Source organism: Panicum hallii, chromosome 9 (genome assembly GCF_002211085.1).
Source record: "Panicum hallii strain FIL2 chromosome 9, PHallii_v3.1, whole genome shotgun sequence".
In the NCBI taxonomy this organism is placed as follows: domain Eukaryota; kingdom Viridiplantae; phylum Streptophyta; class Magnoliopsida; order Poales; family Poaceae; genus Panicum; species Panicum hallii.
Genome location: NC_038050.1, coordinates 55295983 through 55365277, shown reverse-complemented (window position 1 = coordinate 55365277; position 69295 = coordinate 55295983). Strand labels below are relative to the sequence as shown.

General features: G+C 47.0%; 7 protein-coding genes, 1 long non-coding RNA gene and 1 other non-coding gene across 11 annotated transcripts; 4 read left to right on the top strand and 5 right to left on the bottom strand.

Moving 5' to 3' along the window:
- Positions 1-13852: 13852 nt before the first annotated feature.
- On the bottom strand, positions 13853-17072 carry LOC112876791. Of its 2 annotated transcripts, XR_003225370.1 has the most exons (6): positions 16754-17072; positions 16605-16689; positions 16460-16526; positions 14824-14913; positions 14481-14544; positions 13853-14220 (listed from the first exon to the last, which is right to left on the bottom strand). It is a non-coding gene; the product is annotated as an uncharacterized LOC112876791 (long non-coding RNA). The 2 variants fall into 2 exon arrangements; XR_003225369.1 differs by having other exon boundaries at positions 16605-17072.
- A 2729-nt stretch (positions 17073-19801) lies between these two features.
- LOC112876384 (phospholipase A1-Ibeta2, chloroplastic-like) lies at positions 19802-21651 on the bottom strand. The gene has a single exon (XM_025940483.1). The coding sequence runs from the start codon at positions 21600-21602 to the stop codon at positions 20034-20036; it is 1569 nt and encodes a 522-aa protein (XP_025796268.1). The 5' UTR covers positions 21603-21651; the 3' UTR covers positions 19802-20033.
- Positions 21652-34022: 12371 nt separating this feature from the next.
- On the bottom strand, positions 34023-36302 carry LOC112873159 (translation initiation factor IF-2-like). Its single transcript, XM_025936178.1, has 2 exons — positions 36110-36302; positions 34023-34522 (listed from the first exon to the last, which is right to left on the bottom strand). Exons 1-2 carry the CDS (start codon positions 36300-36302, stop codon positions 34023-34025), a joined length of 693 nt encoding a protein of 230 aa, XP_025791963.1.
- Positions 36303-48014: 11712 nt separating this feature from the next.
- LOC112875597 (transcription factor MYBS2-like) lies at positions 48015-49977 on the top strand. Its single transcript, XM_025939493.1, has 5 exons — positions 48015-48606; positions 48884-49107; positions 49188-49265; positions 49379-49426; positions 49515-49977. Exons 1-5 carry the CDS (start codon positions 48318-48320, stop codon positions 49716-49718), a joined length of 843 nt encoding a protein of 280 aa, XP_025795278.1. The 5' UTR covers positions 48015-48317; the 3' UTR covers positions 49719-49977.
- Positions 49978-53382: 3405 nt separating this feature from the next.
- LOC112875596 lies at positions 53383-56150 on the top strand. Its single transcript, XM_025939492.1, has 7 exons — positions 53383-53600; positions 53997-54085; positions 54211-54286; positions 54896-54945; positions 55032-55328; positions 55467-55505; positions 55798-56150. Exons 1-7 carry the CDS (start codon positions 53459-53461, stop codon positions 55984-55986), a joined length of 882 nt encoding a protein of 293 aa, XP_025795277.1. The 5' UTR covers positions 53383-53458; the 3' UTR covers positions 55987-56150.
- Positions 56151-56530: 380 nt separating this feature from the next.
- LOC112873959 (serine/threonine-protein kinase cek1) lies at positions 56531-62424 on the top strand. 2 transcript variants are annotated; one of them, XM_025937075.1, is made up of 15 exons: positions 56531-57136; positions 57251-57324; positions 57687-58655; positions 58779-58845; positions 58932-58994; positions 59093-59156; positions 59250-59343; positions 59435-59518; positions 59612-59701; positions 59827-59854; positions 60795-61274; positions 61365-61432; positions 61513-61622; positions 61710-61797; positions 61883-62424. In XM_025937075.1, exons 1-15 carry the CDS (start codon positions 56737-56739, stop codon positions 62177-62179), a joined length of 2976 nt encoding a protein of 991 aa, XP_025792860.1. In that variant the 5' UTR covers positions 56531-56736; the 3' UTR covers positions 62180-62424. The 2 variants fall into 2 exon arrangements, with proteins under 2 accessions (XP_025792860.1, XP_025792861.1); XM_025937076.1 differs by having other exon boundaries at positions 56535-57136; positions 61371-61432.
- A 749-nt stretch (positions 62425-63173) lies between these two features.
- On the top strand, positions 63174-65599 carry LOC112873960 (peptide methionine sulfoxide reductase A4, chloroplastic-like). Its single transcript, XM_025937077.1, has 2 exons — positions 63174-63904; positions 65075-65599. Exons 1-2 carry the CDS (start codon positions 63377-63379, stop codon positions 65324-65326), a joined length of 780 nt encoding a protein of 259 aa, XP_025792862.1. The 5' UTR covers positions 63174-63376; the 3' UTR covers positions 65327-65599.
- Positions 64105-64186, bottom strand: TRNAS-GCU. The gene has a single exon. It is a non-coding gene; the product is annotated as a tRNA-Ser (tRNA).
- A 605-nt stretch (positions 65600-66204) lies between the features above and the next one.
- LOC112873962 (nucleoside diphosphate kinase 1) lies at positions 66205-68199 on the bottom strand. Its single transcript, XM_025937079.1, has 4 exons — positions 68041-68199; positions 67866-67914; positions 67423-67654; positions 66205-66520 (listed from the first exon to the last, which is right to left on the bottom strand). Exons 1-4 carry the CDS (start codon positions 68089-68091, stop codon positions 66403-66405), a joined length of 450 nt encoding a protein of 149 aa, XP_025792864.1. The 5' UTR covers positions 68092-68199; the 3' UTR covers positions 66205-66402.
- Positions 68200-69295: the final 1096 nt, after the last annotated feature.

Below are 69295 nucleotides of genomic sequence, written 5' to 3'. Positions count from 1 at the left end.
ACCATGGCCTTATGCTCTGCCCGATGGTTGGTCCGTGGAATGGGACCGTCCCCGGCCAACACTGATCATACCGAGTGATATCATGCCAGGGCTTAGCATGATGTCCGTACTAGCGACGTGTATAGTTGTCGTATTTTAAACTCCGCTGCCGTGAACTTGAAACTTCGAACTGGTTTGTGATAAATTCTATCAGTTTAAGAACTGATACTACTTATGGAAAAATTGTTGTAATATAAATACTTGTGATATAAAATATGATGACAGTTGTATCTCTGGACTCGCCTTTATACGAGGTACCTTGTTTGATCCTGCATTCGGTGGTTTATCGGGACGTTACCCGACAGATCAAGGGATTACACCGTTTGAAATACGTTGGAGCCCTTGAGAGTGGACTTGCGTACTTGAGCCGGTGTAATTTAGGTTGGTTCTGCCACAGACAGAGCCTCTATCGGCTATTAGGCAGCGGACAGCCTCCTAGATCTGCAATTATTTTTTTCGCTATTTATTTTTGCAATTTTCTATTAAAATACTATTATTTTAAAAAAATCCGTTCCTTCCTGTAGGGAATCCTCTACGGGCATATCAGATGCCCGCGACAGAGTAACCTTAACAACAATACGAGGATGCCGCGTTGGCCCATGTACGAAGTTGACGTCAACGTGTTGTCTAATCATCATCAAGCAAGGTCTTTGGCAAGTCATGCAGTCAACGACGACCGTAGCGAGGTGCATGTATGCGCGTACAACATGCACGACAATAATGCCATGCATGCCACATGTTTGCTATGGTCCGTCCCTGCGGCTACCAAAGAAAAGATGCCCTGCCTTTTCCTCTCCTTTTCTTTCCGAAAGAGGAAAACAGAGGCCAGAGGGTGCATGATGCATCTCGCCATCTCGGCTCGCGGAGGCATCGTGAAACGGACAGGTAGGACCGACCTGGACCCGCCATCGCCATTGATGATCTGATGTAAACAGAGATGCGCGCGCCGCCTCAAAGCGCGTAGCGACGTCGATGAAGCATCGCCACGTTTTTTGCTCAAAAAAGGAGTCGACGATCGGCTCCTTTTTTATTTTGTCCTTGTCGCTCGGGAGCAGCGTGGCTTCGATTGGACGATTGCTCCATGCCTCGTTTTCAGATGACGGTGCTGGGACTAACGGAGACGACCTGTCGTCTGCGTAGCCAATGCAACAAACTTGCTACTGTTGAGAGTGAATGAAAGAGAGAAAGGATCGGTGAAAAGTGATGTTTCCGATAGGGGATCAGTTTCATACATATCCAAGGGGCTAAAAGAGGGTCGAAGGGACATACCCTTTCGGGATGACCTCTTCATGATTAGTAAGCAACTAATTACATCATTAACCACTAATTAATTACAATAAATTGGTCACTAATTTCTTCGTAACACTCCCCCTTGATCAATTTGTTCTTGTGATCTCGGAAACATTGAATGACTCCTTAAAAACCCTGTGGAAAAAATAAGGAGGTGTATGGATATATCATAGGAAAAAATTCTTTAAAATCCTTTTGGGAAAATAGAAGAAAATGTTGATATGACATATATGATTGCTTGATAGCATATTGTCTCATTAAAAATCTATGTATGAGAAAACTTTGATAGGAAAAACTCATTAGAAAAAGTGTGCAATATTATAATCAGAAGATTATAAACATCTTATATCAAGGGTTTACTCCCCCTTGTACTTGCAAATCTTTAAATCGTCTCATACCAATTCCGAAAATATATTTATAGAATAATAATGTAGGTAAGGACTCAGTGAATGAATCTGCAAGATTATCACATGACTTGGTTTGCAAGATTTCTATCTCTCCATTTTTCTGTAATTCATGAGGATAGAATAATTTAGGGGCAATGTGTTCTGTGATATAAGCCTCTCTTGCAATAATCTGCATTCATTTGTGCAATGCAAGCAGAATTATCTTCATAAATAATTGTTGGTTGCATGATTGAACCAATATCACATGACTGCTATATGTGATTGATCACTCTGCGAAGCCATACACATTCACGTGAAGCTTCATATAATGCAATTATTTCAGTCTGATTAATGGATTTGGCTACTAGAGTTTGTTTGGATGATTTCCATAATATAGCTGTTCCACCATATAAAAATACAAAGGTTGTCTATGATCTGGTATTATGGGGATCAGATAGGTAGCCAGCATATGTATATCCAATTATAGTTTTGTCTTGATCAAACTGATAGAATAAACCAAGATGTGTTCTACCTTGGAGATATCTGAAGATATTCTTAACTTCTGTCCAATGACGTTTTGTTGTAGCTGCGCTATATCTATCTAGCATATTTATAGCAAATGCGATATCAGGCCTGGTGCAATTTGCGACATACATAAGCGCTCCAATGGCACTAAGATATGGAACTTCAGGTTCCAATAATTCTTCATCTTCATTCTTAGGTCTAAATTGATCCTTATTCATATCAAGAGATCGAACGAACATAGGTATTTTTGATGGATATGATTTATCTATATTGAATTTCTGAAGAATTTTCTGGATATGTGCAGACTGATGTACTAATATCCTTCATGGGAGATATTCAAGCTGAAATCCTAAACAAAATTTGGTTTTATCCAAATCTTTCATTTCAAATTCCATCTTTAGATGGTTGCGTGCTTCATCTATATCTCGTATATTTCCAATGATATTGAGATCATCCACATACACGGATATAATACAAAATCCACTTAAAGATTTCTTGATGAACACACATGGGCAATCATCATTATTGGAAAAACTCTTCTGAAGAAAGAATTCCTTTAGTCGGTTGTACCAGGTTCTTCCCGACTGCTTCAAGCCGTATAATAACTTTTGAAGCTTTACACAATATATGTTGCGAGAATGATTCTTGTTCGGAATATCAAGCCCTTCAACAATTTTCATGTAAATATCCGAATCTAGTGAACCATAAAGATATGTTGTTACTACATCCATGAGATGCATGGATAAACATTTCTGAGTTGTCAATGATATTAAGTATCGGAATGTTATACCACTCATAACTAGAGAATATATTTCATCAAAATCAATGACGGGTTGTCAGACCCGGGGCTACCGGGCTGGGCATGTAGCGTAGTCTACGGAGGTTTAAGAGATTAAGTTCGTCTTATCTCTTATTCATTTGTTTATCTTTTATTTATCCCGTTTAAATAGGAGATAGAGCTAACCAACGCGGAGAGGATCTATCCGAGACATGTTCTGGTAGGATCCCTCGGCAAAGGTTGGTTAGCATCTTTGTAACCCTGGCCTCTCGGATATATAAGGGAGGTCAGGGACCCCCTCGAAACAGAAGATCATTAGGTCATTCTATACAGAAGGCAATACAAACCATACAGGACGTAGGGTGTTACGCTCCGTGCGGCCCGAACCTGTCTAAGTCTTGTGTTCCTTGCACCTTCGAGTTCTTGATCTCGGCGTCCCCTCACCCAAAACTTACCACCTTGGGTATATCCCACGGTGGGCAGCCGGTTAAACACCGACAGCTAGCGCGCCAGGTAGGGGAGCGCGTCGAAGATCCACCGGCGAGCTCGATGGCTTCGTTCAGATTCGTCAGGTCGGTTCCCTCTCAGGGCACGACGTTTGTTTTTGGTTCATGGGTCTGCATCGCGGATGGTGCGGGCAGTTTCCGGCGATTCCTCGTCGACATGAAGCCAAAGACCTCCGCTACGGATTTCCGCAGCGACCTCGACAAGTTTGTCGACGACCTCGACAACTTGCCGCTCCACGCTCCCGCAGCACAGTTCAAGGTGGAGTCCGCTTCAGCCTCGACTTCTTCTGGTGTTGCGGCAACTCTCCCTGGTTTGGACTTGTTCCAACCTAGGGATTTGCTTAGCCGATCTCAGCTCGGTTTGTGCGAATCGGCCACTGGTCTTCAGGAGGCCGACGCCTTTGGGTCCCTCTCCATGTTTGAGAAGGACCTGGACTTGTTACTCCAGATCGGAAAACTTGAAGCCACCGCGTGTCGGGGGGCTTCGGGTTGTTCCGGTACCGGTGATCTGGTGGTCACCTCCTTGCCGGGGGGGCACGTGGTGCACTGGAGGGGCGTAACGCTCCCCAAACCACTCGAGGCAGAGGGTCGACTCGTGGCTCACCTTGAGCCCTTGCCTTTTCAGGAAGGCAGGCTGTTGGCCACCGCGGCGGAGGGGACGACTGAACTAGTCGACGAAGGTTCTCATGAGCTTTCCTCCCGCCAGGTGCTGATGGCCGAAGAAGGCGAGAACGGTGGGGATTTTCTCATCGACAATTTTGAAGCGATCTCCGAGGATGAGATCACGGCCAATGTTGGTGACGAGAACGACGCCGATCGTGAAGCACGGAGGGCCAGAAACAGGGCCCGCACAATCCGGCGGAGGAGGGCCAACGAGGGTCTCTGCGTGAAATCTTGTGCTACAAGGCTCGCTTTATATCTCACCACCTAATTGTTTTCATTCCTTTCATAGACAAAGACCCATTTTGATCATATGGGAAAAATATTACGAGGAGTAGGTATAACCGATGAGAATACCTCTCGTTTTTTGAGTGAGCGCAATTTTGCCTCAATTGCTTCCTTCCATTTGATCCAGTCGGAGCGCTTGATGCACTCTGCCATGGTCTTAGGTTCTGGATCAGGTTGAAGGTTACTTGCAATATTAGAGGATAAATTAATGTCGATAATTATAGTTTTTCTATTGAATGATTTTTCATAATTAATATAATTGGTGGAAATTTTATTTACCCTTTGTGATTCTTCAATATTTTTCAAAGTATTAGAGTTAAGGTTTTTTGATGTACTAGCACATATATTTGTGTACACATTTGTACTAGGTATATGGTGTATCTGTTGAACATCCATATTATCTCGATTTTCAGTATCCAATTGGTGTCTATCAACTTGATGTTAATTTGCATTTACCATTTTAGAAGTATCCTTCCTTTGTTTCCACGGATGTTGTTTTAGAGTTTTATCCTTTGTTACCATACTTCTCCTCCTCTTATTTTGATTTGGGAGATTTTGAGTAGAAATCTCTACTCTTTCTGGTACATTAACAATAGGATTATTTGATTTTGTGACACCTTTGTAATGAGTAAATGCTTCTGGCAGGTTATTTGCAATATTTTGCAAATTGATAATCTTTTGAACTTGAAGTTCAGATTCTATAGTATGTGGATCATAGGACTGAATATCTGAGGCATCCCAATTTATTTCTTTGCATTCTTTATGGTACATATTATCTCCCCCTAATCCAGAAAATTATCCTCATCGAAGATGCAATCAGCGTGATGGGCAGTGAATAAGTCTCTTGAGGTATTTTATGATTGACGGTGATTTATACCCCATATATACCCCCAATTTTCTTGGGGGCCCATTGATGTGCGCTGCAGTGGGGAAATCGGTACGTATCAAACGCAACCGAATTTTTCGCAGATGGGAAATACTTGGTTGATTCCCACATACTAACTGCAATGGGAAACCGTATGATATGTAGTAGGTCTTATTTGAATCAAGTCTGCCGCGTGTAAGACCGCATGACCCCAACAATATGTTGGTAATTGGCATTTCTGTAGTAATGCACTTGCAATTAATTTTACTCTCTTGATAAGAGATTCGGCTAATCCATTTTATATATGTACATAAGGTACATAATGTTCCATATTAATGCCTAAAGCTATACAATAGTCATTGAAGGCTTTCAAGGAAAACTTGGCAGCATTGTCCATCCTGATGGATTTTATTGGATTATTTGGATAATATGCCCTTAATTTGATAATTTGAGCAATGAAACTTGCGAAAGCATGGTTTCTAGTGGATAACAAACAGATATGGGACTATCTTGTTGATGCATCAATAAGTGCCATAAAGCACCTAAATGACCCAGTCAATGGATGAATAGAACCACAAATATCTCCTTGAATGCGTTTAAGGAATGTTAGTAGTTCAGTCTTTACCTTAAGATAAGAGATTTTTAAGATTAATTTCCCATAGCACATGCAGTGCACATAAAATCTGGAGGTTTGGGAAATTTTGAAGTATTCATGTGATGTCCAAGTGAATTGTTGATAATTTTTCGCATCATCCCAGTGTGACCTATGCGATCATGCCAAATCTTGAAGATATCAAGATTTTGAAAAATTATCTTATATGCAACCTGTTGTACGGGTTTGATGTACGTGAAATACAATCTAGTTGATAGTGAAGGAATTTTCTAAAGCAATTGCTTGGCATATCCATCATTTTTGGTGATGAATAGATATTCATCTTTGTTGTCATTATGTGTTTCTGTATGGAAACCATTATGACGGATATTTTTATAACTCAATAGGGTACTAGTTGAGTACCTATAGGGAGAATTATTGTGGCTCGACCTGAACCAACAATCACAGCATCATGGCCTGCGATAGTCGTGATATTTCCTTTACTCTTAGTGAGAGTTTGAAAATATTTAATTTCCCTAAGAATAGAGTTAGTGGTAGCACTATCCACTAAAAAAAATTCTTCCTACATTTGGATTGTCCCCGTGGGATAATTTATAATGATTGAGTCAAAATGTATAAGTTTAACTCAAAAGATTATATAATACATACTTTATTGATTAAGTATCATATGTCTTACAGTACTTTATTATATGTATTACAATACTTTATGACAACAAATATTTACAACACAACATGACATTTACATGAGTATGGCTGGATAATAAAGTTTTAGGGATGATGGAGACTAGTTGTTGTCTCCAAATATGTCGTTGGATTGGAATTCCACGAGCATATCGTCAGTGCTGAATAAGTCTTTCATCTGCGGAGGGATCTTCTCATCATTATTTTCCATAGGAGCATCCTTGGAGCAACTGGCGTCAGCAAGTTGAGTAGTAAAGTGTGCTTCATACTTATCCCCTTTAACATATTTGCCAACAGATTTCTGGTAGAGTTCAACCAAATGCTTAGCAGTGTGGCATTTCTATGACAACCACACCTTCGACAAACTTGAGAGTTGTCATGGTGAAAATTTTTCTTTGAAGTGCCTTTGCCTTTATGAGAATCCTTGCTTTTCTGATAATGATGCTTGTTTTTGTTATTCCATTTTCCCTTGATTTTTTTGAATTTCTTGCCACTAAACTTCTTTTGAGTGTTCTGACTATTGTAATGGATTTCAGGCAGAGGTGATGCGCCTACGGGGCGCATTTGATGATTCTTTGTTAAAAGTTCATCATGTTTTTCTGCCTGGAGTTGGTGGTATATCAAGTCAGGATATTTGACATAGTTGTGGTGGCGGTATTGCTGTTGCAATAATCTATTTGCTGGGAGAAATGTAGACAACGTCTTTTCATTCTTGTCTGCATCATTAACCTGTTGATCACAAAAACGAAGCTTGGAACAAATCTTGTGAACGGCGGAGTTATATTCTACAACAGATTTGAAATCCATAAGATAAAGTAGAGACTACTCTCGTCTTGCTTCGGGCAAAATGATTGCCTTTTGTTGATCATAGGTTCTTTGAGTGCAACTCAAAGTGGTCTAGGATTCTCTTCCATCGTATATTCATTCTTAAGATCTGGGTGAAGATTGTGTCTCAAAAAATATAATGTGGTATATTTTGGCTGCATCTGAAATAGGGGCTTGTGGATTTGGCTCTTCAATAGTATTATTGAAGACTTTTGCTGTTAGCATAATTTTTACATCCATAGCCCAAGTCAGATAGTTGCTACTATCTGCTGCAAATTCAGCAAAATCCTTGTTGACTAAATGAGCCATTTTCCTACATGAGAGATCATGTATAGGATTAATTTACTATGGTAAATTAAATAATATGTGGTGTGTAAATTTATGCAAAATAATGAAGTCAAGATAATTCTTGCAACATAAGTTAAAGTATATTGAATTGAATAGTGTAACTATTTTGTTTGTATTCCTACGAGAATTAATGACTTGATAGTCATGTTTTATACAAATTTTATTGTATAGAATACTTTGGATATACACTTTGTTGGTAATTATTGTGAAATGTAGACCTCTCACTAATGGGCAAATAATTTGCTAGCTAAAAGCATGGTCTCAGGGCAAATAAATTTTTAAAGAATTTATAGCAGCCGATGCCTAGGTCTCTATTACCTTGTGTTTTTCCAAAAATTCAAATTTATATACCTTAGTTGTGATTTTGCATATTACTACATGATGTACAATATAAATCAAGTGCCATATTTGTAAAGAGACAAATAAAATAAACAGCCCATGAAAAGATTGCTCTAAAATAATATTTGCATAACAAATGTAAGATCTGCGAATCACATAATGTACAATTACTACGGTAATCATAGCATCCATATTACATTGGTGCTAACTTCCAAACCCGATGGTCTAGATAGCTATTTACAATATTTATGCAAATCCATAATAGTCGGAGGACTAAAACAGAGCAATCTAGGGCCTTAAATATGGACACGCGGAACTGGATAGTTTAAAACATGTAAATAGGTAGAATTTTGGGGCCTAAATGCAAGATTCCATTGGAGGGAGAGAGCTTGGGTTGGCTTGTCTGGCCTGCTGGCGGCTCGGCTTGGCTGCAGCCCGGCCTGTAGGCTGTTGTGGCCCAGCGCGGCCCAGGCCAATGTTGCCACGGCCGGCCCGTATAAAAAGAGGCGGAGTGGGTGGTTAGGGTTTGAATCCCTAACCGCTCCTACCTCTGTAAGCCGCCGCCGCCGCCGCCAGGTTGTGCGTCGCCGCCGCCTTGCCTCTGCGCTACCGCTGCCGTGTGCTCTCGTGCCACCTCTGTGAGCGCCGCCACCTTGCATCCTCCTCGCGGTGCTGTAGCGCCGCCTCCTCCACTCCCTTCTGCGCCCGCCCCCACGCGCCGGTCAAGGACTGGCCGCCTGTCACCGCCGACCATCAATTTCCGGAGGAGAGCCCCAGCGCCGCGGGGCTCCACGTGCCGCAGCTGATGCCAGGCTGGCAAGGGGGCGTTGGTCGAGGAGGTGCCGACGCCGATGGCGGTGATGCAGGCGCCGGTGAGGCCGTCGCCGAGGCCTCTGTGGGTGCAGCCGTGGAGGGGCCACCAGCGTCGTAGAAAGGTGGCGCACCCCGACGAGCCGCCATCGTCCCGATGATGAAACTCGGACGTGCTGCTGTGGCGTTGATGTCAGCAAAGCTGGGTGGAGCAGTGGAGGGGCTGGCCTGATGGCCAAAACCGACATCACCGGGCGTCGCCGTCACAGTGGAGTTGACGTCGGGGATTACCCTGATGCCGAAGGCAGTACATCCCCGGCGGCGAAGGCGGAACACCAGAGGACGGCGAAGAGTTTCCTCTAGTGGTGTGGGCGTCCGAAGACGCGTCGCCGCCGATGGAGTTGCCATCCTGGTGCACTTGGAGGAGTCGCTGGTGCTGCTTCGTGACGCTGCCGCAGCGAGCGTGGATGGACCAGGCCGCTGGCCTTGGTTCAGTGGTGGTGGCGGGCTTCCTCGTCGACGGCGAGGACTCCGATGGCGAGGCAACTAGCGGCCTCGTCCACCAGCAGAGAGTCGGCCTCGACCACCTCTGATGCGATGGCGACAGCGGCAACATCGGCGTGCAAGCATCCGGTGGCGACGACCATGAAGCGGGGGGACGAGGAAGCCATCATCCGTTGCAAAGGAACCTAAGAGTTCAGGGTCCATCCCTACCCCAACGTGAGGCCTGTCGCGTCTTCCTTTTTGTGCTCCGTAGAGAACAACGTGCTGGTGACGTGTTGAGAGTAAAAATGAAAGAGAGAAATGATCGGTGAAAAGTAATGTTTGCATTGATAGGGGGACCAGTTTATATACATGTTTAATGGGCCAAAAGGGGGCCGAAGGACACGCCCCTTTGGGATGACTGTCAGACCCGGGGCCACGGGGCTGTGTACATCAAGTAGTCCGTATTGGGCTAGGGGATAGGACGTGTCCTGTACCTTGTTTATATTGTATTCTACCCGCATGCGGAGTAGAACTAGTCGATATAGAAGGAAACAACTCAAGTTATACTTGAGTACGATTCCTAAGCTAGTATCAGGCTAGGATTCATGTAACCCTGTCCTCCCGCATATATAAGGGCGGGCAGGGACCGCCCTTATATATAAGGGCGGGCAGGGACCCCCTCAAAACCAAGATCACCAGATCAACATCAAGGCAATACAAACCATCATATAGGACGTAGGGCATTACGCATATTGCGGCCTGAACCTGTCTAAATCTTGTGTTGTCGGCACCTTCGAGTTCCTGATCTCGGCGCATCGTAACCCAAAACCTACCACCTTGGGTATACCCCTCGGTGGGCAGCCGGATAAAACCCGACAATGACCCTTTCGTGATTAGAATGCAACTAATTACATCATTAACCACTAATTAATTAATTATAATAAATTGATCACTAATTTCTTCATAACAGCTACTACAGCGATCTCCTCTGATCGAGCCTGCGTTTTGTGTTCACAGATTGTTCAACTTATGACTTCACTACAGCTGACCACAATTTTATCAGAATGTACGTACCTTTTACATCAATTATCTCACATATTAAGTAGACTAGGCATACCACATGGAATAATGTGGTCCTTTCATTTTTCCGATACTAGCAAAAATACCCTTGTGTTGCAACGGGAAAAATATCTCCTCCAACCTCCTGTCTATTTAATATGGCTAAAAATTTAGTCTTTTGCAAGAAATAAAATTAATGATTATTCAATGTTTTAAGTAATAAAATGGTATATTAAATGAAATATCAACATTATCCAGATAATCCATCCAGCCAAGTAGAAAACCATAAGCCCCACCAAGCTTCTCAGCCCTTATACTTCTACTAAAAAATCGACGCTGCTGGCACCCACCATGGGCGCAGAGTATTTCCTATCTTTTTCCTTTTGAAATGCAAAACGGTCCCAAGCGAAAGGATATTTTCTTTTGTATTTTAAAAGCAAAGCACCCTTAGTCAGAACAACGATTTGACATGATTTGTATTCTCTCTTTTATCTGATGCCCGCAGGTTAAAAGAGAAAGTGGCAAAGGTAAATACTGGAATTGAAGGTATGTTCGGTTTTTCATATTTACTTCTCTTAGATCATCTCTAGCAGACTCGTCAGTTCATATTATTTGTATCTTTATTTGCATATCCACTTCATAAGATCCTTTCTATATTTTTACACACTCCTGAAAACTCATCAAATTAGACCAGCTAAGTTTGTTTTTCCGATTCCAATGGTTATATGTCAATAGTATATATGTTCGAAGGGTTGTTGTTTTAACGGTTAGAATTCATACATGAAATTCATACAACTAAGATGGTTCGTACAATAAAATAAATCACAAAACTTGTTTGTTCAAAGAATGCGGCAGCATCTAATTACACCACCATGCAGCTATAGCACGTCCCAGTCCAATTGCAAAAAGCAGCAGTCAGCTTCACCTGCATTTCATTGAACAATTAAAGTGCATGCAGTGTTGTTCATGCACAGTATCACAGTAACACAAAGGAGCATAGAGCAAGCATCATAACTGCTGCCTGCTGGGCAGGTCACGGCCGCTTAACCAGGGAGGTCGTGCGGCGACCGGGCAGCAAGACTCGAGGCGGAAGATGGCGCACGCGCGCCTGCCCTTTCAACAATGGAAATAGGAACGCAGATATCCGAAACATCCGATATTCGTATATGTTTAAACATCAATATAGATATCCGTATTCGTATTTAAATTTAATATGGTAATAAAGTAGATATATCCGAATTTAATTTTTATTATTTTTCTTTATCCGAATCCACATCCGTATTCAATACTATCCGTATCCGTTTTCAATAAAACTATTTAAAAAATTATATTTATTTTCTATAACAAATTTTATTAATTTTTATAATAAAAATATAAGAATATTCTTGTTTTATCTATTTATGGGTGAAATTAATTTTATAATTTTTATTATATTAATAAAAATTGTTTATATATTTATTAAAAATATATTTTTATTTCCACTTTTATTTTTATATATTTATTTATTAAAATAGTTGTTGATAAATAAGCTATTTTTATTATATTGTCATATTTTAGTTTGTACATATATAATAATTTTATATTCTAAAACTACTAATAAAGAAAATAGCTAAATGTTATTCTATATAGCGAGTAAATATCCGAATTCAAATCCGAATCCAAGGCATCCGTTTTGCATTCGTATTCGAGAATATCCGAATTCGTATCCGTATTCGAGTTAAAATATGGTAAACAGTGCTATCCGAATTCGATTTCATGCATACGCGATCCGCTTCCATCCTTAGTCTTCTTACAGCTGCTGCGCCAGCGCACAGGACAGGGTATTGGCGGGTGGGCGACGGCGCTACCACACGGGTACAGTCGGACTCGGTCGCTAACTCGGAGATTGGTTGGGGCATCTACAGACAGATGGCTTGCACGGTATTGATCGGCTCCGCTTGTCAATGACTAACGACGTATCAAAAGTCAAAGTATCACAGAATCAAAGTCAAAGTATCACAGAATCGGTCCGACTTTTATAAATAAGGAAAGAATATACATTCCACATTGAATTATAATTCAACGATACCTTAACTGGAGTGGGGGAATTTTTATCTCTCACGGCAGTACATGCAAACAATTTGAAAATTTTAGAAAACGCAGTTCCTGAACCGGTCATCAAATTCAATTCTAATTGCACATTTATATTTCTTTCGAAAAAACCTTCAGAATAGACGCCACTTGCATATGTTTCAACAATATTTTTCAAATTGCTTACATAAATTAGAAAAATACCAACATAAATTAGAAAAAAAATGCTCACTTAACTTGCTAAAGTTGCCTATCACTGATCATGCAATAAACATCTACCTACTCCAACATAATTATTTTCCATCATACTCTAATCACATCATCCAATTATATTCTAAATATCAACATCAATCTTCACTTAACTAAACTCAGGCGAGTCAAGCAACACTTTGTAAAGCGATAAGCAACTTTTGTATAATTTATAAGAAAATTTGAATACTCTAAAAAGTATTTTCTCACAGAAAAAAATATATCTTTGAAACATAGTGGTGTGAGATTTTGTTTTGAAGCTCTTATAGAAACATGCACAACTGTATCACCGGATTTTGATTTGGATGCTCGATTTTGAAAGTATAGTATTTTTTATTTGAAATTGTGTGGATGCACATGTATATCCATTCTCTTTCTTCTCCTCACATATGCATAAAAGTGCTCACATCATTCATCCTCTTTCTTTTCTCTCTCTACCCTTCACATGCATGCAGACATTCTAGTATGTTCTCCAATAAAAAGAGGATGGCCATACGGGAAGTTTATAATACGGCCGACTGTAATACCAGTATGAGTGGGGGCTTATGAGGAGTTCTATAAGTATTAAATGTCATGCCACATCAGTAAATTTGCTGACATAGCAGGATCATTAAAAGAAGAGAGGAGGGGGAGTTTCATTATCAAGTTGTCAGTCTTGATAACCATCCTTTTTCTTAATGCTTTCGTCTCCTGTTATATGAACGCATGCATTTTTGGTTTGTTTTTATCTAGGAAAAGAAGGAGGTAACAAAAAGAGAAACACCTTTTTAACAATGCATATATGCGTTGCTAGAATTAAAAAAATAAACGTTGCAAGGGTGCGTTGCAATTGGTGGCGTTGCAGGGGTCTATGGCAACATATACACATGCGTTGGTAACTCATGCAAAGAAGTGTTGCAAGCTTTACAACAGATCCTTGCAACACATCTTATACGCTGGTGACTGAAAGGCCCATATACACCACAACATATTCCACATGAACTACACAATCCTATATAGTGTATTCCATTTAAACATTATAAAACAAATTGAAAATGTTCACTGAAATCGAAAATGATCTTATTAGACAGGCAATTTCAGTTACAAGGGTCATCTATGACTAATACATCAAATAGAAAAAATAGAAATCAAACATATATGACTAATTTATCATGGACTGTGCTCACTCCAATCATCCACTGTTTTCCTAATCTCAATAGCATGTCAGACATATGCGTAATATCTAATATGTCTTGCAATGTGCTTTTTTTCTGCAACAATTGGTCATAAAATGTTGTCCATATCTTAAGCAGGATTGAATTTCCTATGCTCCAGTTCTTTCAAAACTTCGAGTGAAACCATCTTGACCTTCAATATAAACCTGGCACTCAGCAAGAATAGAAGATATATCCACTTGATCAATCCTGTATGGAAAAAAAAATAGTACATGTATATAAGCATTTGGATAAAAACTCCGAAAGAATCCCCACGTTTGAAAATTTTAGATGTTATGATACATGCAACATTATCAGGAAAACTAGTTCTGAAAATATACAAACAAAATTTGTATCAGGTTATTAAAATTGTACTGTAAAGTCAAGTGTAAATTTATTATGTTCAAATATTTTTGGGATAGGACTAGGGATAGATCAATCTTCTAGCAATTTGATCAAAATTAATTTACCTGTCGATCTTCCTTTGAAGAATAACTGATACAGGATCTCTACTACCGCAGACTCAGGAGATTTCTGAAAATAAATACTTGCAAAGAAGTAAGATAGGTATAGATCTCTGAAGTTCATTGTCAGACATATCGATCATTCTTGTTTTAGATAGTTAGTATTGATTTTGCAAGAATCTGAATTCCAGATTTACATAATGATGAAATCATAACTAGAGGACTTTTATAAAAATACTGATACTTGCCAAGATGAATCAAGCAATTTTTTTTTATAAAAAATGTTCTTCGGTGCTTGAGGCATTGACTATTCTAAACAATCATATTAGGATGGTGTGTATGTAATTACCTTAGAAAAAGCAAAGGCTGACAATCTGTCAAGGACACTACAACGGTGGATATCCTGCATGGGAGAGAAAGCAACTCCAACGATCTACTCCTGTCCAAATTAAGGTCAAATTTTTAAAAGAAGAAATTATTAGATAGCAGAAACTACCATATTAAGAGCAACTCCAAGAGCCTAGCCAAATCTCGCTCTCCATAATCCCATTTAGCTATCCATTTAGCCAAGATTCACTCTCTATAATTCGGTACACTCCAACAAACTAGCCAAATCAGACTCTTTGTATTGAAATAAGGTCCACCTCATCCCCTTTTTCCTCCTACGCACGCGTCCTTTTCTCCTAGCGACGCGGCGACCATAGTGGCCATGACCTAGGGTTGGATGTTCTCGATGATGGGGAGGTCGCCAGCGGTGAGGCTATCTCCAACCGTTGTTCTCTATATCCTTCTTTATATCCTTCATTTACAGAATTCTCAACAAGATTCTCTCCTCTATATCTCATTTCTCTCCAACAACGTTCTCTAAATCTCGTTCTCTATACATTAAACCCTATATTAGAAACGTATTTTATTCCAAATTTTTGTAGTACGTATTTATCATACCTCAAATCCTATGGACATATTTTATTTTTATTTAATTCAGTGTTTAAAACGTAAAGGAAAAGTAGAAAAGAGGAGAAAGAATCTCTATATATAAAGAAAATCTGTAGCGTTCTCTATTTTAGAGAACAATTTAGAGAACGCTGTTGAAGCATTAGAGAACGGAATCTTATAGCGGTTTAGACGATACCGTTGTAGACAGCCTGCAGGGGTATACCTACGGGGGTTCAGGGCGATGAGGCGGTCACGGTGACGCAGATAGAGCAGCTGGCGAGGCAGTGGAGCGTGCGGGACACGGCGATGCCAACCGGTGGCACGGTCACCAGGACGCCGCGACGGTTAAGTCGGTGTTCTCGTCGATTGGGCTGCAAACGCGAGAAACCGAGAGGAGCACCATGATGAGGGAGGTGAGGCGAACCCATTTTGGTGGTTGTGTGGGCTGGAACCGGAAGTTGGTCGGGGGTTCACCTCGGAGGTCGACTATGGCTGTACGAGGCGGCAGTTGCCCACCAGCGCGCGGCCTCCCCAGCGTGGGATTCGGCCGGCCGGTGCGGGGGATCCGTAGAGGAGGTCGTGGGCTAGCTGCTGGTGCAAGGGATTTGATTTTGGCGGCCTGTGTGGGGAGTGTTTGAGATGGGGGTGGAGCTCGAGCTTGAGGTTGGCAATGGCGGTTGGCGCTCTGACCTGAGCTGCGCGTTGGAGAAGATGAAGGTGCGGGTGCGAGGGCGCGGGAGCACGCAGGAAAGAGGAGGGGGAGGGCGTAGGAGCTCACGGGAGGAGGGGGATGGCGAGGGCGACGGCCTCGGTACTTTTGGCTAGCGAGGGCGAGGGGATCCCGAGCCAGATAACGAGGAGAGGAAGATGGCTATTCCGTTGGATCGCGATTTCACCCCCTTTTCTTTATTTTTACCGATCCAATCTCTTTTACCTTTTACCTAGTCTCTTGGAGTTGCTCCGAGAGGTCGTGCCCTCAACATATTGATGTTGCATCCGAGAGGGCAAGGGGATAAAGAAAAATACGGGATGATTAAGGCAGCACGCACCATCCTCGTCAAAATCAACAACTCCGATCCACCTTGGCACCACAGTGGCACGACTACTCTATTGGATCTAATCAAAGCAGAGTAGATCAGACCAGAGTAGCGGTGCGATCAAAATAAAATCAAGGAAAAGAACACGAAATTTTACCTGCCAAAAGCCATGGTACATGGTTAATTACCGCGAATCGATGCTGCCCCTTTAATCACCAGGAACCAAGCTGTGTTGTGCAGATCTGGATATGGAGAGACATCGTAGATCAGGGGAAATCAACAAGCGACCTAGGTAGGCAACCTTACCAGAACGGAGCACCACGGAGACTGGACGGAAAACTCAGGCTTGGGGAGCGGCGGCGCCATGGACGGCGGCGCAATCGCGCTATCCATCTGCAGCGCAACCCCAGGCAGGGCGCCCCTTCTATCTGTTTTGGAGCAGTGCTGGTTGCGGATGGCACGCGGAGATAGGGAACTGCTGAACGGAATTAGGATAAAAAAACAAAAAGGCACAAAGGAGAATGGACAGATGGGTTTAATAATGCGGGGGTCAGGAATTTAGCCCCTATTTTTTTTTCTCAGACGTGGTTAAGGGGGGATCGTGGTTTACGTTGCTACGGGAAAAGGTTTGCAACGCTACAGAGTTCCGTTCCCAGCCATCCGTAGCTAGAGGGGGGTTTGTGAGCACGCTGCAAAGTTGGAAGATGGGAGGCGCTAGCTGTGCCGTGTGCGGACCACATGCATGCACGAGTCGTGGGGTGATTATGGTGGCGTGCCGTTCACTCGCTCAAGCTAGTCTTTGGCTTACCGTGCATTTCACACCGGCCATGCATGCACATCCACTGTTATGATGATGACTGCGAAGACCTTGCTACCTAGCGAGCTGCACGATTTTCACGGCACAACTGCACAAGCATGAGTTACGTATATGCATGCCCCTACAGATACTGACTCCTCTACACTCTTACTCATAAGTCTTAATGCCTGGGCCCTACAACTGACCCACAGCCTAATCTCCTGTCTAGCGAGCGCCAACAGGTTAGGAGGTATATGATGGCGCGTAGATAATTTTCTTTTTTTTATTAACGTGGTAATTCTCTAGGCCTTTGAGAGCTATAGTGTAGGCTATTTTTGTGGGCCAAATGCTAAGTTAATGTATTATTGAAAATGGACGTTATGACCTTACTGCTTACACTTCGTTAACCTTTATTTTTGGGTGGCAAGTGAGTGCTAATTAGCCTTTTGCCTAACAAACTGCTCAGTTCTGGTAGCACTTTTCAGGTGAGGAGTGCAGTGCGTTGACATCCTCCCAATGGAACGAACTGAGCATAATACTTGATTCAATACAGCCGGTTGTAAGTATCTTTACAGTCTATCTCTCAGTCCACTCATATAATAGTTAGCTTTTGTCCATTTATCTCTCTCACAAAGTTAATTAGTTCTTGTGTCGAAGCCGGCTGTAAGCTTGCAGCCTGCTTCTTCTCTCTCCTCTCCTCTCTCCTCCACCTTAGCATTCAGTCTGTCTACAGCCTGCCCTGATACTTTTCTAAGTGTGGCTTTGCCAACCTCCCAACAGCGTGCAAAACAAGCCCACAAAATTTTTTAAGACGCCAGATGATTTAATAATTCTTGCTTGTGTGTCATGTTGGTCACATAGCACGTAGTTAAAATTTAAAAAAGCTAATAATCTTTTAACTAGCCGCAATAATCTAGTTCATGCAATGCAAAGTCCCGACAAGATATGTTGCGTCTAAGTTTAATTTGCACTAAACACTTTTAGCGCCCACCTAGCACGTCGTTCAGCGCCCAGCAATGTTGCGCGCTAATTGCCGGTTCGGCGCTCCACTCCACTAGTGAGCGCAACCGACGACCGCGCTCGTAGCGTGCGTGCGGCGCGCGGGTGGTGCGGCTACCTCCGAGTCCGACACGCGAATCCATCCACTAGATCACCCACTCATCCGACCGCTAGAGGAGCTGCGCTTCAGCACTGGAGCGTTGCTCTGTGGCTGCCCTTCCCTGAAGGCTGAACCCCAAGTCCCCAATCAAATCAAACCAGGGGAAAATATATCTGCGGTTTCCACGTCACGCATCATGCATCATGCACGTCCTACTCTCCCGATCGTGTAACGAGGTGTTTGATCCAAATATTAATGTCCAAAAGTTTAAACGTTAGCACTAGCCTATCCAAATAGAAATACTAATAGAATAAACTAAATTTTAATTAAAATTTAAAATTTTAGCATAGATATAGATGCTAAAATTTAGCACTCAACTTTAATCTATCTAAACATCTTAATCCATACATTCCATCTATTTCGGCACGATATATAAGTACATACAGAGGCGATAGCTAGAGGGGATAGCAGATAGCTAGGATTTTTCTCGGAGAATCATGCGTCTCCCTCGCGTAGCAGGACGTCCAATGACGTTGTTGTCTGGCACGATCGTGAGTGGTTGACTAATTCCGAGCGCTCGATTACCCAGCCAGAAAACGTGCCCGACAGAACGCGATCGAGAACCAGGCATCATCTAGAAAATTCTATTGTCGTTGGTTTTTATTTCTTAAGAAGCATGTGACCCGAACCGCACTAGATCAATACTGGTAGCACATTAGTCGTAGCTAGACACATCCTGTATTACTGTGAAATCATCTAAAAATACTAAATAGAGAATGCTAGTGTCTATCAATATGCAGAGGTTATTCTTCAACTGATGCAAAGAAAAAATAGAAAGAGAAATAACACTTAAATTAGGCATATAACATAGGATATGTTCTGATATTCTCATAACTGCTAACGTTCATCCAAGCACTACTATAGAATAGTCTATAGGTCTTTGCAAATAGGGATTCAAATTCAACTTAAACCGGCGGTTATAGATTTTCACCACTGGTTCGTAAGTAGGTGAGCGTAGTGCATGTCAATCCCACAGTAAAAACGACTATCGCTGCCAATTTTTACTATGGATCGATGGTGAAAACAGACAATTTTACCTAAGGTTCGTAATATGATCTGGGGTAATAGGTGGGCTTACTGCTGCTCTATTCTGGCGGTAAAAACACACTATGCATATAAAAATTATATTTTTTGTGAGATGAAGATAAATTTTATATTAAAATTACAGAGCTAGACGAGATCTGGAATTTTATAGTTGACAACTTTTTCATTTGAAATTGTTATATACCCAAATATTTGATATATTCTTTATCAAATGATCTCAGATTGGAAAAAGATCAACACCAAAGTTAGAAATAAATTTGATGTTAACAACATCTATTGGCCACTTAAATGAAACATTTAAATGATATGCTAATATATGAAATCGTGAAGTGGAATTTTGCATTGAGAGATCTAATTTCATTCATCAACTCAATCGATCAATAGATAACATGACACTTTAAAAATCACGCAATGAAACCTTGCAAATAGCCTAAACCGCGTGCATGTTACCGATAGTCAAAATGTAAACACGGCGTGACTGGATACACAGTCATACACACCAGAACTGATTGCACACTTATAGAAACACGTGCAGATACTCTTGTTAACTTTGGAGGGTGTGCATGCATTTGCATGCTACAGGCGGATCATGTGGGGCTGGCCAAGTAGCCGTACTGGCCGTCGGCGCAGGCGCCGTTGGCGGTGGCGGTCCTCGGCGACGCCGGCTCGAACCCGAGCACCCGCGCGCGCTCCACGTACGCGCGCTTCACGCTGGGCCGTTGGTACGTCAGCAGCCGCGCCACGCTCCGGCTCGCGTCGGCGCGGAACGGCCGGCCGGAGCCGGTGAAGCCGTCGAGCAGGTGCAGGTAGGCCTCCAGGTCGTGGCAGCACGACGGCCCTGCGTCGGGGCGCAGGCACGGGGAGTCGCGGCTGTGCAGCCTCAGCTCCGCGCCGCCCGCGTGCACGTACCCTTCCCGCGCGATCGGCGCCGGCACCCGCGTCACCACGTCGCCCACGTTCACCACGCGCAGCACGTTCACGCCGCGCTCGCGCTGCAGCCGGTCCGCGAACGCGCGGTTCCCGGTCTTGGGGCCACCGAAGGAGACCACCGCGATGGGCGGCGGCCGGTGATGGTCCGTAGTGGCGCTGTCGTCCGTGTCGGCCGCAAGACACGCGCTGAGCTCGTCGGCGGCGAGGAGGGCCAGGGAAGCGCCGAGGCTGTGGCCGACGATCGTGATGCTGAGCTCCTCCCCTTTGTACAGCTCCATGAGACGCTTTACTTCCTCCACTATGGCGGCCGAGAGGCTCGGCACGTGGTCGCCTGGCGTCTTGTACAGGCTGAGGAACCCCTTGGCCACCTTGGGCGCGGACGCGTCGTCGTCGCCCGCGAGCGGCACGAGGCTGGCGCGGAGGTTCTCGGCCCACTCGGGGCACGTGGCGGTGCCGCGCAGCACGATGGCGATGTCGCGGCGGCCCATGCGCCGGACCTCCCGCTCGTTGTCGCAGACGGCGACGTAGCCGACGAAGCTGGTGCGCTGCGTGAGCCAGCTGGGCGCCGAGCGCCGCTGCGCCCACGGCGGGATGGTCAGCGACGACGAGGCGAACAGGCTCCGCGTCGGGCGGTACGAGCGGTCCGGGAGCACGAGCGTGCGGTGCTGGCCGTGCGAGGCCGCCTCGGCCGCCGACGGCATGGAGTGGAACGCCGTGTACGCGGCCTGCACGAAGTCGCCGTAGCGGAGGAGCTCGCGGCGCAGGTTGTGGTCGAGCGGGTCGAGGAGGCCCTCCCACCCGCCCTCGCCGTGGTACCTCCGCCACTCGCCGGCGATGGAACCCTTGGGCGACAGCCGCGGCGAGAGCGTCAGGAGGCGCTGCATGTACGCCAGGCTGCGCGGGGACATCTCGTCCACGGCGGGCTTCCGCGTGAAGGGCAGCAACGTGGACAGGTTGAGCGCGTTGAGCAGCCCGCCGCGGCTGCTGCGGTCGTCGGGGGTGGCCTCCCCGTCGCGGGGCGCCTCGGCCGGCGCTTTCCTGTGCTGGACCGGGAGCGGGAGCGGCGGCGGCTTGACGAGGAGGCGGTCGAGGTTGGCGATGTGCCTCCTCGTGGTGGACACGGCGTTGGGCTTGCCGGAGCTGCTGCTCGGCGTGGCCCTCGTCGAGTTGGGGTTGAGAGGCGACGGCCGGCTGTGGCACGGCGGCGCCGTCACCGCAGCGGACATGGCGCTCTCGTCGTTGCGGGAGAACCAAGAGAAAGATCTAGACAGAGCCTCACTCGTTGCCTGTCGAGCATGCTGGCGAAGTGCGCTGCCTTATAGGCAGCAGCAGCAGCACAGCACAGCGGCGGGAGATGAAAGGGGCAGCTCACCATCAACATGTGGATCATGTGCCCGCGAGTGTACTCGTCATGCTTTTGAAAATTTAGTGTCGTCCTCATTGCCTTTTTAAAAGCTCATTAAAGAAATGGTTAAAGCAGAGCTAATGGAGATCCATCCCTCACTGCCTGTATGTCTTGTAGTCCTACTAGTATCTGCTTTATTTGTTAAATCTTCATTCCTCCGGATTTCTTTACAGACGTCTAAGCTAATTTCTTTACAGAAGTCTTAGCAAAGGTCGTAAACTAGACACTAGTGATGTTGAAGGTACGATGTAATGGTCACCGGCAATTTTTTCTGTTACAGTTGCATATATACATATACGGGAAATTTATTTATCGCGCACGCGGCTGCGAGCAGAGGTGTGAGGCCGCTTTGCCGCCGGGTTCGGGTCCGGGTTGCTGGGGCGGGGCTCCTCTGGTGGGTCTCCAGCCTTAGGCTGTCTCCAACGGTGCCCTCTAAACTGTTCTCTACCCTATATATAGAGAAAATTCCGTTCTCTATTGCTCCAGCAGTGTTCTCAAATGGTCCTCTAAAATAGAGAACGCTACAGATTTTTTCTATATATAGAGATTCTCTCTCCTCTTCTCTATTTTTTCTTTACGTTTTAAACACTGAATTAAATAAAAATAAAATATGTCCATAGCATTTGAGGTATGATAAATACGTACGTACAAAAATTTGGAACAAAATACGTTTCTAATATTGGATTTAATGTATAGAGAACGAGATTTAGAGAACGTTGTTGGAAAGAAATAAGATATAGAGGAGAGAATCTTGTAGAGAATTCTATATAAATGAAGGATATAGAGAAGGATATAGAGAATGACGGTTGGAGATAGTCTTAGAAGGTGGGGTCCTGGACGGCGGTGCATCGATGGTGGCGACGTGCTGTAGGTGGGGTGGTGAGGTGCCGCCGGCCGTGGGCTACGATGGATAACCGGTGGGGCGGCGGGAGCGTCATGCTGAACTCCACCGAGAACGAAGACAGAGGACGGCGGCTATGGCGGCTTCAGCCGCCGGAGGAGGAGGAGGGCAGGGCGGGGGCGAGACCTTCTGCACACGTCAGACGGCAGCAGCACGCGCTCTAAATAACTGCCCCCCATATACCTGTGTTAACCACTATGATTTGTTACGCCGATGACGCTGTGATTCCCTCTATGATGATTTTGCTCCCACTTCACTCAATGGCTGGTCAATTCAGCTGCTAACAAACGTGGCTGTCCTATTCCTTGGGTTTGCGGCTCGCCAGAGAGAGCTTTTAAATTTGTACGTGTGGACTTCCACTTTGCAACGCACGTATCTGTGTGCATAATGCAGAGATTCCGCGCCAAGACCAGCCTGACCAAAACGTGGCAACCAGGACAAGCTTATGGTAGCTTTCTATTCCTTTCATAAAAGAGAAGTGTGGCAGCTTTCTATCCCTGCATATGATGCGGAAATCTACATGATAAAGCTCTGCTGAGCGCGAGATTAAGCTTGTCGTTACATCGTAACATACATGCAAATACTAGTTGCTACCGTACCTGATCATGGAAAAGAGCACGGGCTAGGTATGGGCCTATTTTTTTTTTTACCCGGGCAGAAATTCAGATAGGGCTCGAGCCGTGGGCCAGCCCAAATGACTCGAATTTAATGTTCAAAACCCCATGCTCATATGCAGCACATAAACTTCTAGTGGCCCAACCCAACAAAGAGGCATCTAAATAGCCTCGTGCGCAGCCCCATCCGCGATTCCCCACGGCCGCCATCTCCCCGCAACCCCCGCAGGGCGCAAGCTAGCGACGCCAGCAGGCCTCCGACAAACCTCTCTCCTCCCATGTTTTCTCCGTGCAAGCCGCATGATTTTCTCTGTCTTCTGTATCGGGCGCCCCTGTTGGCTTGCCCCTGCACCCATCTACCCACGCGGTTTTGCCGTTCGCCGTCCAATGCGGTCGAGGTGCGGGCAACCAGACCGCGAGGCCGGTGGCAGCGCCCATCTCCCTCTTGCGGGCTTGCGGCAGGCCGTACCGCCAAGGCAGCCGGCGGCGCGTGGAATATCGGGCACCGGGTTGGCCCGTGGGCCGTCTGGCGGGCACGGGCTAGGATTTTTGGCCCGATGCTCGGGTCGGGTGCCGACCGAAAGAAAAGAATGTCAGGTTTCTTCTAGTCCAGCTCGAGCCTAGCCCGGTCCGACCTATGATCAGATCTAACCGCGACCATTCGTCCGAGTGTTGGATCCTATTTGGTTACACTTCTCTAAAACTCGTTTATTTGAGAGGCATATTTTTTAATAAGTTGTTGTGTGAAAAATCCGCCGCTTGATAAGTTGGGTATTTGACAACCCTAATTATTTCTGCTTAATAAAAACACAGCGCAAGATAAGCAGTGCATATGTTGTTTTCCTACTGCTGTAGTAGACGAAAAATAATCAAAACGTTTGGATTGAATTTTCGTTTTTTTCCCCATCTACGAGCCGCTTATAAGCGGAACTAAATAGGATCTAGAAGCACTGATGCACGCTAGTCATATGGTATTTGAGCATGCACATGGAGCATTATCGATCGATGGCTGTGGCTGGTCTCTCTGGTGACGTGTAGAAAATTAAAGGAACTGCCCCAACAAAGCTAAGCCGCCATTCGGCTAAGCTGCAGCGAAGCTTTTCACATTAGGGGTGGATGAATCGATAAGGGCACGTTTTAGAGCATTCCTAATTTGATTTCAGTACACCGGCACATAAACAAATGAATTCGAGACGTGGATGGTCGGATCTATTTGCTTTGGATCAAGAAAAAAAGAAAAAGAAAAGGAGACGACATGTTAGGCCATTGAGCAAACATAATTAGCGTACGTCTAATGTAAAGAAAACATCAGAGTACAATAGTGATAATTCAAAGGGAAAAAAGAAGTAGTGCTATGTCGCACGTACGTAGCCGGACCCTTTCAGTTGCAGTTCGTTCCAGTGAGCAGAACTTGTATCCAACTGCAACAAGACCCGTTTCATTGGATGCTAATAAGAGTATGTTACATGTGCTGCTTATGTCAACCTGCAACCGAAAGGGATGCCGGACGCAGATGCAAGTGGGAGCAGTTGGCTTTCTGGGGCCCCTGCTCACTGCTCAGTTCATTGCACGAGCTGATGCGCCGCCGTACGGTTGAATAGTCAATGACCGCCGGCCACTCGACGTCGTCAGCGTAATTTGGCCTCCCGTCGTCAGCCCGGCCAGAGGCTAGTAGCACCCGCCACCCGCTGATCCGACGAGGCGGCGATTGAATCGACGCCGCCGTTCCTGGGGCATCATGGGATGGAGACCCGGCCGGGGCGTGCGCCGCGTCCGTCCACCCATCGCCAGAGCGCGCGCGGAGGAGGGGCTCGTCGCCGGGACGGCGACCCTTGCTCCGCCGCGTTAGTTCGCGCGGAGGCCGGCCGGACTAATTGATGAAGAGATCGTTCGCGATGAGATCATATGAAACAAGAGGAACCCACCAAATTAATCGATGCACATTACTGCTAGAACAGGCAATTAGTAGCGTAGGTGCCAGACGATTACACTGTAGGACTACGTGCTCAGAGTCTCGAACCCACACGTACGAGCAAGCACTTGACAGAACAAACACGAATCTTCGCACCCGGCCCTAACCAGCAAGTACAAACCAGACCGACTGAAAAAGCTGAAGAACACACGCTAGTAACACAGAGCATCGAAACCACGGCACACTACAACACGAAGCAAGCCCAATGAAACAGGAGAAGGCCGCGCGCGCGCGCAGATCATGGCACCGCTGCGGCGGATCTGACGGTCCCGGCGTCGCCACCCCATGAGGCAGCAGAGGACAGAGAGGAGCAGGACGAAGAGGGCGACGCCGATGGAGATGCCGACGAGGAGGCCGGTGTGGTCGCCCATTGTGCTCGACGACTCGAGCGAGGAGCCGAACTGAAGAGACCGATGAGAGGAGAGGACGCGCACTACCACCGGGCACCGGCCGGGGAGTAAGCAGTGAGCGCTCAGAGAGTCAGAGGGGACGAGTGAGTGAGGCTGTGACCCTGTGAGAGCGCTTTTTCTGCATGGTAAAAATGAGCTTGAGCTTGCGGGTGAGCGCTTTTTCTGCATGGTAAAAATGAGCTTGAGCTTGCGCATGCAGGAGGCGTGGTGGGTCCCACATGTCATCGGCGCGTGTGAGACGTGCAGTGGACCGGGCTGCCGGTTTCGTGCAACTCGCACAGTTAGCATGCAGCACTGTTGCAGATGGAGAATTGATCGTGAAGGAACATCAAGAACAGGAGTGTGGAGGTCTGCATGAAGGACCGGACCCAGCTGGCGAATGAATTTATTACTACCTTTCCCTTTCGCACACTCGCGCCCCTCTCTCTTTGTCGATCTGACGGAGGACCGTACGGCCCTACCCTGGCATGTTAGCTCGAAGTAGAAACCTGGGCTTTTCCGTGAAAATCGAATGCGTTTGCAAGGAGTGGCAACGCACGGGCGGGCCACCCTCACGAGCCAGCTACTAGACTCGACGGCGTCGGCACTGTGGGATGGCACATGGTAGACCAGCTCAAGCCTGCAGAACCAATGCGTCGCCGGTGCCAGATGATCAATCCACATGGTTTCCTACTCGATCGGGTCTCCTTCTGAAATTTAAAATCTTTTGGTTGAACACCACCCAAAGATCCAATAATGTTTAGCAATATTAGGAACATGGAGTATTTATCTCCAAAAAACTAAGGGTGAGTACCAAGAGATTGATGAGCTTCCCTCCTCCCTCCAAAAACCCTAATCAAGAGATCGTCAAAATATGGCAGGGCGTTGATCGAGGGGCCGCAACCCGCAAAGCTGTACGCCTGCGGTGCCTTCATCGTCAGCATCACGGTGTTAGCAGCAGGGTAGTGGGGATCGAAAAGAGAGATGGAATTTAGGAAGAGTAGCAAGAAATTGGGGACAGGAATGGATCGGAGGCGGCACGAGATCTGCTGTGTCTTGAGGAAGAAGAAGCGCAAGTGCTTAGTTCATACACGATAAGGCCTCTCCCCTCAACTAGCGGTATTAGTACTCGTTGCATGGGCTCATCGGACCCTATTTGTGCATGCAAGCACATTCACCCATTCAAGGCCGACGACGCACGGGTTCGCCTCCCTGGGCCGAAGATGTGGAGGTCCACTTGACTTAGCAACAACAATATTTGGGGTACTAACACTCTCCCCTTCTTGAGAACCCGCTTGACCCCAAGCGGCAGCTTGTGGAAATCTTCGCTGGAGATCAACCGCATCTTCTCAAGTGGCCAATAAAACAAGTAAACCAGACCACTGCACCAGCACTTGGCTAACTAGACGACCACCACGATCCTCATATATCGCTGGATAACGCGCAATAGAACATTGGGAATGTCAAGCACAGAAGGACCAATAAGAGTAACCTAAGTTTCAGAAGAGACGGCTGGTTTAAGCTGCGAGACATGGAACACCGCGTGGATGTTTGTTGTAGCATGCAAATCCAACCGATACGCCACATTTCCAATCTTGCTCAGAATTTTGTAAGGCCTGAAGAATTTGAAGGCCAATTTCTGATTAGAACGTGGTGCTAAGGACGTTTGCACGTATGGCTAAAGCTTGAGAAAGACCATATCGCCCACCGAGAACTGCCGTTTACTCCTTTTCTGATCAGCTTGTTTCTTCATACGGGCTTTAGAACGATGAAGGTGTTGTTTGATCAGATCAGTCATAACCTGATGGTCTTATAGCCAAACTGACAGTTCAGGCACCTCCACATCATTAGCTTCAGATATACCAAACTGCCTGAAGCATGACCATACAGAACAACGAATGGCGACATGCTGATAGTGGAGTGATGACAGGTGTTGTACCAAAATTCGGCAAGAGGAAGCCAGTGTATCCACTTAGATGGGCAAGAGTTGACAAAACACTTTAAAAGGTTTCCATCATCTGATTTAACCTCTCGATCTGGCCATCAGACTAGGGATGATAGCTCGAACTCATGTGTAATTCCACACCAGCTAACTAAAACAGCTCCTTCCAAAATCGGCTAGTAAAAACATGGACCCTGTCAGACATAATCACTTATGGCAACCCATGCAGCCTATAGATATGATTCATGAATAACTTGGCCACTCCAGCAGCAGTAAAGGGGTGGGAAAGTGGAATAAAATGAGCATACTTGGTAAGAGAATCAATCACTACTAGCACACAGTTAGCAGCATGTGCCCTAGTCAATCCTTCCACAAAGTCCATAGAGATAACCTGCCAAGCAGAAGAAGGCACTCGAAGGGGCTGGAGAAGACCAGGAAGCTTTGTCCTATCTGGCTTGTTCTGTTGGCAGATCATACAAGCCTTAGACATATTGGTGTACATCATTCTTCATTCCTTTCCAAACAAATAGTTGTTTCAACCTTGTGTATGTTACAGGCATTCCTAACTGACCCCCAACTGGGCTGTCATGACAAGCTAGTAACAGCCAAGAGTGAAGTTGTGGATTAGCACCAACCCATATTCTATTCTTATAACGAAGAAGACCATTGGTAATAGAAAAATGGGGCACAACACTTGGATCAAGAGCTAATTTGGCCATGAGAGAAAGAGTATACTCATCCAGCTGGTATTCATTCACCACATCAGTCAACCACCATCCATTCACCACATCGGTCAACCACCATGGGACACAAGAAGAAATAGCTAAACATTGGGAATCATGAATCGATTTCCTTGAGAGTGCATCCGCAACTCTATTATCACACCCTTTCTTGTAAATGATTTTGTACTGAAGCCCTAGCAACTTAGTGAATACATTTTGCTACCACTGTGTATGAAGGCGTTGCTCATTAAGTTGTGTCAAACTTCTCAGATCTGTGTATATGATAAATTCATTGTGTTGCAAGTAAGACCTCCATTGCTGCACAACCATTAATATAGCTAGATACTCTTTTTCGTAAGTAGACAGCCCTTGGGACCTTGGACCTAAAGCCTTACTAATGAAAGCCAGGGGCAGGGGTGACCATCTTGGATGAGGACAGCCCCTGCACCCGATCCACATGCATCAGTTTCAAGAGAGAATAGCTTAGTGAAGTCTGGTAATGACAAGACTGGGGCAATGCATAAAGCTGTCTTTAGAGCAGAAAATGAGCTGTTATGGTCCTTAGTCCACACAAACAAAGAATTCTTCTTGAGGAGATCTGTCGGAGGCTTACTGATAATACCAAAGTTCCTCACAAACTTCCTATAATACCCTGCTAGCCCCAAAAGACTCCTTAGCTGCTTGGCATTGACAGGAATAGGCCACTAAGAAATTGCAGATATTTTACTTGAATCTATGCCCATCTCTTTCTCACTAATCACATGGCCTAAATAATGGATATCCATCAATGCAAAGGAACATTTGAACAGTTTGACTAGCCACTAATCTTTCACCAATAATTCAAATATAAACTTAAGGTGAACCAGGTGCTCTTCATATTTTCTGTTGTAGATCAGTATATCATCAAAAAAGACAAGCACAAATTTCCTCAAGTAAGGGGCCGGAGTAGTGTTCATTGCTGATTGGAAAGTACCTGGAGCACCAGTTAGCCCAACTGCCATTACTTTAAATTCAAAATGTCCACAGTGAGTTTGGAAGGCTGTTTTGAACTCCTTACCAAGTTTGAGACGTATTTGATGGAATCCTGACCTCAAATCTAGGCTTGAGAACTAGCTAGCATAGGCCAATTCATCCAAGAACTCATCAATAACAGGCACAGGGTACTTCCCCTTGATTATGATGGCATTCAAATGCCTATAATCAACACAAAAGCGCTAGGTGTTATCCTTTTTCTTTACCAGGAGCACAGATGAAGAGAATGGACTGCTACTTTTCTTGATAATACCATTATCTAGCATCTTCTGAACCTACTTTTCAATCTCATCCTTCATGGCTGGGGCAAATCTATAAGGTCTCACAGACACTGGAGCAGCTCCCTCTACCAATGGAATAGAATGGTCACATGCTCTTTGTGGGGGAAGCTCAATGGGCATAGTAAAGATGGAAGCATAATCACAAAGCAGCATAATCAGAAAGCAATTGTTGCACTTCATCAGAAATAACCACCTTAGCTTTATCATAGATGTCGACTTGCAGAAAGCATATCTGAATTACAGATCCTTCAGGAAAAACAGCCTAGTCTCCACCGAGAATGGCAGTGGAACCTTCATATGGAATGGTCAGCCACCTGTGCTTCCAATGCACTTGCATAGGGCTGTGTTGCTCCAACCAGTCTAGGCCAATAATCATATCATAGGATGATAAGGGCAGCACCTTGAGATCACAATTGAAAGAATAGTCAGCAATAGATCAAACTGTATCAACCATGCATTTTGAACATTGGATTGTTTGACCATTAGCTACTTGCTACCTGCAAGATATAGGAATTTGCAGTAATGACACCCATGATAACTGGTCAGAAAGATCCTTGCTGGTGAAGTTGTGGGAGCTCCAGATTCCACTAAAATCCTCATCGGTTTGCCCTGTATAAACCCCCTCATTGACATGGACTTGGTAGAAGAAACACCAGAAACAGCTGCTAAAGACAATGTGAGAAATAACTGGGAACCATTAGGTTGCTCCTCAATAATAGACTGATCATCATCCTCCAGCTGGAACAATTCTATTACGTCTTGCATTGCATGGAGTTGAACTCGGTCAGAATAGGAATGCCCTTTGAACCACTTCTCCGCACACAAAATTGACAGAGGCCTTGTGCATGATGTTGGGCACGCAGAGCACGCCACCCCTCATCTGTTGATCGAGCGCGAGCAGCATCTGTGCCTCAGCGATCAACAGACTGCGGCAAAGATGGCTTCAGAGGAGGAGCAGGTAACGACAATGGTGAACCCGAAGCAGGCTTCTGCTGGAAAGAGTAATCCGAGTGCCTGAACTCCTTGCACCGTACTGACGCCACCTCATCTTGCGATTTCGCAAGAACTACAGCAGTATCCAAGCAGGAAGGGCACTGAGTAAGCACGGCAGCACGCAAATCATCATGCAACCCATCAATAAATCTCATGGTAAAGTAGAGAGGGTCAGATTGTGATTCATAAGCCATCAACCTATCGACTAATTTAGAGAATCTGTCGATGTAATCAGAGAGGCTACCACACTGTTTGATATTAAGAAATTGGTGAACTAGCAATTCATGTTGTTCACAGCCAAATCTATCCATGACTAATTGTTTAAATTCAAACAAGAGCATGATTTCAGTTTCTTTTCAACAGAGGGCAACCAGCGGGACGCAGCAGCCATAAGATGCATAGAAGCAATCTTAACCCATCTAGTGGGATCAAGGTCAAAGAGATTGAAATAATCCTCACTACGACTTATCCAAAGCTTGGGGTTATCACCATCGAACATAGGAAAGTTAAGCTTGGGCAATTTACCAGAAGACACACCCCAGAACTCCCAGATCCCCTCGATCCATGATAAGGCAAAGGATTGGTACTGGTATTCAGCGGGATTGGTTGGGTGGAATAGCACATACCCTTGATAGGGGGATGAACTAAGGTCGTAACAGACCCAAAGCCATCCCCGGTGCTGTTGGACGTCGCAGTGGCCAACTGGCCTGTCGGCGAGCATCATCAGCGTCACCGAAGCGGGCCTCCCACTTGGCGTTGAGATCATCGATGCGCTTCTCCCACTTGTCGTTGTTCTTGTGGAGCTCGTTGAGGATCATCTTCGTGTCGGGGTTCATGGCGCCTTAGCGACGCTGGAGCCGAGTGAAGTGATCGTGGGTGGGGTGTGAAGTGATCGTGGGTGGGGTGAGGATCCAAGGCAGCGACGGCGAACTGTGATTTGATGGGGATAGGAATTAGAGGAAGTAGCAAGCCCAAGATGAGCAAGGCACCTCGACCAACCCAATCCAATTACCAAATCGGCGAGTAGTCACCATATTCTCCAGAACCGAATAAGTCTGATACCAAATTGTTAGCAGCAGGGTAGTGGGAATCGAAGAGAGAGATGGAGTTTAGGAAGAGTAGCAAGAAATTGAGGATAGGAATGGATCGGAGGTGGCACGAGGTCTGCTGTGTCTTGAGGAAGAAGAAGCATAAGTGCTTAGTTCATATATGATAAGGTATTTCCCCTCAGCTAGCGGTACTAGTACTCAGTTACATGGGCTCCTCAGGCTCTTTTTGTGCATGCAAGCATATTCATCCATTAAGCGCGGGTTCACTTTCCTTGGAGGCCCACTTAACTTGGCAACAACAACATCCGGGGTACTAACACACGGGCAGCATCCATATACAACGCGCGCTTGCTTGACGCCTCTATCTTCCAGAGGATGAGCTGCTCGGGCCTAATGGGGACATGACGGTCGGATCAAACAGCTGTATACGCTGGCGAAGTGAATCAGAGAGTGTCATTTAGAAATTTCTCGAGAGAGCATGCATGCAGCCAGCAGACCGCTGATCGCAGAGGCAATTGAGCTGCTCGCCTCGCCTGGATGAGATCGACGTGTACTGCCAAGGAATGAGGCGGTATCAAGCACTGACAAAAGGCGCTACTAGTACAAGGCTACAAGCTGCAAGAACAGGTACGTCGATCATCTTCTTCCCAGAAAGTTGCACACACACACGACAGAGCACACACACCAGACGATGAAGAACAAAGCTAAGAGAAACAGCGAGCGTTCTTGAACCCACACCAGCACCCGCCACAGGGGCGAGGCCTAATAATTAAAGTGCACGTACGGGCTGCAGATCATGGCGCCGGCGGCGGAGGCGCTCCTCCTCCTCAGGCAGCGGCGCCGTCGGCTGTTGGCTGCGGGCATGGGTGGCGCTGATAGTACTTCCGCAGAAGCCACCTGTTGATGTAGCAGGCGAGGAGGAGGAGCAGGACGGCGAGGCCCAGCCCGACGGAGACGGCGATAAGGACGCCCATGGGGGCGGCCGCGCCATCGACCTATCTGATGGAGCTAGTAGCCAGCTAGCGTAGGAGAAGCACGTACGGCGGTGGACACGTACGGTGGCGTGCGGGATCGAGGGGAAGAAGGATTGCTGGACAGTGGACACCGATGGGGAGGCGACCCGTTTTAAGCACCAGGCAGTCAGGCACGACGACAGCACGAGCTGAGGGAGGCCGAAAATAGGGAATGGGGCCAGTGGGCCATGTGCGTACCAGCGCGGGCTACGGTCACGCCCGGCCCTTGGCAGCAGACTTACAGGACCAGTGCGTTTGCAAGAAACTGGAGCAACATTTGGGCCGCCCTAGCTCACGATTTGCTATCGGATCATTTCTGTCATTCCGTGTATGGACGACTTGGCATACATTTGCACGAAACGGGAATGGCTGCCATGTGGTAGCGACGACTGTGATAGAACTTCAGAGCCAATAATCCTACACAAACGTTTCTTGTGCTCTTCTGAAAACTAGGCCGTTAGAAGAATTTCATTTAGGTAAGAGGCAGTCTCCGTTTTTCCAATAATCTAATAATATTGGAAGAAGATATACTCCAGCGGTTCCCCAAAACCTCTCAATTTCCTCAATAATTATTGGATTGTTCTAATATTTCAGCCCAACTCCCCTCAAATAGAGCGAGAATTTTGGCTCTCCTAATATATTAATTGTATTAGGATAAGATTATTGGGGAACATCTCTCCCAATAATCTATAAAAGTGGTTTTGAAATATCCTAATACTATATTATTAGGAGATATTTATTGGGAACTGCTGGAGATGCTTTAATCACCGCCAATTCAGTTTCTTGGAACTAAACCGTTTTATCTTGGCTGACGATCGTCAGCCTGTGTCGTTGATTGGAGGCCAAGGACGACATGTTTGTGTGCATGACCTGGTCGTAGATGGCTGGATCGGAGAACAAGTGTTTTGTGAATTGTGATTAAGTAATATCGTCTCTGACTAAAACACCAACACAGATAATCTCATATAAACGAAGAAAAACCCAAGATCATCAGGAGCAAACTAGAGCTTTGCATATACTGCCGCTAGAGAACTGGCACTGGATCAGCATAGGTACAATGTACTACTAGCTACTTGCTACTCCATCTCTATTTTTACGCCATATTAGGTTTGTCCTAAGTTAAATTTAACAAACTTTAACCAAATTTATAAAAAAATAATAATATTTACAATACTAAATTTATTTTATTGAATCCACCGTATATTATACGTTAACTGTGCATATGTTGGATAGCATAGTTATTGCTATATTTTCTATAGATTTGGTCAAAATTAGCTAACTTTACCGGAGCAGTTGCTACTCAAATCCACACCACCGGGGGACGACACAACGTTCAGGTAAGCAAACTAATCATTGCAGAAATCATATGCCCGACCAAACCAAGACCAAGGCCGCATATCATCATGGCGCCGACGGTGCCCCTCCGGCTGCCGCTCCTGCAGGGACCTGCGCCTGCCCGGGCTCCGCTGTCCCCGCGGCCGCTCCAGCGGGCAGCGGTGGCAGTGAAGATCCGGCGAAGGCCCTGCACCTGCATTGCCCCTGCGGCAGCTCCAGCGGGCGGCTGCACCTGCACTGCCGCCGCCGCCGCCCCGGCGGCAGCTCCGGCGGGGGGCCCAGCGTGCCCCGGCGCCGCCTGTCCCGCGGCAGCTCCAGCAGCCGGCTGCGCGTGCCCTGCCGCCGCCCCGGCGGCAGCTCCTACAGGGGCCTGCGCCTGCACCGGCGCCGCAACGGCGCGCTTCCTGTCCGAGCTGCTGCAGACAATGACGAGCAGCCAGGGAACGGCGGCGAAGACGCCGGGGAGGACGTACCAGAGGGCGTCGTCGTCCATCGACTCTGACAGAGAGAAGGGATCAAAGGAGACGCACGACACTAAGCTAGCCAGGGTGTAGCTAGCTAGGAGGAGTGGACGACGTGTGAACGAGGAGACGGGCTCTGGGGATCGGAATCCAGTGGCCGGCCGGGGCCCTCGTTTTACGCCGGTAGGAGCAGGAGATTACAACGAGTGCACCTGCCATATATTTTCGTCCAGCTCGAGCTCTTTCGCAGTTTCACCCAGACGGTTGGCCCCGCATGTCATCGGAATTACGTGGAAACCACACGTCACATGGAGCAAGGTGAAATCAGAAGCTTGGGGTTCGTTTTCTCTCCGCGTAGATGGATCGGATGCGCCACCGTACCCCAGCAAGGCCATGACAAAGCGAGCCATGATGCATCCAAAGCGTTTGCGAGAAACGGGAGGAGCACCTGGGCCACCCTCTGTCCCTCTCGCGCGCGCCCCTTTCTATCTCGCGTGCCCTCGCTCTCTTTCTTTAAAGGTTTACATCCATCCCCGTAGATGAGACGAGCCTTGGCACCAGGAGCGAAGGGGGAGTTGCAAGGCCAAGTCACTCTGGTGTTCGACCCTGGTTCGGAAATTTGGGCGGCGTGGAGGGCACCACCGATCGACACGGCGAGAGGAGGACGACGAGCTCTGGAGCCCTCTGGCTGCACGCTACGTACCTGCCAAAGCGAGGAGCCTGCTGTGCTTCTTTCATTGCGGACCCGGCCCCAGCTGCCCTTTGAAGTTTGGCTCCGTCGTTCGTCGCAGGCGCAGCTGCCCGTGTGCGGTGTGCCGCGGTGCAATCTCGATCGTGGCCTGGTATCTCAGCGCGTCCGTGGGTGCGCTAGCCCTGGCGCGGCCACGTGGAGTAGTGCGTCATCAGGACTCGGGCTGGGAGAAGGCGATGCTGCCGGAGACGAGGATGGATTCGTTTGGCCCCCGCCGCGTCTACGTACAGACTGCGCGCATCAGGGTATAGCAGGCAAGGATAGGACCAGCTAGCAGGTTGCCCACGGCGGCACGCGTGCAGGTGCAGCCGCGTCCGCGCTAGCACGTCGAGGTCGGCCCTGCCAGAGCGCGGACTGCCGGAGGTGATCATCGGCGCGGCGACCCGGATCTGGCGCTAGCTGCCGCGACCCAGGCTCAACCAGCAGTTATACACGATGGGATGCTTTGTAGCTCAGCTTATCTCTCTCGTTCCCATCCTCACGACGATCAACATCAGTTCGCGAGACGAGGAGACCATGCATGGGGATGCGACGAGCAGGGTAAGAACGAACACCTCGAGACGGCCATGGATGCCATGGCTCCGCTCGTGGATCGAGACCTTGCCCTCGGTAACACTACTAACAAAACAAGAACCCTCTCTGCCTGCAGTAATAATAAAGAGTAAATTGCATTTCATATTTTTAAACTTGCCCATAGCTTTACTTAGTTTCCTAAACTCTCAAATCGTTTATCCATTTAAGTTCCTAAACCACCTTAAGTGGTCTATCCGACGCTGACATAGCATGCCACGTAGTGCCACGCTGGTAAATATTTACGAAATTTGGAGGAGCTAGGGAGACAAGAGCAGTTGCTGCTCTCCGGCTCTCCGCGACCTTGACCTTCTTCCCCGGCTGCAGGTGCTGCGAGGCCCCGCTCCTTCCTTTCTTTCTTCCGCACGAAAGCGGCGGCAGGGGTGCTCGTCTCGGCGTTCTTCCTGCTCGGGCCCTCGCGCCACGAGCGCGACCGGATGAGGCGGAGGCGGAGGGGCGACGAGCGGAGGACGAGCGCCGCGCCATGCCACATCATCGCGCATCCGCCCCATTTGCGTGGTGCACGAGGACTGCGTCTGCGAGCTCTCGCTCTCGGGCGTCGCCGTCGCGGGCGACCTGCTCGGGGCGGCCACGTGCGTCGCCATGAGGGCACCCCGTGAGTGGTGCGTCGACCCGGTGTTCACGGCCGTGGGTGACCGCATCGTCGCGCTCGGCAGCGCGCCAGCGCCTGCCACGGGCAGGCAGGCGCACAGAACGCACCATGCAGCCGTGCACTCCGCCACCGCCGCGCGCCTTGGCCACTGCTTTTCACGCGTGTCTCTGCTGCTGCTACCGTTGCAAGCGAGCAATGCGCCAACGTCTAGCCAGTTTGGTCGAGGGAGGGAGAGATTGGAGAGGGAGAGGGAGAGGGAGAGGGAGAGAGGGAGAAGATAAAGATTTTTGTAAATATTTGCTAGCGTGGCACCACGTGGCATGCTACGTCGGCGTCGGAAACTCGCGTAGCGCTTTTGGAACTTCGGATGGACCACTTAACATGATTTAGGAATCCAAATGGATGATTCGAGAGTTTGGGGATCTAGGTGAAACTGCGGGATAAGTTTAGGGAACTGGAGTGCAATTTACTCATAAATAAATAACCACTCCCTCCATCTAGAATATAGCTACGATGAGACCATCAAAACACATTGCTATTAGAACCGGCGGTGATTCATCTTTCAACGAACTAAAAAATAAATTGAAACATACCAAATTAATCGGGATGTCTATTCATAGCACGTGTCGCTAGCCGCCATATCATAGCACATGTCCGTTGGAGATAACAGTGTTCCAAAATAAAATAAAATAAAAGATTTGAGATAACACTGTTCCAAAATATTTTTATATTATTTTGGAATATTTTATTTTATTCTGGAACATTGTTATTTCCAGCAAACGTGTGCGATAATACAGCGGCTAGTCGCACGTGTGATGAATAGACGCTCCGAATTGATGTTTCACGTTAGCACGTAGAACTAGCGATGAGCTTAGCATGCAATAATGGCAGTATTTGCTACTCAAACCCACACCACGCCGTATATGGAACGATCACAACGCTTCTCTTACAGACTCATCACACACACCCTAACACAATGAACAACGGACGAAAGAGTAGATCAGTTAGTAGCTAGCTAGCACGCATGCCTCGAGGCTCGAACCCACACCCCAGCGACTGACCGGACCAAAGGAATAGAGAGGCCGCTGCAGCTCGATCATGTCGCCAGTAGCTCGCCCCGACCCCGACGGGCTGCTCCGCCGTGGAGCAGATCCCCCTGCGCGGCGCGATTCTTCAAGTAGCTCTCGACGACCATGAGCATGATGCAGGCGAAGACGAGGGCGACGAGGAGGCCGATCAGGATCCAGACGAGAGGATCCATCGTTGAGCTCGATGGGATGGACCGATCAAGAGGGGAGCAAGGGCACCGAGAGGACCCAAAACGAGACGGACAGGACACTGGTGATCAACAAGCGGCGAAACTAAGTGTGGCACGGTGGCTAGCTTACTGTGTTTTTAAGGGCGTTGGGTAAACCTCCTCATGAGATGTTGAGCCAATGCGCGTCGATCCGCAGGGGCTAGAAACCTAGCTATGGAAAAACTGAAAAAGTTGACATTGAGGATTGGCTTTTGAATTAATGAGATGTATAATCCATGCAATACGCCGCAGGGCAACTTTTTCAAAAAAAAGACGGGAAGAAAGCAACTCCACACCTGCTTTTAACTTTTAATACAAATGCAGGTTTTGCTTCGCTGAAGCTAATTTAAAAAGCTAGTTGTTTGTTTCTGGTTTTGGCTTTTGAGCAGAAGCCAAAGCAAAATCTGAAACAAACAACTCCTTATAGGTAAAAGCTGAAACAAACAAGTCTTTGTAGGCGGTGGCGAATCCACCTAAGGAGTGAAGTAGGGGCTCATCTCTCTTTGTTTCTTCTTCCTCCCCCCTTCTTGTTCATTCTTTCTTCACAAAAATGGAGGGGGCTTAAGGTGTATCTATTGATCTTAGGGAGGTAGGCTCTTAACCGCCCCCCCCCCCTCCCCCCAGATCCACTCCTACTTGTAGGAGAAGGAACACATACAATCTTATAAGGTAAGGAATAAACAAGGCATTTTGATCAGATTTCAAAAGTAAAAGTTGAAAAAATACCTTACAGGAGAAGGAATAAACAAGATCTTATAGAATAAGGAATAAAGGATGCCTTTTCGACCAAAAGCCAAAAGCAAAAGCTGAAACAAACAAGATATTGCAGGAGAAGGAACAAATAAGATCTTTTAGAGAAAGAAAAAGGTTTTCTAGAGTTACTCTTCACACAAGAGACGTCCATAATCGTGTAAACTTTCAGACTACACGCATTAGGTGGCCCCACGTGCATGTCCAAAAATCAATTTCAAAATTTATAAATCACGTTCACGCACAACAAATATTTATAACAGTGATTAAAAGTTGTCATGGGTCATTTAATTTTGTTTTGAGGTGTTAGCTTTAATACAAATTTTTAGAGTAGGCCATGTAAATAAAAATTGAAAAACGGTCACCCATCTTCCAAAGATTCAGAGCAATAGGAACTAAGATACTTCAACAGAACAGAGACTTGCACATTAAGTACTAAAACCGGGCATCAATTATCATACAATGCAGTAGTACTCAAGCCCACAAGTACCACACCGTAAGATCACCAGACTATTCCATCCACAAAAAGAAAAAAAAAAGACCACCAGACTTAGATTTCAGACTGATCGCAGTATATATCACACACTATACAGGACGAACAACGAACAACAGATTATCACATCACAGGGCTACACCGTGACACGTCCTCGCGATCTGTAGGGAAAAAAGGAAGCTACTAGGACAAACGATCTTCCCAACAAGTAACAAATTAAATTAACCAAGAGAAACATGCAGACCAAATTGTTGGACGTTACTACTAGAACTGGCGATGATTAACATCATACAACATTGCACCGGTTGCTACTCGATCAAACCCACACACCAGTACACCACACCATGGATCGGTCATCAAACTTATCTTTACAGACTCCTCACAGTACACACTGACACACACACCCTAGACAACGAACAGCAGATCAGAGAGTAAAGTAGCTAGCATGCATGCCTCGAGCACGCACCGTACGGCCGTACCACAGTTAACAACCGGACCGAAGGAACAGATCAGCTAGGCCACATGCAGCTCACGCCTCCGGCGGCTCGCCCCGAGCCCGACGACCGGCTCCTCCTCCGGCGTGCCTCTTGATGTGGACCTCCAGGACGCTGAGCACGACGCAGAGGACGACGAGGAGGATGACGAGGCCGATCAGGACCCACGTCAGGGCGTCCATCGAAACCCACACGGATGGATGGTGGACCCGACCGGATCGGAGTGGAAGCAAGCGAGAAGGCGCTGGATCTCCGGGAGCGGCGGGCGCAAAGCGAGAAGGGCAGTGGCGAGTTGCGCAGGGCCGGCCGGCGCGCGCGGGTTTTATAGGCTAGCACCCCGGCGAGGGAGGAGCGTCGTACGGCCGGAGCGCTTCGCCCGCACGCCATCGGCATGTGTCGACCACACGTACGTGTCACGAGGTTCTTGGAGATGTACGGAGACCACCACAGGTCTTCCGATCCAACCCCAGCGATCGAGACAGCTAGCTAGGCCGGGTTTACACCTCCCACTGTGTGAACGAAATGAAGCACGGTCAGGAAAAGGAACCGCCGTCCCCGTCGTCACTCGTCACCGCGAATTTACCCACGGCCAAACTGAGGAAAAGGAGCCCCCGGCATTCACCTCGCTTTATATCGTGCCGGAGTTCTTCAGTCTCCTCCACGGCAAGAAAGGGTTGTCCGATCCCTAGCTACCAGGCTACAGCTACAAAGCTAAGGGAGCGGAGCGAGCGACGGAGTAGCTAGAGTAGGCAGTACAACACGACCACACCCATGGCAGCAGGGTTCGTCACAGGCACACTGGCGAGCAGGTGGGTGGTGAATTGGCGATCGGGCCGGGGGGAACAGACTGCGAATTGGAAGCCTGGAATTTTACACCAAATCGAACGCCTCGCCCTAGGTCAGGACAAGATGGTTGCCAGCAATCTGGACCAGCAGTGCAGCACGTTTGCGAGAAATGGGACAGCATTTGGGCCACGCACCCTCACGAGACGCGGCTCGTGTCCTCTTTGCCAACCTTTCGCCGCCCACAGTTTTGGTGTTCGAACGGCCCGTGGCACACTACGGCCTGAGTGGTAGTGATGACGGCTTGGAAGCTGAGCTCTGAAAGCAGCAGCGGTAAGGTTTCGGGGGGAGCAGTGCCGCAGGACCTGAACGCCTTGACGGTAGCCGGTATGGTTTCCCGTCCTGAAAGGTTGGTTGTTTTTACGGTCATGCGAAAAATTCGGTTTATAACCTCGAACTATCGTAAAAATTCAATTTTCAACTTTCAACTACGAAACCGGATAATATAGGCTATCTAACTATCAAAATCGGGTAAATTTGGTCATTGCGGTGGTTTTATATTTTTTAAAAGATGAAAACAATTCTAATTAGATCTAAAAAATCAAAACTAATTCATTTTATACCAGAACAATATAAAACTACTAAAAGAATTTCCAAAAATGCAACCTATCTATTATTGCTCTATCTGAATTTTAGTTATTCAAAAATAATAGGCATACTATAAGCAACCAAATATTATAAACATAAAAAAATTGAATCTGTGTAACTAACAAGTATCTTGCCAATAGATAGGTAATATTTTTAGAAAACTTTTGATACCCATTTTATTTTTTATTTAAAATGAATTAATTATGAATCTTTTATTTAAATTTAAATATATTTAATTCTCACAAAATGGAAAACCATCTTAGAAACCATCTAAAGGGTCAAATTTGCCGGTTTTAATAGTTGGATGGCCTTTATTATCCGGTTTCATAGTTGAAGGTTGAAAATCGGATTTTTTTGATACTTCAAGTGCGTAAACCTGACTTTTCCCTTAATTTATTGATCACGCGCATGCTACTGTACTACTACTTTGCTTGGGTAGCCAGCTTTGCTTGTCTGAACAAATGATCTAGCAAATGCGCCCGGGGTTGATTTGTTGATCCAATGCAGTAGGGTACGCCCCCACACCTGCATTTCAAAGAAACAGTACATTGACTACTACCAGTAGCTCGATCAGTGCGGCTAGCACGACCATCTCATGACCTCAGCATCTATCATCAGGTCACCGGAAGAGGATAACAAGAGAGGGTAGCTGGCGTACACGGCCATGGACCACATGCTTGCCTCTGAGCCTGCCGTGGAGAGACGGACAGGGTGGGGAAAACTCTCGCGAGCTCTGACAAGAAGGTCTACTGGTAGTGGCTAGAACCCAAAGACAAAAGAAGTAAAAGCAAGACGAGGAACAGACACAGACCAAATTAAGTTAACCATGCTCCATATATTACCCTGCTAGAACTCGCGAGTGATCGATCAGCGATTCAGCGTACACCAACGGCAAACGGGAAGAAACTGAAGCAGCTTATTGGTAGCATCGAACCCACATCATACGAACAATTGAAGTTGGATGCCAGAGACTTGGGAGGCCACACCGGTGCAGCAGCTCGATCATGGCGCCGGCGGCGCCCCTCCAACGTTGGCGGCTCCTCCGGCGTGGGGCTGCGCCTCCCCCGGCGGCCCAGCGCACACCTTCCGCATGCAGTTGCAGACGATGACGATCGTGCAGGCGGTGACGAGGACGCTGACGATGCCGACGATGACCGCCATGAGGGTGTCCATTGAACTAAGTACACAGCTAGCTCACTTCACTTGTAGTGGATCGAGAGATCGAGAGAGAGAGAGAGAGAGAGAGAGAGAGAGAGAGAGAGAGAGAACGAGGCAGAATGACGCTGGATGGGAGGATCGGGTGATTTATTATCTGACGACACGGCGGAGAGCGATCGAGGCGGCGGCCGCCGCGCGTTCGCGTTCGTTTTAAGCAGCACGAGCGAGGGAGAGCGATCGAGTGGCTACCGTGCTTTTCAGTCCGAGATCTTCAGTTCACCCCCCGGAAACAGCGATAGTTCCACGTGTCACTGACGTGACGTCGACATGAGGTTGTATTTATGCAGCGGCCAAGAAGGCAGGTCACTGGCTTACAGCTAGCTTGCATCTCTCCCGGTCCCGGCAAAAGCTTAGCTAGAGAGGGAGCCATCAGGAGTAGTTCAGGACCACGCCGGCCATGGCATGCATGCTCTCGCAGGCACTGCCCTGGCTGCTTTGGTACCTGGCGCAGCGCCATTCCGGAAGTAGTAGTAGAAATTTGGAAGTTTCCTCTCAGATCGAATGCGTCACCTAGTCGACGACAAAACCGTAGTAATTGCATTTGTAGGAACCTCCCAATTTAACACTATTTTAAGCGAACCGACGGTCATTATCATTAAGATGAGAGCTAACACGCGCTCACACCAAGAGCGTGCCACTTGTTAGCCACATTTAAGTCATAAATAACCAACACGTCATTCACCAAAACTAATATCAAATCTGATAGTCCCAGTATGTGTTCCACCATATGCCCAAGATCACGCATACACATATACCATTTACAATCACATATATTGCCGATGAACCACAAAAAGCAATTTTTAAGCAACAAGATTTAACAACTAAATATTACAAGCTCAACATAGGGGGTTTCAAATCTGAAATTTAAGGTTCAACAACAAAATACAAGTCTCGGACTTACAATTTAACATTTAGGAAGAGACATGGATCATAAAGTTTAATGTTTAATAAGACATCCCTAAAAGAACGATTGCGCAGCGTATAACTTGATAATGCGATAAAATAATGGCGTCTTGCTCAAGGACACCATCAAGGCCGCCTCGACCTACTCCTCACCCGCACCGGGATCGGCGGGGTAGAAGTGGCCAAACGCAACTTCCGGCCTACAACTTAGTTTACAAAGCAACGTGAGTACAAAGGTACTCGCAAGACTTACGCAATTAATTAATAACCAAGGATTATGCAAATGAAAGCTCACAAGATAAGGCTTTAGGGTTAAGTAATTTGCATAAGCATGAGCTCTCTAATCCAACACCTAACTTTCTAGCATTTTAATTATCTTGCCCAAACCATCTCAAGTTTTAGTTAATTGAATTACAAAATAAATAAAGTATCATGAGGTGACATAAACCAAATCCGAACACAATCGATACTTCTACGAAGAATTCATTGGATATTGAGCTTGCTCATAAACAAGAGCGCGGCAATTCGAATTGATTAATTAATCTTGCAAGGGTGTATTTCTTTACCCACACGACACAAGGATCATGCGACTCACCCAACCGATCATGTTGGGCAAGGGGGTACTCGCATCAATCTTTTCCGACAAGTCTCAACCGTTGAACATCACGCCTAACTTGAGCGAAGAGTCACCTAGGTCCACCGGGGACACCCCTAAGCCTCTCTACAAAGTCCTATGGCCACGCATCTATGATCATGCATCAAAGATTAAAACTTATAAGGTAATCGGCTCATCCATACCATGATTGGATATGTGGTAGTACGATAAAATGCTCAAAACCGAGGTCATCCACGGACGGTCCTTAACTAATTTAAGCGTACTATGCCTCCGAGGCTCCTTTCTCTAGACCCTACATTCTGCCCAAACCACGAAACTATTTTTCTAACTAGACCGATCTGAACTTCCAACATTCCAAAACCAGATAAGAACGATCAAGGTAACAAGTCGCGTAGTGAGCAAAGTGATCCTATTCCAACAATTCCTTACAAATTATAGATCAACTCTAAGCATGACTAAGCATTTATTCAATTGATTATCTACTAACTACAAGTGTTAAGGATATGGATACATAAAAATAAGGGAGGTCAATGTATGAAAGTAGGATCAACAATGCAATAGATAAACATTGAGCATAAACATATATACCCAAGTGAGATAACTAAATCCAATCAAGTTAAGCGGGTCAAGGAATCATGCTTAGCTGCTTGGCTTGGTTTTCTTCCGGCTCGACAACGAACTCAACTCTCGGCTCGGTTTCGACAGTTTCAGCGGGCTCAACGGGCTCGTTCTCCAGCGTTTCGGTCACTATAATGCATGAATGAAATGCATGCATTAGCATGATGCCGATGATATGAAAATAATATGATATGAAATGAGGAATGAATATCACACTTAAACAAGGAAATTCAAATAAAACTGCAATTCTCAAAACTTTCAAGAATTTTATGGCTCGGGTTAAACATCACCAAATTGAGAAAAAATATTTAAAATTCACCATTTGAAATCTAGTATTTGAATAGAATTTTTGGAAGCAGCTACTTAGAAAAATTTAAACTTGCTTCACAACACTCACTTAAACAAGGCAAGAAAATTAATTAACTCAAGCCAATCACATGCACATGATACTTCATTATGCTTGGATGATGCTCATGATGATGTTATTTTAATTGTTAACCACGTTTATTAACTTTGGGTTGTGACAGCATTTGTTTTCTTTCTTTCCCTTCCCTTCCCCATGAACTAGTTTAATTTTTTTCTTCATTTCTTCCTCTTCTTCTTTTAATTTTTTCATTGCATTTGGAGCGACGAACTAACTCGGATTTTCTTCTTTGGTCGAGAGTATTGATGGTGCATGCATGTAGTACAGTAGAGGCAAAGCTAGTTCGCTGGCTGGAATAAGCGTCTGTGGCGCGGTTGTCATTTCAGGACCGTGTTGCCTTTTCTCTCTACATTTCCCTTTTTTTCTTTTTTTTTGCACGACGCTACCATATGCTTGCCTTTTTCTCTCTATGTTTCAATTCCCACTGAGCTTTTGCAGGTTTCCATTGAGCCATTGCTTGATCTTTACAAGAGATCATGGCACTTCTGCTCATGTCAAGATGCATTATATTTCCCTTTTCACTCGGGGTGAAAAGCAATGTTGGTTTCATTTCCTTTATTTTCCATGCACAAATTATCAGGTTAAAAGAGTTCAGGAAAAGTTGCTTTTCCGATCAGACCGTAACCTTTGCCATATGACAAAGCTTAACGAGCGAAAGATAATTAAGGATGAGAGGGTTCAGGATCAGAGAGAAATTTAGGATAATAATGCAACAGATTTTATCAGGATCAGCTAAAGTAATCTGACTCTGTCTCAATTCAGTAGCGTAAAAAAGGTGGGTCGTTCACCGAGTTCAAAATGCACATCATCGTCGGTTCAGCATATGAGCTAGCTAGGCCCATGCAAGAGCCCAGCAGATGGGCTCGATTCATTGATGCAGCGAGGCCCGCGCAAAAGCCCAGACGTTGGGTTTGAAGCTTTTTGGTTTTCTTTTGAGAGATCCGGGATGTGTTTGAAGTTTGATTCATTGATCCAAGCAAGGATCCCCTTCTATCATCCAGGAATCTCCGCACTTTTCTCATCCGCCAAAAATGCGGTCACCTGACGCGGACAATCGCATCACCTCGACGCCTACGCCTACCACCCTGCACACCCCATCATATCCACATCATCACACCTCTGCCGCTCTGCGCATCGTTCCAAGTTTTTTTACTGCTACCCTGCCAGCAGTGAAGTAATTATATATATATAGTAAAAACCAGCTCGTCACTTCGTCAGACTTGGTATAGATCAGATAACAGGGCACTGTCAATCTTAGTAGCAGGCCTTGTTGGGCACGAACGAGAGTAACCGCGAGCAAAGTAAGCGAGGGGATCAATCCATTCCTTGCGGACCGGGCAGCGTTTAGCTGGCTGTTACTTATGCTGTAACAGGGACGTGGCGTCTCGAAGGGATCAGCCGTCCGGAGTGCCCCGCGACAGGCGCGGACGGACGGAACCTACATTTGATCCATTTGTGGACAAGCCAAGCCCATGGCGGCCTCAGCGCGCAACAAGAGCGAGGCGACAAGGACGAGGCGCCCCGCCAGGCCGCCGCTCCCAGGGCTTCCCGATCCTCGCTTCCGGCCGGCCGCCCGGTCCGCGTCTCGTGCTCTCGACAACTTTCCCCTTCCGGCCTCCTGACGGCGCCCGGGCAGCTGCGTGCTCCCGCGGCCGGTGCGAACGCGACGGTGGCTACAAGGAAGAAGCGGCGCGCGGGTGTGGGTGTGTGTCGCATCCAGGCTCGCTCTCTCCAGTATCCACAGACCAAGGGACAGTGGCTCGCTGCTGAAAGCTAGGGTGTAGGGTACGCACGCGCTGACGCCGAGCCGCCGAGGATCTGGAGGTACGGTGCTTCCAAGGCAAAGGCGAGGCCCGTCCATTGGCTTCAATCCGGCTGGCTCCGAGATGATAAGGTTCTTTACTCTTCAGTGCCCGATCGGAGCGTGGCGGCCGCGATATTTTATCCTACTGGCCGGTGAAAGCGCGTGGCCCGATCGACCGGGCGATATCTTCGTACGTTCGTACGTGCGTCAAGACCACGAAGTAGCAGTATCTGCTAGCGGCACCCCTTGGATCGATCATCGATGCGACGCTACGCTACGCGGCCAGACGCTGCGCCCATGCCTGCCTGCCTGCCTGCCTGCTGCCTTTTGCCCGTGCGCCCGGTACACGGGCGGGCGAGTCAGCGAGTCCGTACGTACGCACGGCGCGTGTGACCACCGGCGGTCGGGTGCGTGCCCGGATCGCCACGGAACGGAACAGCACGCGGCGTGTCGCTGCGCGCGCGCGGGCGGGCGGTATCCCCACGGCATCAGCAAGCCCAGACCAGCACGAAACGCGACCGACCGATGCCGGGAGCACCACCGACTACCGAGCGCGCGCGCGGGGGGGCGGGCGAAATCCCCACGCATCTTGCGATCCACCCGACCACCAAACACGCCAAGTCGCCAGCCCCCAAGTCACCGTCCTGTCAAAACATGCGTCGTCGTCGTCGTCTGCTACTAGTAGAGTGGTAGTAGCTGGTGAGTGGTGACCCGGCCCGGCCGAGAATCACCGCGTCTTTTGGCAGGGACCCAACGATAGACACGAGTTGGAGCGAAATTGTTGTGTGTGGGGGGGGGGGGGGGGTGGGGTTTGCACTGGGAAGCAGCTGATCGAGGCGCGTGGAGGAGGAAGGAACTGTCCGGGATGTTGATGTTGATACTGCCGTGGCCGCGCTTCTAGTCAGTCAGCCAGCCAGTGCTGCGATGGAGTGGAAACCCGCACGTAATTGCCGCACATCTCCCTCCGGCTAGTCATGTACTAGTAATCTTGTGAAATGTGAACGAGTGTTTTCACCGTCCTCAGCCCCTGCCTGCCAGGATTGGTATCTATACCGGAGCTACGCATGCACCTGCTGCCAATTTTCAGAGGGGAATACTTGTTCTCTATCTCGATATTTCTACGTGTTGTGTGTGGACTAGGGAGCTCAACATGCTAAGAGGAGGCACATAGACGCGCTGCTTAGTAGTACAGTGCCTGCATTGCTGCGGTGGTAGTCTAGTCACGCGGACGTTGACGCATGCCCACACGAAGAGTGCAAGTGTACAATGCCATGCCATGGATGGTACGGACTTGGCATGAAAAGGCAGTCTGTGTACATTCCGGCCTGCGACGACACGAACACGTCAGATTCGATGATACTTCGATGAAACCGCACAAGAAGAAAAGAGCCAGGGACTTGGTTTTTGACATCATTACAGACGCCACCGGGTCGTTATATACTAGCTGCCTAGTTCTGGCCCAAACTTGCGTCTTCCGATGCCATCTTCCCTCGGTCGCATCGGTCAACCATAATCTAGCTCGGAACCAATCCCATTGGCGCAAAAACTCATCAAAATGCCATAAAGATCTTCCAAAAACAAAACTGCTTCCTCCTATCAAACTACCACTACTCTCATCTCCTCCTCTCCCTACGACTTGTATAAATAAGCGAGGCAGGCGATCCCTGGCCCGGAGGGGAGGCAGAGGCAGCAGCAACTACCACCAGTAGCAGTAATCTAATCTCCCCTTCTCCCTCTTGGCCTCTCCCGCAGTGCCATCCGCAGCGGCCTCCAAAGCATCCCATCCAACGACCAATCCGCTCCCAACAAAAGACGCCATCAACAGCGACAAGGCAGCAGACAAGGGAGGGATGGGGGGAGTGCATCGGCCAGAGGAGGAGGAGAACGGGAGGAAGGCGGCGCCGGTGGTCCTCAGGCTATTCGGCGTGGATGTCGTCGCCGACGAGGGGCCGGATTACAACGGCATCGGGTTCGAGCTCAGGAAGAGTTCCAGCATGCCCAACCTCGCCATCCCCTCCGCCGACCCGCTCCTGCCGCACGGGGAGGCCGGCGAGGGCAAGCGGTACGCCTCCGACGATCTGGAGCTGGCGTCCAGGCAGCAGAAGCGCCGCCGCCGCAAGGCCCAGGAGAGGAAGAAAGGTGATTTCCTTTTCTTTTCCTTCTCTCCCTCCCGGATTCGATTGCTTTCTTCTTGCCGAGGTTGTTCGATAAAATCCGAGGACTGGTTCGTGAACGAAAAATGCTGTCCTGGATTCTGAAATCAAGAAAACGACTGAAAATTCGGCCCCTTTATGTGCGAGTCAACGCCAGCGCTCACAATCCACAAGGCGCTCGCACCACAAATACCAGTAGCATTTTTTTTAGTTCTTGGTTCTGTGATTAATCCTGTGCTGATTGATTGGTGAAATCCGTGCAGGGATTCCGTGGACCGAGGAGGAGCACAGGAAGTTCCTGGACGGCCTGAGGCAGCTGGGCAAGGGGGACTGGAGGGGCATCTCCAAGGGCTTCGTGACCACCAGGACGGCGACGCAGGTGGCCAGCCACGCCCAGAAGTACTTCCTCCGCCAGACCAACCCCGGCAAGAAGAAGCGCCGGGCCAGCCTCTTCGACGTCGGCATCGCCGACTTCGGTGACGATCAGGTGAGCACCTTGATGCAATTTTTCCCATTGGTTGATCAGATCTTGCAGCTAATACTGTTCCCTTTATCCGTTTGTTTCAGGTGCCAAGCCCTCCAAACAGTGCCACTAAGCCTGCTCCTTCTCAGGAGATAATTCATACCGACCGCGGCGATGTCCCGGTAATTTCTGCAGATTCATTCCTCTGTGTTTCCTGTGTTTCCACGGATTGAGTAAAAGTTACCGGTTGCTAGCTACTGAAGAGCTGAACAGCTATTTTTTAACCTCATTTCAGATACCAAGCTGTAGGGGCTTTGGAGGGATTTTAGGCAATAACATTCAGGTAAAACTCTCACCTTTACATTGGTAAGAACATCTTCATGGAGCAACATTCTGAGCAAAACTGACAAATAAACTGATTCCTCCGATAGGTTAGTGAACTGACTAATTACTTCGTGACCCCAATGGCTCACGGCGAGACGTCGCTCGCGTCCATGTCCTCCGGCCTCCTGGAAACAGCCTCGTCCTTCAACAGCCTGGAGCTCAGCATCGTCGTCAACAATCTGGAGCTCAGCATCGCGCCTCCTGCTCGCTGCGGCTATGGTGGCGCTGCCGGGGCAATCAAAGTGCTGTGACTCGAGACACCGGGCTGATGCTTGGCTCAGCTGCCGCGATCTGTATCAGCTGCAGGCAGGCACCTCCTGCCTGTTCGATCATGCTGTTGTTGTTGTCGTCGTCGTCTTTATTGTGCTAACTTCGTGTTCTTCGTCGATGGCGTGCCGGTTTTCGGTTTGTTTCTTTCTTGTGATCCTACTACTACAGGAAGAAAGTTTGTGCTGGTTGGTTGGTAGAAGCTGTTGAGCGGAAATCAGATTTACTATTTGTTGCATGGCATTGGCTGCGAATTGCGTTGTGTATGAGATCAAGGAGGGGGGATCAATTGCCATCGGGAGGGTCCCTGTCTCCTTCAAGTGGGCTCGTTTCTTGTTCCGATCTGAGGAGGCAGCCGCTCCAGCTTGTGTGGCTCTGAGGTTCCGATGACCCAATAATTGGACCATTCGGTCGTCGATGCGACCGTAATGCCAAACGAGGGCCAAGGGTTGTAATTCCCTCACGCCCCTGTCGTCCAAAACACACCAATCATGCTACTACCTCCAATGATTACAGAACTGTTCCGATTCCGGCTGTATTGCCGGTGCCTCAGGTCACGCCGATTACATGGGCGTAGCAGCTCTCGCGTTTGCATGAATCACACTTGCTAAATTGCACGAGGAATACGTTTATTGCTTTACTGATTCAGAAGAGAAGCTGAGATGCCTAGAGGATTTTTGCAGCCGGATGCAGAAATTTTCTGAAAAGCCGGATGCAGAAACCAGATACGCCGCTCGGCTCTGAAAAAAAGCAGGCTTTATCTATCTACACGATTGCAATGCAGGTAGGGTGTGGCCGGATCTGGAACGGGATATGTGGATCTCGTCAGGATAAGTGGTGGTCCGTCCACGCACGAGGGCACGACAGGGAAGGGCGAGCCGCGCGGCGCGCCATCGTGCGGTGCGGACGTGGCCACCCCCACCGGGAGCGAGCTAGCTTTTTCGCCGCCGCTGTCTCGCTCCCGGGCCGGCGGGCCCCCGCCGTCTCGACGCCGTCGATCGGCAGCAGTAGCCGGCCGGTGCCCCACCGGTGCAGTGCTAGCTGGTGGAGGGTCGACGACACACGCACAGCAGCAGCGACCTTTTTTTTCCATCATACTTTCAGCGGAAAAAAGAAGAGGGATGTGAGAGGACAGAAAAATGGACGCGAGGATCATGAGATGGCGCGCGGCGGGCGACCGTTCACGGGGACTGGGGAAGGTGATCTCCTAAGATAAGGTGCGGATTTTCTTCCGCATTTCTTTTCTTTTCTGGTTGATTTGATCTGATTCGGTTCGTGGGGCTTGCTTGGGATCGGGAGCAGCTTTGTGGCCCACGAGGTGGCCGGCCAATCAGGGCACCCCTCCCGTACCTAGGAGGTTGGAAGGAATACATCAAGCTATGCCAAGTTTATGACCTAGGAATCCCTTGGGGGGGGGGGGGGTGGATTCTTGCGCCACACCCCTGTTGGTGCGGCATCGTTGGTAGCTAGAGATATTGTACGTAGATGCACACGATATCGTGGTCAAAGGGCAAGGCTCCAAGAAAACAGGGATAGTCAAAGAGTGGACGAATCCCGTAATGGGATCGAGATAGATCCTAGTTGACCGAACTTGTGTACAACCTTGGCCACAAGGCAAGCTTCCCCCATGGTGCCAGGTGCTAGCTACTACTCCTAGGTACGGGAGTAGTTGTTACTGAAGATTGTTCATCGACGATCTGGTCAAAAAAATGCAGAGGAAGATCACAGGCGATGCGCGTAGGAGGACTAGTTGTAAGATTTGGAGTTCAGCTGGAAGTAAGTGGAAGTTTACTACCTACCTGTACACCAAATATGAGTACGAGGTCAACTGGTCAAGCCGTGTCTTTGCGAGGACACGACCGACCGACCGACCTGGTAAGAAAATCTAGTCGGAAATGGCATCCTGAGCGAAAAGATGGCGTCCTTTCCTCCCAGGTCCAAATCCCTACGTCATTGCCTGCTTAATCAGCTGTTCCCCTTTTCTCAATTCTGAGTTAACAAGCTAATCATGGCATAAAAACACATGGGGGCAAACAATAGGGCTCCCAATAATAGTACAATCTCAAGAACGAGAACGAGAAAAGGAAAAGCACATAAATATCCATACGGATAACCTGTTTGAATACCAACCAATGTCCACCAGCGTCTCGATGCTCAGGGAAACAGATTTTTTTAACTGCCTGTGAGAATTGGTAGTGTACTTGCTCAGTGATCCTGGTACCGGAAACTGATATATGCAAGGACATGTCGACATGAACATTCCCCGTTTCACACAGTTGACTGGTCCTCCTAGAACTTACCTTGACTGTTTAATACTAATAGTTTCCTTTAAATTTTGTTCATTAATTAAGTCTTAAAAATACATTGTTAATATTTATAGTACTAAATAAATACATTATCAAAATATTATTTTATGATGGGATGAATATAAGCGGCATGTGTTTTCTTATTTCCGCTAAGATTAGTGACTGCAATTAGCTTGCTATAACGCTTTTTAGCGGCTGAAGGAAGTGACCACTAATTGACTTCCATCCAGATCATGAAGCGACCGCTAAGGTCTCGTTAGGCAGCCCAGCTTACAATTCACACCCGTTTTCCATCCTAACCAGGATCAAATGGATCCTAGGCTTCTCACTCAGTACTGGGCTGCTTCAATTCCTGATCTAGATGGGTTCCTCGAACCTCGAGGTCTGGATCGATTCCGGACCGGACCTAAACAAATGAAGATTCCAGGTTGGATCTAATTTCAAACCAGACCGAATTATTTCAGGTGGAACAGACCTTGTTCTAGGCTATTCCGGACAAAAACAAACAAGATCTAAATAATTTCCATCCAGATTATATGGTACTATGAAACTACGGGTGCACTAAATCCTCTCGGACATAAATTTTGGCATACCTTTCCGCTTTACCACAAAACGGGTAAGAAATAATCACCTCGAGGAACTAGATGATGCTCGTGATGCTCCAAGAATTGCTCCGTCACTGGAATGATAGAATGATAAGCACTAATCCCTATTTAAGTATATGAGCAACATGGTGTGTTAAGGTTCACGCGCGCAGGTGCGAGTGGATCTGTCGTAGAAACCGCGCGTTGGTCGTTGCAGGTGGGCCCGATGCTGCTGATCTTCCTCCTTCTCGTGAGAAGCCGTCAGGTTTAGGGAGGGGGAGGGGGCTGCCGAGGGTAGAAAATCGGTCACCGTCAGGCATAGAAGAAGGTCGGAGGGTGGTAAGGAGGCTCGACGGTGGTGATGGGTTGAGGGGACGGCGTGGCAAGACGACGGAAGCCGCCGGCCGCTGACAGTTGGAAAGACTGCCGGTGGACCACGCACCGAGTGGGGGAGCGCGTGAAGCCGTCAAGTTTGCATGCACGCGGTTGGTCGGCGGCGGTGCGGGGGCGAGCAGCATGTGGGCCGCAGGTGGAAGTTCAGCGATACTTCTGCTCCCAGTCAATTGCCGCCGATATACGCCAGACTTTTCTGCAGGGCCAACAGCCCAACACCACAGGCCTAAATGGGCCAGCCCATCTTGCTGCATTTGCTTGCTTCTTTCTTCGTCTTCGCCGCTTCCTTCTCACCCACCCCAGAAGAGATGGGCTACCCGTTGCTGTTGTGGATCAAGCTGTCCGGCCCCGGACTAAGCCCAAGCGACGGTCCGCTTCCAAGTCGTGGTTCCCCCCGTTTTCTCCGCCCCTTCTGTCGCCGGCGTCCGTCGCCCGGCGTCGATGGCGATCCCCCGGGAGCGGAGGCTTCCGCCGCCCGCGTTCCGGATGGAGAACCCCTTCAGCGTAAAGGTGCTGCAGGTCTTCACCGGATTCGGCGTTGGATGTGGCGTCGGCATCGGCGTCGGCCGACCCATCTACCTAGGTAATGAATTTTGTAGGACCTTATCCTCGTTTCGTTCTAAGGAGTGAGGTGGGTTTAGGGGATTCAAATCGGTCATAGGCAGGTGGGCTGTCCTTTCGGTTTGGCATTTCGCTGAACAGAAGAGTGACGAAATCGGGGCTGCCTCCTCACTATGGCATTTCATCGAACACGTGCTGTGTGTAAAGTAATCGAACAGAGTTGCATTATTTGACGTGGAGTTTAATTAAACACCTGCGTTTGGAAATATATAAATGTGTGGTAGATTCATGCTTGCTAACTCTGGCACCTGCACGTCAAATGCAGTCCTGATCTTGCCAAATTGCCTGAAGAGTAATAATAGATTAACTTCACTATTGGCTTCTTGTCTTAGAAGTTAGCTTCTGCATTGGTGATCAGGTATGATACCTGGGCTTCAGCAAGTTATGAGTGCTACAAGAGGCGCAACAGATGCCTTTTCTGGTGTCACAAGGCATGTCAATTCTGCGGTACGATAATATTTAGCACTTTTCCATGTCCATAAATGCACAAACGCCCATTTTGTTAATCTCATCATGTATTTGGTCCTCATCTGATTGTGCTATTTCCATTTCGCCCTGTGTTTGTGCTCTAGCTGAGGACGTCCGGGTTAAAGAACATTGAAGCGGGAATTGGCTGTGGAGTTGGTATAGGCCATGGTTTTGGAATAGGTATGTATTGCAGCTATATCAAAATTTTAATTCTGTAAATTTCCTATCCAGCCTTATATGAACTATCCTCGCTGTTCGATTCTGATGCCTTGCCTCCAATTGAGTTACTTTTTTTACTTCTTTCCCTTCAAAATTTTAAATCTGTAAGTTTCCTATCCAGCCTTGTATGAACTATCCTTGCTGTTCGATTCTGATGCCTTGCCCCCTATTAGTTACTTTTTTTACTTCTTTCCCTGTTAAGTAAGCACAACAGTGTATACATGCCAGCATTTTTCTCATCTATTCCTCTTTTTTAAAGCTAATGCAGTACTTATGTTATTGTTCTTACATGGTGACACTTTGGTTCAGTTTCTATGCCCCACTCGTGTTTCTGTTATCCTTAGGGAACTTGCACCAAATCACCAAATGTTTTACTTTAATACCATGATAATGGTAAAGGAGGAGAAGGAGAACGTTTTTTCATTTCTTGCATACTAGCTAGCATTACATATGTTGTGTCTATGGCCATTTCTTCAACTGCTGCAGTGCTTTCAGCTGGTTTTTACCACAACTTGTGCCCTCGTTCCCTGTGAGATGAAGCAAACCTTATAGGTTTCCCTTAACTTTCAGGAATTGCACTGAAGCCACGAGTACTTCATGGAATTCAGTCATCTGTTGGGGTACAAATATGATCTGTAGTCTGCCTCAATTTTTCTCTGTTTCCCTTTTTCAGTGCATTAACACTGATCAAATTAGTTTTTTCTAGGAAATTATGTCTAAATTGATGTCAAAGCTGAAGGATACCCCTGATATGCCGTCTACATCAAATCCTATAGCTCGTTCTTTGTCTAGCAATCAACAAACTCACAGTGGCATGCCCACGGATCTAGAGGCTAAGACTGCAGAAAGTAATTTGAAGCACACTCCAAGTTATGAAATGTCAAGAGTACTACAGCCTACTGAGCCAGAAGCATTAACTGGGAGTCGAACTGAAAAGGTCATTGCCAATTTTCTACAGAATCCACTGTTCCAGAATGATACAAAGATGGACTACAGAGATGCAGTATGCACTAAAACACTCTTAAACTATACAATACATATTGTTCATTTGTTTGTGCAGCTGTAGCTTCTGCTATGTCTTCGGCTGCTCAAGTTGTTATGCACCACATATCCTGAACAATTTTTCCTTTATTCATTTCAGCCTGGTAATTTACAAGGAATGGATAATGTACTCCAGTTGGTGAGTTCAGTTCGGTCATAGTTATGATGCTTGCTTGGCAGTTCCATCCATTTCTTTGTGCTAGATGTGTTTTATTCATTCGTCCCAATTTAACCTTAAAATGATGTGCCTCTAATCCTTTTACCTATTTAAAATTCTCTTTACATGTAGGAAGACAGTAGACAACCTCGTGGTTGCTTATGTTAATCATACTGTATTTCTGTAAAGATTGGTCTACAATCGATTGTCTTCCAAAGGAATGCAAGCCTCCATTGCTGATTATTAATCTGTTATGCATTTCTCACATTTTCAGGTACTGAAGCACCAAAGGGTTATTGAAGAATTGCGGGAGGAAAATGAAAATCTGCGTCAGATACTTGTAGAGGAACTTAAGGTTTCACCAACCAAATTACAAATAGATCGGAAAAATGGAGTGAAGGCCTACTATCCGTGTTCGGACTGCTTTGAATGCCGCCGCAGAAGTCGGAAAACAACAAGATAGCAGTAGGAATTGCTTGTGTAGTTTAGCACAATTTTGGTAGTTTATTCAGTAGCCGACCATTTGGGTAGAACCCCATGTCCAAATATCCTCTTTGAGAAATTGCAGGTCAACTCTGATTGTTCAATACAGTGGTCATCAGCTGTTCATCTGCATCATTTGTTTCACTACTGATGCAGAACTCTTGGCTCTGAAGTCTGAATCTACGAAGGGCACGATGCTCTTAACTTGTAAACTGCATCCGGTGTTCTCTATAGCTGTATCCGTATGTACGCTACTCTGTGTGACTGTGTGCAATACCTGGAGGACTGCAACTGCAAAGTCTGCAAGGGCTGTGGCATGGGCCAACAACACATAATTTGACCGTTAGGAGGTGAGTGGGTCCCATCTGTAAGCGACGCGATTAGCCTTTACGCTGCTGCTGTGTGTACATTAGCTGTATGGGACGTAGCAATTACTATACTAGCCTAGGCGGAAACCCCGGGCGGGAAAAGGCACGTGTTTGCACCGCGCTGAGATCCGCCGCTCCGAAAACTCCCCTCCCGCACAAATTTTCCCGCCTCCCGCCGCCCTTCGATCCACAAAACTCAAAGGCTCCGAGGACCAAATCGCAAAAGTCCCGTTCCCTCTTCTAGAACAGAATAGGCACGCGAGAGAACGCCGCTCGAAGCCTAGCCGCGCCGGCTCCCGCCCCACCACACTCCATGCCTTCCAGGCCCTAGCCGCTCAGATCCGAGCGCCTCGCCCTCCCCGATGGCTTCCTACGGCGCGGCGGCCGCTCACCCGGTGGAGATGGAGCTGGCTTGGCACCTCCTCACGGTGCTCGTCCGCCTCGGCCGCGCCGCCTCCGCCTCGGACCTCGCCGCCGCCGCCGCCACCGTGTCCCTCTCCGTATCACCGGACATCGTCGAGCGGACGTGTCGTATCCCCGAGTCTCCACTGCGAATCTCTGGCGGCGGCGTGGTGACAATCTCTGAGACGGCCGTCGTTACGTTTCTGAGGTTCTTGGGGTGGGAAGTCCCGGCCCAGAGGGTGCGGTTGAGGCCTCCCGAGGAGAGGAGGTGGCGGGGGGAGGTGTACGAGCGCAAGCGGAAAGTGTCGGATGCCAGCTGCCTCAGCGGGAAGAGGCGCCGACTACTGGCACCGGACGCAGGTTGTCTAATTTCCAAGAGAAGACAGATTTTTCTATTTACATTTTTTTACTGTATGTATGCTGGTTCAGTAGAGCTGTCCGTGTTTTTGTATTCATTTGGACCATTTTGTGCAGATTTGATGGAACACAGCGAGCATCAATCGAATCAGCTGGTTGCACAAATCTGTGCCCCTGCTGCTACTGGAGAGGTATGATGTCTCTTCCTAGTTGCTGTATGCTTGTTATTTCATTGCAGCATGTCCTAGTCAAAGAAATCGAAGACGCAAAACCCCAACAAATTGCCATCAAGACCTATTTGCTTTTGTTTGCTTGTATTTAGTTTGATTGGGCATTCGAAATCCTTTCATATTATGCCCTTCTATAGGTCATGGGCACAAAATGTCTAGGATATTTGGCTCTTACACATGAATAATCTGTTCCGTAGTGCTTACGAATTTTGATCAGTAGATCGTCACAATTTTGAGTGGTTTAGTCCATCTACAGAGAAAAAAATGATATGAGAGATATCTTAAGTGAACTGTTAAACATTTTTGTTGTATCTTATTCTCAGGTACATTGGGAGGTTATGCAACAGTTGCGGGATAGGCTTCCCACTCTCAGCACATTTATTGGTGAACCTTCCTTAGGGTTCTCAACTGGGGTTACTCTTGTTCCCGATTATGCTAAAATTACAAAGCTTTGTCTTCAACCCAAACTTGACCAGTCTCTTAGTGGTGATGATGGCACAGTTCTGAGGAACATGGCTTTAGCGCTGGTTCCAGAAGATTTTTCAGATTGTTGTTCTGTCAATCTTCCTCCACTTGATGCTGAGAAATCAAAAAACATCGATGCAAAAGCTTATGGTAGAAGTAGTAGGATCGATGAATCTGAACAAGCTTCATTCCTTAACTGTAGAGTAGAGGATAATGATGATCTACAAGATGAGACTATCCGTCTCATGACTATTCATGCTGTTGTAGCTGGGGAAAGCAAAATTGGGGCTGATGAATATCCAAATCTTGTTTGCAAAAATCCAGGCAGCTCAATCAATTATAATATGAAGCGAGCAGATAGTATAGAAGCATTTGATATGATTCCAAATCAAGCAGATGCTCTACAATACAACTGCCAAAATGCTGGGCATCATGAGAGTGTCCCAACTTGTGATCAGGAAATTAGTCCACTTGGTGCTACTACATGTGCAGAAGTATGTAAGGATAATACAACACAACTTTTGTTCCAGCCTCCTATGGACACCAAAGCTAGATCTATAGCACCTCAAATGAACAGAAATAGTGAACCTGAAGCATTGCTGCAAGAAGATACAAGGTATGACTGTATTGACACGAGGAACCTGAACAATGTTGATGAAAATAGAGGAAGCAAATATCTAAATCATGGAGAGCGGCCCTTGAATGAGGCGGAGGCCAATATACTCAAGAATGGTCAGGATCGGATGGTTGTGAAGAAAAACGTGAAGAACAAGAAAAATGAACTGCCCAAAGAAGATAAGGACTGCTTTGCAACAAAGGCTCAGAAGGTTAGTTTGTCTACATGTGGTAACTTAATGTTCTCTAGCTCTCGAATGCATCATTGATGTCTTCCATCATTATTTATTGACCTTTTGTTTTATTTTGCTGTTGTTCTGCTGCCATTGTTTCAGGGCCATGTAGTGCCAAAACCACTTCCTAGCTTCAAGGGTTTTGTCATAGAAGAGGAGGAAGGGTCTGGTAAGAATCCTGTACATTTCTTTTGGAACTGTCGTTTAGGTTTTTTCTGAATGTAGACTAATATGTCATGTTCATTATTTACTCAGGAGGTTACGGGACTGTTTATAGGGCTCAGAGAACAAGAGATCGACAAATATTTGCTATAAAATGTGTGAACACCAATCAACCAGTCTTCATGTATTTATTTCTCCATTTTTCATAAAATTTCTGTGAGAAAGAAATTAACTCTGTATGTTTCTAATAACAGGTCCTCACCCAAATGCTCATCCACACCATGTTAACAATGAACTAAAGATGCTGGAGCGTTTTGGGTATTAATTACATGGCCCTCTCCCTTAAACTTGTAAGAGTTGTTCTTGTTATCCATAGTAACATTAATGCAATTGCCATGGTTTTCCATGCAGAGGCAAAAACTGTGTGATTAAATATGAATGCTCTTTGAAAAGTGGTGACCTAGAGTGCTTTGTTCTAGAACATGTTCAGCATGACAGACCAGAGGTTAGTGTTATCTACTCTCTGAAACTATTTGTCTTTCTATCAAGTACCAATATCAATTCATCCTTTCTGAAGTATTTCTTTTATCTCCCAGATTTTGAAGAAGGACATAGGTTTGCTTGAGTTGCAGTGGTATGGGTACTGTCTGTTCAGAGCTCTTGCAAGTTTACATAGACAGGTCTTTATAACTGCATGCTACCCTGGTCAACTGTTGATTTCTGTTGCTGATTGCTAATCGTGGATATCTGACAATGGGTATTCCTTTCTCCAGGGGGTAGTCCATAGAGATGTCAAACCTGGAAACTTCCTCTTCTGTCGCAAAGTGATGAAGGGGTATCTTATTGACTTCAACCTGGCACATGTTAGTGATTGTAGTGCTCTTTCTACTTGATGCTTACTGTACCTTTTATGGTTGTTTCCTGTACTACTTGATGCAAACTGAATCTGAAATTCTGTTATTATGTGTTTCCTTGAATTTGCATGCAGGATCTCCACCAGAAGTTCTTGAAAAACTGTAAGTCACTTCCTAAATTTGAATTATTATACTTGTTTGTTATGGGGCGGCAGCCAAGTTGGCAGCCAGCCAGCCCTTCCTGGGTAGTTACAGAGATATGATCAATTAGGGATATGATTTGTTAGGATTCAATTGACACTTCCTTAGGAGGTGGTGTTCCTGATTAGTTAGAGAGATATCATCAATTAGGGATATGATTTGATATGATTTGTTAGGATTTAATTGGCACTTCCTTTGGAGGTGGTGTATCAAGGGAGTTAAGCAATGAAGGAAAATTAATTCCAAGCCACCAAGCTGACTCCGCCGTGCTATCTCCCCTGGATGTTTACCCCTAATGAACTACAGTTCATTACATGGTGTTTGATAGTGAAATTTTGCTCACTGTTTTCAGTCAGAATACATCTATTGTCCCAGTTTTTGGATCCCGTGTAATGAATACAATCCGTAGTATTTTTCATGCTGTTACGCGATCTAGAAAAAAGAATAAATTTGGAACATTTATTATTGTGTTGGCATAAGAGAGTTTTGAATAAATATATCCAATAGTTCAATTCAAGAGTTGGATCCATTAGATCAAATCAGATTTTTGTCGAAAAAGCACTATCCTTGTGATCCTGATAAGGCGATGAATTTAATTAGCTTGACGACCTGCATTCTACAAATAAGATATCTTAGTGATAGGTTTGCTGAAAAGTTTTGCTGCATGCTACCTTTTGCTCCTTGCATATTGATTGTGAACAAGAGCTACTGAAATGTTTCAGCAATGTATATGTGCTGTAGTCATTATTATTAATTGGCACTATCTGATTTCACTGGAAGTTATATTGCTTAATGGTGCTCTAGAAAGTACTTCTTAATTTTTAACTTTCAAATTACTGCATATCTATTCTATTGTCCTGTGGCTGACTGATGGAAATGAAATTTTGATTTCATTGTTTAGGTAAATCTGAGACAATTTCATGTGGGAAGGATACTGCATCTCAAACTGTATCAAAATTCGCCCCAGTAGTTCATGCCAAAGAAGCAGCTGCTGATTCAAAGCAGCCTCTTACTTTGAAGAGGAAAAGATCCAGTAGAAACCCAGTGGATAGTGCGCCTAAGATCGACAATAAAAGTAAGCATGGTAGCCAAGCTGCCGATGTATCTGGTGTAACCTCTGCGAAGGATCCTACAAGCACAAAAACATCACTAGATAGGTTAAAGCAGCCAATGCCTTACAAAGGACGAAAGGAATTAATGAACTTCTTGCATGAGGCAATGCAAAGTCCCAACAAAAATGCTGTGCCTGCTCCTGTTTCTCAAAGGAAGAGGGTCGCTGCTCCTTTTGGCAGTGTGGACCGAAATCTCTTTAGGCTGACTCCAATGCCCCTGCGTTCTGGTGGTAGTGTTGTTGCTGGTTCTGGCATGTTAAATAACAAAGGTGGGTTTTCCCGGTAATTGTGTATCGTACCATAAGTATTGCTACTCACTTGAATATCCTTAGTATTAGAATGATCTAACTAATTGGTAGTTGCAGGACATGGAAAACATCGAAGAGAAGGTCCATGTGTTGGAACTAAAGGATTCCGGGCTCCAGAGGTTTGATTATGTTTCCTGCTGTGAGAGCAGAGTACTTCATCCTTGAAGTTTCATATACTGAAGTGATGTCTTTCCTATAGGTTCTCTTTAGGTCTTTCCACCAGGGTTGTAAAGTTGATGTCTGGTCAGCTGGGGTGACGCTCCTGTACTTCATAATTGGCAGAACACCTTTTGGTGGAGATCCTGAACAGTGAGTTAACTTACATGTTACAGCGTTGTCTATCCTCAGTTCCTCACTGACGAATGTTGCTAAGATGTTGCATTTGTTTGATAAAAGAAACATCAAGGAAATAGCGAAGCTGAAAGGTAGTGAAGAGCTGTGGGAAGTAGCGAAACTGCACAACTGTGAATCTTCGTATCCATCGGTATGTTAACTCTCTCGCCTCAAGTTCTTACATTCTTTGAATAGCTTGCTGAATGTCATTCCTAAACACGCTCCTCTTTGGTCAGGATCTCTTTGATATCAAATCGTTGCACTCGGTGGATCTGAGGGAGTGGTGTGCAGCCAACGCACGCAGGCCAGAGTTCCTCAAGTCGATACCTGAATCATTTTTTGACCTGGTGGATAAGTGCCTGGCTGTCAACCCCAGGTGCAGGCTCAGCTCAGAGGATGCGCTCAAGCACGAGTTCTTTGCTCCATGCCGCGATAGCTTCAGAAAGCTCAAGATGCTTAAGAGGTCAGCTGGTTCTGATGCTGCATCTTCATCGTCACACCAGAACACAGCGCTCACAGCAAAACAATCATAGCGCTCGTTCCACCGTACAGACCTGTACTAACACACCTGGAAGCTGATTAGGGACCAGCTAGTTAATTACAGACAAGAAAATAGCCTAAATGTTCCCCGATGTAAGTAAACAGTACTGAAGATGTACTAACCTCTCTCGTGCTGGCTGTGCTGCAATATTCGAGTTGGACTCGTGTACAGCGAGTATGTGTTTTTAACTGTACATTTTTTCCTTATAAAAAAATGTTAGTGCACTGGCCTCTGGAATCCGTAGCTTTGCTTCATGAGGTGCTCATCACTTTCGCCTATATTTATGTGTGTATATGTTTATATTTATGTGCATCACGGCCTCTACGTTTTGCGTTGTCTGATCACACAAAATCTATGATCCAGTCAGACGAGTGTTGAGCTCTTATATGTTAATAACATCCCGCTTTCATCTGTCAACATCTTACGCTCGTGTAATTTCCACGACACCATCTCGCAGCAATTGCACTGCCTCTTTCGTCCTTACGTGTCCCGGAAGGCTGCGACGCCTTCGCAATCCGCATCACATAATCCTCTCATCCCTATCCGAGAGATGCTAGGCGCAAACAAAACCACATGTCCACTCCCCCGGCGCGGTACTAGCAAATGCCACCAAACACATGTTTTCAAATTCAAGCCCTTCGCCGGTGCGGGCCGGAACGAATTCAGCGACTTCCAAGTTTTCAAACACAGAGGATTTCTATACTGGGGCAAGATTTTGGCTGAATTATTAAGAATCAAACTACTTTTTTTATATATAGAAAAAGGCGAGGATGACGAAAGCATATCATAGTTTGATAAAGCAGCACGTTGGTTTGGATACTGTTTGAAACACTAGGAATTCGTCATTCTGATGAAAACTGAAGTACCGAACTATATCGTGTGCTGTTGGTGCAAAATTTCTCTGAAATCATCACATTCAGACGAGGGCCCAAACATCGATACTGAAACACGTACACCAGCAGCGCTAGCCGCGAGGCTGCAGAGTACCGAGAGGCCAGGCCTATCGGCTATCGCCGAACAAAGGCGAAGGCAGGGCAAGCAGTTCGAGGCGAGGCCGCCGGGCAAGGAATCGGAAGCAGCTGGGACGTGGAAAAACCCAACCACCAACCAGCCAGCAGGGTGCCGAGCCGTCGAAGCTTCTGGGCCACGCCGCCACAAAAGGGGAAGGAAGACAAAGCCCTCGCCCCCGATGCCTCCGCTCCTCACCTCACCCGCCTCCTCCCCTCTCCGCCTCGCCTCTCGCCTCGGCGCCCTCCACGGCCCCGGGCCCCTCCTCGACCACCACCACCACCGCGCCGCCGCCTCGGTCCACTTCCTCGCGCCGCGCAGGAAGACCCGCCCGGCCCCGGCGATGAGCTGGCTGGGGAAGCTGGGCCTGAGCGGGCTGGGCGGCAGCCCGCGCGCGTCGGAGGCGTCGGCGGCGCTGGCGCAGGGGCCCGACGAGGACCAGCCCGCTCCCGGGAACGAGTTCGCGCAGTTCGGCGCAGGATGCTTCTGGGGCGTGGAGCTCGCGTTCCAGCGCGTCCCGGGGGTCACGCGCACGGAGGTGGGCTACAGCCAGGGGAACCTCCACGAGCCCACCTACGAGGACGTCTGCACCGGCGCCACCAACCACAACGAGGTCGTCCGCGTGCAGTACGACACCGCCGCCTGCAAGTTCGACGACCTCCTTGACGTCTTCTGGGCGCGCCACGACCCCACGACGCCCAATCGCCAGGTCAGCTATTTCTGGTGCTGGATTGGACCACGAATTTAGGGGATTTTGGTGCGAAGCTGCGAAATTTTAGGGGGAATTGCTGAACTAGGCTGCCCTTTGCGCGCAGAATTTGAGTAATTTGGTTCGGGAAAGGCGCTAGAAGTCTAGAACAGATAGATTATATTGCAAACTGGATGAGAAAAAAAAAATAAAAATGGATTCGTCGCCTGAGAGATTCGAACTCTCGCGTGGATCCCCCTTGTACTTAGCAGGCACACGTCTTAGCCACTCGGCCAAAGCGACGGTTCTGATAGTTCTGATAGCTGTGGATCTTTCTCCTGGAAGAACACGGGCACTGTCTGTTGCAAAAACTCAGTACAGCAGGTTCTTATTTTACAGTAGGGTTTTGGTGTAAAATGCCAACCACAATTCTAATCCTGATCGGCCAAAAATGGCTGGTGTAGCGCTAGAATTCTAGAAGTAAGATTGTCATGATTGATTGCAGCGGATGGGTATTCAACTATTCCTACACTGCTTCCTGTACGTGGGTGGGATTGGCATTGGTGAGCATCTCTAGCTCTTTTGAGTCCAGGTCTGATATACTTGGTTGATTGCAAAGTGGCAGCAGCCTTTGTAGAATCTGAAGAAATGATGTACCACGAACTAATGTGGGAGTTTCTACACTCCTTTAATTTTAGCTGTCAGCAGTGGCGGATGCAGCTAGAAAGATTAGGCGGGGCTCATGTCTCTCCTCCATCTCCATTTCTTCTTCTTGGTCTCCATCGTTTTCTCCCTTCCTCCTCCCCTTAACCCGTTGGCTCTGGCTGTCAGTACTAGCTCTTGTGTTAAGCTAATGAGTAGTGTGATGGCGTTACTGACTGACCTTGGGATTGAGCTCCAATTCTACTTCTGATTTATCTTGCCAAAATGTTTTTGTTGATGGTGACATAGAAATACATTGACTAAGTATATAAGTAGATGATGTCTGTACTAACACTTCAGCTCATCCAACTTCTGCACCAGATAATGTTTTCTCAAGTGTTCACTTGAATCTCTGAACAACCAACCATTGTTTGAATATAGCATTTGGACTTGTCTCTGGACAATTGGATTAGCTTAAGTCAAGTGATTTTTTAGAGCATGTCTCGCAAGAATAAGTTTATAAGTTTCTGACGGCATACTTGCATGCAGGGCAATGACGTTGGAACCCAGTATAGGTCAGGGATCTACTACTACACCCCGGAGCAGGAAAAGGCGGCGAGAGAATCCCTGGAGAAGCAGCAGGAGCTTCTGAACCGGAAGATAGTCACCGAGATCCTCCCTGCCAAGAGGTTCTACAGGGCAGAAGAGTACCACCAGCAGTACCTCGAGAAGGGAGGCCGCTTCGGGTTCAGGCAGTCTGCAGCCAAGGGCTGCAACGACCCCATCCGTTGCTACGGATGAGAGCAAAATGGTCCACCTCGAATCTTGCCTGAATAAAGATGCATCAGAGCCAGATTTTCTACTACTTTCCTATCTTTGTTTTGCCACCATTGAACGGCTGTAAGAATTAGCTGTACCATGGTACTTGCAATGATTCGTGTAAAGACGACCTTACCAGGTTTGGGAAACATAATAGTGTCCATGTGAGTGCTATTTAAGCTGAAACCCACCCTTGTTAAATTTGTATAAATGCTATGTTAGTGCAATTGAAGCTTAAACCGATCCTTGTAAAAATTTGTACAAATTCTGTAAAAGCAGAAACGATGGTACCAGAGATTGTGATAATATATTGCAGCAAAATTTGTCTGACAACACGAAGCCAGTTCGGATGTCTCCGCGAAGAGAAAAGACCTTCCTCACCTCAGAGTTAGTGAGAGTCGAAACAAAGGACAACAGTATCTACGCCGACGGCGATGCCGCTTTCCTTCCCCAACTATTAAAATTTGAATCCTAACCCTGAAATTCCTCTGCCGATCTAACTGGAGATGGAGAACTAACCTGTAGGTCAGTTTTCCATGAGGGTGCAAAAAGTTGAAGATGTTTAGGGGAAGACAAAATTCGGATGTGGTTATAAGAACAAAATAGCTAGACATAACATAGCAAGTCCTAACTTTGAGAGACACTAGGTGTGCTAACCTTCAATCCAACCATTCCGCGTTGACAAAAGACGGAAAAAAAAAGAGCGAACAAACCCAACCATTCCCCCACCCTCCATGGGGTACTGCCGTAGCCACTGCCCAACCTCCCTATAGATTTTTATGTAGGAGCAACATACGACTGCTGCATGATACAATTTTCCGGATCTAAAAACACCCAGTGAAGTATAACTTGCCAGCAGCTCATATAAAAGCAACACGACATCAAATATTATAGCAAAACGTCAAGCATGCATAGCATGCAGGACAAGGAAGGAAATCCGGTTCACGAAAGTAAGGTTCTGAGATACAGAGAATAATTTCCTCCAACTCTAAATATTAAAGTACAGCTGGGGCCATGCTTTCCCAGGCTCTCAAGGTTCAGAGTGAAGCTAGCCCAGTTTACTTCTCATAGATCCAGGGGTGCTGGCTGCTCTGCCAGTCGGCGAGGCCCTCAGGGAACCACAGGGCAATCTCCTTGGTAGCGCTCTCAATGCTGTCGCTTCCATGAATGACATTCCTGGATAGCACGAAATTCGTCTTATGAGAACTCAGCACCATAATGAATTAGAGACCACAAACAGAATCCAAGAGGCTTACTACTACATTGCAAATTGGGTCTTGAGGACTAACTCAAACATGTACAATACAGCACACCACATTAGCTAAAAGTAACTGGTCAATAAAACACGGACAAATACATGTAATCTGTCTAGAAGTTCACAGAACTATACAGTCCGCAATTCTACCATTCTTAAAATATTACCTTCATTTGCGCACCCTCATGGATAACTAACCTGAACCTGATACAGTACCCACAACTATTTATGGCTGAGACAGGTTAAATGGACATCAGATTCAATTAGCAATTAGACTAGCCCCCACATTTGATTAAGAAAGTACATTCCATGAACCTACGGATGTCTAAAGGTTTATGCGGGATCCACATCAGATTCAGAACAAATATAAACCAGGCATCTGGTGAACACCTTCCACATGCGCTGTACCAGACGGACCAATGAGTAGGATGCAACATGTCATTACGCAAACTATAAGACAGTTGAAGTACACGTTGCAATCATGAGACAGTGTCAGATGATTTCATTGCCCCAAGCTAGAAATGAACTAATGAAATGGGAGCCCACCATGTTCCGTACTGTATATAGATTCCCTAACATCTAATTTGAACCTCTTGGCAAATTCAATAGCTTCAATCTAGTAAAACATTTTAGCATTACCTGAAGTAGAACAACTTTAGGATATTACTGTGATCGATCTCGGAGAGTGAACATTGTTTTTACATAACATGGCAGCTCCTATTGGATTTCGCAGCTATTTGTAACACTGAGCAACAATATAAGCAACCAAGCATAACCATCGCATCACCGAGATGAACAACGGTCGCCAGAGCCAAGGACTGACCTGCCAATGTCGACAGCAAAGTCACCACGGATGGTGCCGGGCTCAGAAGCCAGGGGGTTGGTGGCGCCGATGATCTTGCGGCCAGTTGTGACAACGCTCTTGCCCTCCCAGACCATGGCGACCACAGGGCCAGAGATGATGTAGTCCACGAGGCCCTGGAAGAAGGGCTTGGCGGACAGATCAGCGTAGTGCTTCTCGGCGAACGACCTCTCCACGTTCACGAGCTTCAAGCCTGCATTTCAGATCGCAGATCAATAAGCAAACATTACTAACAGCACAGATTTAGGTGAAGTGACAAACTGACAACTGATTCGTGCGCAAACAGTAAGATTTCCGTCCAGAGCCACAGGTTTCAATTATAAGATTTACTATTTCACTTGAAGAAATTATCGGCATTCCAAAAGCTAACATAAGCTCCAATCAAAGGATGAACGCTAGATTACCCTTGAGGTAGAAGCCCTTCTTCTCGAAGCGGCTGATGATCTCACCAACCTGAGCAAAAAAATGGAAGAAAAACAGAATAAATCCCATAGCAAGTACCAAATCGAAGCACCGAGAACGCGCACAACACCAAATCGAATCGAATCAACGTAAAGAGCAAAGAAAAGCGGTGCTTACGAGGCCCCTCTGGACGCCGTCGGGCTTGATCATGATGAAGGTGTGCTCCATTGCGGCGAGGGCAAGAGGGTGCTCGCTCTTCCTCGGTTTGGGGGGTTTGGTCTGGTTTGGTCGGCGCCGTGGGAGGAAACCCTAGGCGACGGCTCTCTCCTCATATATAGGGCCCAACACCGACACGTGAGCCGCGCCGTCGGTCGTGCTAACCCTAGGGCTCGCGAAACTCGGTGGGCTCAACCAGAGCAGGCTTCTCGGCAGCAGAACCCGACCCACCGAATTCGCAGGCCGCCGGTCCCGCTGCCGGCTCTCTCTCGCCGGGGATGATGATCGTGCGGAAAGGTCGCTGCCATTGAGGCTGATGGGCCTTCGTGGGCTACAAAACGAGGGTTAAACGAGACGCAGTAATGGGCCTTCATGGACTGCTGTTGCTGCTTCACGGTGGTCACACACTTTCAGTTCAGTTTCAGATCCATCCTTCCTGCTGGGTACTAATCAAGTCAAATGGAAGCCGCCACCTGCAGAGATCTTTAAGGTTAATTTTGGTGCTTCAATCTCAAAAAAAAAATGGTGCTTCGTTCTATCCTGAATTCCAGATTCTAGGACGAGCAGATGAGGGTTTGTTGCAAGAAACAGTACAGCACAAGTCTTAGCAGCTGGGGCCAGGAACATTGCACGCTGCATCATTACAGGCAGAGTCCATGGCTGCTTACCAAAGCCTTCCTTCAGTCAGGTAGCCTAGCCGAGGATGACACAGATTATCCAAGAAACTGACGCTCTAGTTATTGCAAGTGTCCTCTATTCATAGGAAGCCCAATTGGAATGCCTTGTTAATAAGCTCGACACTATATGTTTCTGAGCTTTGTTCATGTGCTGTCTTGGTATGTTCAAGAACTCGTAACGAAGTGGCACATTGTCTGGCTGGCCATGGCCATGTGTGCTGGCCTCTGGATCACATGTGTTGAACTGTTGATGACACAAGCCCCGGACTCTGTATCTGAACTGGTATCTGGCGATTTGTCTGCATCCAATGTCTAATGGAAGGTGATGTTTCCTTACAAAAGAACATTCGTCGTCTCTGCCTATCTGAATTCTGAAGATTCTTCCTCTCCGACGAAGGGGGAAAGAGAAAGACCTTAAGATTGTTGAGTACGATCTACAGAATGTGTGCTTCTTCCAGACTTGTGTGAATATGAAGTCTGACGGATCATCCAGGCTGTGATCGCTCAATCTTTGGCGTAAATGAAGAGGATTTCAACTG

Coding starts and splice junctions, on each gene's coding strand:
- LOC112873959 (XM_025937075.1), top strand. CDS start 56,737: ATGGCTTCCTACGGCGCGGCGGCCGCTCACCCGGTGGAGATGGAGCTG. Junction 59,519..59,611: donor TTGCAAGTTTACATAGACAG/GTCTTTATAACT, acceptor TCCTTTCTCCAG/GGGGTAGTCCATAGAGATGT. Junction 59,702..59,826: donor TTGACTTCAACCTGGCACAT/GTTAGTGATTGT, acceptor ATTTGCATGCAG/GATCTCCACCAGAAGTTCTT.
- LOC112873962 (XM_025937079.1), bottom strand. CDS start 68,091: ATGGAGCACACCTTCATCATGATCAAGCCCGACGGCGTCCAGAGGGGC. Junction 67,655..67,865: donor GAAGGGCTTCTACCTCAAGG/GTAATCTAGCGT, acceptor TCTGAAATGCAG/GCTTGAAGCTCGTGAACGTG. Junction 66,521..67,422: donor TTTGCTGTCGACATTGGCAG/GTCAGTCCTTGG, acceptor CGTGCTATCCAG/GAATGTCATTCATGGAAGCG.
- LOC112876384 (XM_025940483.1), bottom strand. CDS start 21,602: ATGTCCGCTGCGGTGACGGCGCCGCCGTGCCACAGCCGGCCGTCGCCT.
- LOC112873159 (XM_025936178.1), bottom strand. CDS start 36,302: ATGATGTGGCATGGCGCGGCGCTCGTCCTCCGCTCGTCGCCCCTCCGC. Junction 34,523..36,109: donor AGCCGGGGAAGAAGGTCAAG/GTCGCGGAGAGC, acceptor TCTCTCTGTCAG/AGTCGATGGACGACGACGCC.
- LOC112875597 (XM_025939493.1), top strand. CDS start 48,318: ATGGGGGGAGTGCATCGGCCAGAGGAGGAGGAGAACGGGAGGAAGGCG. Junction 49,266..49,378: donor CCGACCGCGGCGATGTCCCG/GTAATTTCTGCA, acceptor ACCTCATTTCAG/ATACCAAGCTGTAGGGGCTT. Junction 49,427..49,514: donor TTTTAGGCAATAACATTCAG/GTAAAACTCTCA, acceptor TTCCTCCGATAG/GTTAGTGAACTGACTAATTA.
- LOC112873960 (XM_025937077.1), top strand. CDS start 63,377: ATGCCTCCGCTCCTCACCTCACCCGCCTCCTCCCCTCTCCGCCTCGCC. Junction 63,905..65,074: donor CCACGACGCCCAATCGCCAG/GTCAGCTATTTC, acceptor ACTTGCATGCAG/GGCAATGACGTTGGAACCCA.
- LOC112875596 (XM_025939492.1), top strand. CDS start 53,459: ATGGCGATCCCCCGGGAGCGGAGGCTTCCGCCGCCCGCGTTCCGGATG. Junction 53,601..53,996: donor CGGCCGACCCATCTACCTAG/GTAATGAATTTT, acceptor ATTGGTGATCAG/GTATGATACCTGGGCTTCAG. Junction 54,946..55,031: donor GAATTCAGTCATCTGTTGGG/GTACAAATATGA, acceptor AGTTTTTTCTAG/GAAATTATGTCTAAATTGAT.